We start from the raw sequence: 72,089 nt of genomic DNA on the forward strand, positions 1-72,089 counted from the left end.
AGATTCTAAAAGCCTGTATTGCAGAGGGGAGAATTCTAAGCATCAGACATCGGTGCTCTGCTCAGAGAAAGCCAGAGGAGTTTGGAGAAAGGCAAGATTACCTCCATCTACCTCCAAACAAAGCTTCTGGAGGGGCTAGCATTTGAGCTGGGTGCCAACGTAAGGAGTTTGGCATTTATTTTCCTGGCATTGGGGAGTTAGCGATGGCTGTGAGAAGCTAGGTCCATGATGAAAGCTGTACAAGGAAACACATCTGGCAGGATCACATAGGCTCACCTGAGTGGAAACAGGCCAGAGATTCAAAGGACATCACAAAGGGAGAACTGCAACTCCCAACTTCAGGTTTGAAGATGTTAGTGCCGCTTTTAGATAGCACAGTTGTAGGAGAAATAAATAACTCTGACCAGTTTTAGTGCCTACTTCTCTCCCTTGCATTCAGAGTCTGTGTTGACCTGACCTGGAGGGATCTGGCTGCCACTTAAGGGAAGATAAAATATGGCCAGCTCAGTAATGGAAACCAGGAGCACAAATGCGGCTTGCTTCCCCAGCTACAGGCCAAATACATCAAGCGTTCTCTTTGCTTCACCTGAGTTGGAGCCCAATTTATCTGCCAGCTCAGGACTTCACCATCCTTACAGAACAGGAAAAGAAGAAAGAGGAAGAGGAAAAAATAGGAAGAGGACGGAAGTCAGGGCAAGGCATAAGCACATTCCACTCCCAAGAGCTTGGGGACCAAGGCCAGGCCCCAGGGAATTAGCAACTAGCAGTTACTGAGCACTTTCTGTCGATCAGCACTTTATAGCAGCTATCTCACTGAATCTTTAACACAGCACTAGAGAGAGAATACTATCATCCTTAAATTATAGAAAAAGAAATTCAAACCCAGATTCAGTGGAACCAGAACCAGCCAAGAATCGCTTGAGGAGAAGAAAGAAGTCACTTGCCCAAGATGCTAAATCCAAGTGGCAAGTAGGTGAACCGGCTCTTACCTCAGGTCTGCCTGACTCTTCAGGCCATATTTTCCCACTGCACAACTCAGTCTGTCAACATCAAACATCTGTACTTGCTGGGGTGATGTTCAGAAGTGGGAGCAGAGGCAAGCCATTACTCCTCATTAACTTGCTTTCACTCATTCTCTTAGCTCTCTTCTTGGTATTGATTTGGATTTTTGGCCTTTTTGAACAATGTGTTTATTTTCAAGGAGTTTTCCAGCTCAGCATCAAAATGACTTGTCAAGCTTCACTCCTGTGTCAGGTGCTTGACACACTATAGTAGCCCTGCTCTTCCCGGAAGGTCTTTGCAAGCTGCTCATGCTTACCTTTCTTGTCTGGATTTCTGACATGACTGTGACAGCTGTGTGCACCACTCTATTTCTTTTCTGTGTTTTACTTTCCATTCCACCAAACTAAGTTTTACAAATCCATTTCTTGGTGTGCACAATAAAACTCTCTAAGGAAGGTCTGGCAGCACAGGCTTATCGTTATTTCTTGTTTGTTCCTCCATCCTGGATATGTTAAGGGACACACCACCATGGCTAAAATATTAATGCTGCATCCCAGGACACTGAAGTTGGCAGAGGACAATGAGCAGGAAATGGCAATGCAAGCGAGGGAAATAAATAAGCCACCAGATGGGACAAATGCAGACCCAGAAGCCCAGACAACAGGCATCAACCATCCCATACAGATGGGGATTGTCTTTTTGTTGTTATTGTGGTTAATTCAATCCTACCCTACTAGCTTCTAACCTTTGGGATCAAAGTGCTCCTTGACAGACAACTCTTACATTTTCTCGAGCTAAGGAAGATAATTCCCTGTAAGGTCTGCAATGGGAAAATTTTGATGAAAGGCTATAGGGTCAAAATAAAAAGGCATTTCATGCTTAACAGCAGAATGCCTTGTTAGTGGCATGGATCCTCAACCCCATAATGCAATAAGAGCCAGAGAGACTTGAGTCTTTTTTGTTTCTCTCCAAGGTGGATTATCTTCATTGACTTCTTTGCAGATTTATTAAAGTAACTCATGCCTATTGTAAAAATTTCCAAATTATATACATTATATATGCCCTCTTCACTCCATAAAAAAACTTTAATTACCAATGGGATAATACCCTTAGAAATATATTATAAACGTAAAGTATGTTTTCTAGCCCAAAGGGATACATATCGTATTTAATATACTGAAATCTGCTTTCTTACGTTTGACTCCATATCAAGGTCATATTTCCATGTCAACATACTCGTTTTCCACTTAAAGATAATAGAGTAAAGACATTTTAATTCCATGTTCCTCCTTCTAAATCTATCAAAAACAGGTTTAAAAAATGAAAATGGAAGTTAAGTACATTCCCATGGTAATGATAGAGGTAAACATACAAAATTCCAAACCACAGGCTATGAATCATAAGCCACAAATTCTTCCATGTGCTTTGAAACCTGGCCCAAAATGTGAAAAGTAAGTGAGGGCTACATATAAGTTCCTTAGAAATTAAGTCAGGATATAAAATTCCCTCGACATCCTAATGACCCAAGTCTGAAAGGTCAATGTAAGAATTTCTTAATAGAAACAATGAGATCTAAGGACATAGGCAGGTTAAAGAAGTGAGGACTGTCCCTACATAATCCCATTCTTTTCTACAGCAGGAAAGCTAAGAAGGTAAAGCTCACGAAGGTATATGCCATCTGTATTGTTCACAACCCAGGCTTACAAACAAAGTGGTTTGATGAGCTAGTGTGCCCACTTTGTGCCTACTATGCTAGTGCAATTATAAATGGCACCTCATTTCACTATGGAGTGAATGATAACTTGAATAATAAATTCTGTGGTCTCTCTACTTATTGCTAAGAGAGATGCCGGAAATGAGGTGGGGCAAAAAGAAAGGACAGTATTAGCCCCTGGATTACAAACAGAGGATTTTGTAACTTCCAAGGCTTTCTTCTGAGCCACAGTAATATTGAAAACACTGAAACCCAAGGAAGACATCATCACTGAACAAAGGAAAAAGACGTGAAACTTGAAACAATATGGCTGCAATTGACCCTCCTCATTCATCACCACACATTCTTATTTATAAACAAATCCTTTGTTTTAGTTGAATTACTAAGCTAATAAATTACTTAGTTGAATTACTTAATGATTGGTAATAATTGGAAAGGACCCAATGTGGAACAAATATTTAAGTAATTGGCAGGGAAGGTGTAGAGAAGATGAAGGAAGTATCATCAAAAACACAGAGTAAGACATATATAAAGAACAACTGTCCCCTCAAAGAAGTTTCCAACCACGTGATGTCTGTAATAAAAATAATTCAAGGGGAAAAGTTCAGACGTTTCAATTGTCTATAGCTGCATTAAAAAGTACCTGAAAATTTTAGTGGCTTAAAACTTATTTTCTCACAAATCTGCAATTTGGACAGGACTTGGGGAGGACCACTTATCTATATCTTTTTTTTTTTTTAAAGATTTTATTTATTTATTTGACAGAGAGAGAGACAGCCAGGGAGAGAGGGAACACAAGCAGGGGGAGTGGGAGAGGAAGAAGCAGGCTCCCAGCGGAGGAGCCGGATGCGGGGCTCGATCCAAGGACTCCCTGAGCCGAAGGCAGATGCTTAATGACTGAGCCACCCACACGCCCTCCACTTATCTATATCCTACATTAACATTTAGCAGAGGTAGCTCAGCTACAACTGGGAAATCCACTGACAAAACAAATCACTCAGATGACTGGCTGCTGGGTACCGAGGAGGTGAGCGCTTAGCTGGGATTGTTGACTGAGTCCCTTGGTTCTCTTCCGCTCGGTCTCTCTACCTGGCTAGTTTGAGCTTCCTCACAGCAGGGCCATCCTGAGGCTATGGGATTTCTTAAGTTACTTCTAACAGAAGTGGAAGCTGCCCAGAATGGACACAGTATTGCTTCTGGCATATTTCACAGTTAAAGTGGGTGACAGAGCCAGCCCAAACTCATGGAGCAGGAATGGCACTAGGGCATACACACTGGAAGGCATGGCTCCTTAGATGACACTAAAGTGAACCCCTGACCCTTAATGATCCATCACATTACACTAACTGAACCCCCCTCACCCCTAAGAATCACCAGAGTCTCATCCATTGTAGCAGCAGATTTAGACATAAGGCATAGGATACTGCCGTTCAAACCAGGTCCAGATGTGAATGTGGCCCCTCAAGTGCAGCTTTTCATCTAAAGACAAATTTCTAACTACCTCCCCCCCACAAATGTCCAATATATGATGGTGAGGCAGGGTCAGAAGCACTACAATAAACACACTAATTCAAAAAAAAAGAAGGCAATAAGAAACAAAAAACAGACCATGGCAACACCGAAATTCAACTGGGCACAGACCACAACTTTCTCCGTCAAGACCCAGTTCTGCCACCAAAAAATCATCCATGGTTACAGCTGAGTAGCTTTCTCAACCTGCTTTCTGCTTATTGTTAAGTTAGGGCCCACGAGGCCTCTTTGCATTGTTTCTATCACCTTTTAGTCTGATACAATTCCTATAAAAACTCAATGGAATTCCTACTCATCAAATTATAATTCACTCCATTAGATGAGAGAAACACCCACAAAATCTCTCTCTACTTTAGAACTGTGAATCAGAGTGTCATCTCTGAGTGGTGCACAAGCTGAGAGGGTCTACAAGTTATGCCCTTAAAATTACCAGAAGTCTTTTTTTTTTTCCTAGATGAGGAAGGAACTGTGAGGCACTACCTTGTGTCTTTCTAATGTCTTAGCAAAGGCTCTTATAGGTTCTTGACCACAAAGCCACATTTCACAGGCAGTGTTGTATATTTTATATTTGCCATGAGGCCATTTTTTATTTTGAGAATTTTTTCCTAAGAATATTAGAATGAGAAATAGTTTTAGTTTCTGATCCAGCAAGTTCTGGGTTGGAAATACTCCCTCTAAGTCTGTTTAAAAATAAACAATTCCTTGTTTAGTTTCTCTCTCTAACTGTACTTAATCACATGTAGATAAAAGAGTCAGTTAACACTCTCACTATTCTATCTGGAAATATTCTTAGCAAGATAAATAGGTTAATTAGGTACATTTTCTATCTTTCAATTTACTATAAGCAATAGTCTGGCCAACTGTCCTGCTAATGTATAATGTGGGCTCTCTTATATGTAGTTTCCAGTAGCAGTTTCCTTTCCTCCTTTCAAGCCTCCACTGACAGCCTCCCAAGACTCTCTGGCTTCTTCCCACTACCCAATTCCAAGAAATCTTTCAAAAGAAGCTCCAAGAGGACAACCCCCAATGGGGAAGAATTTTCTTGAAATTAAGATGTAAATCTGTCACAGAAGGACACACCATAACTCAGGAAAAAGTGATACAAAAGAAAATATAGCAAGAGATATTCTGATACATATTGTATGCCTGGAACTAATATAAAACTGTTTGTTAAATATACTGGAATTACATAAATTTTTTTAAAAAGAGAGATAGTCTAGTAAAGCTACCAAAATTCAAAGATATACAAAATGATTTCTATGGAAATATAGGCCAAAAACTAGTTCATGTAAAAGGGGGAAATATTAGACTTACTTCAGAGTTTTCCACAGTAACATTAGATGACAAAAGGCAATAGATGGATATGTGAAAAGTTCTGAGGAAAGTTTATATCCATCCATGTTTACTGGAAGTACAAGATTGACAACAGAAATTCATAAGCCTTAAGGAATCAGAGAACATTCCCCATGAGTCTTTTTATGGGGGGGGGGGAGTGATGTACCGGCCAAATAAATGATAACTTAAAATGAGGAACTCAAAAATAGATATGCTGTGGTAAAATATCAGTGAGAATTAAATCCAGTTCAGCATGGAATTAAGACACACCAACATGGTGAACTATGGCTACATAGCAGAAAGCAAATGTTACCCATCTTAAAAATGTATAAATATCAATATAAAATAATTAATGAAGAAGCAAGATGGAGCGAAATAAAGGTATTCCCAACTTCCTCATCTTTCAGACTACAGATTCTATATAAATGCTAAGTCTGATACATATAATTAAAAACTACTTCAAAATCTTATGCTTTCCCACATTTTTAAAACTTGGGAGTATCATTTTAAAATTGTAGCTCTTATTACCTAAAGTTACACAACATTTCTGGAGGACTTTTCCTCTGTTAAATTCTCCATCATATAAAATGATCAAGTGAGATTTATTCCAGGAATGCAAGGATTGTTCAACATCTTCAAATCAGTTAATGTGATACACCACATTAATAAAACAAAGGATAAAAATCATATGATTATCTTAATAGATGCAGAAAAAAATACTTGACAAAATACAACATCCACAATATAAATGCTCAACAAAGCAGATACAGAAGGAAGATATCTCAATGTAATAAAGGCCATATATGACATGCCCACAGCTAAAATCATACTCCATGGTGAAAAGTTAAAAGTTTTTTTCTCTAAGGTCAGGAATAAGACAAGGATGCCAACTCTTGCCATTTTTATTCAACATAGTATTGGAAATCTTAGCCACAGCAATTAAGCAAGAGAAGATTTCAAAAGCATCCAAATTGGAAAGGAAGAAGTAAAACTGTCTCTATGTACAGATGACTGACATTATATATAGAAAACCCTAAAGACTCCATCAGAAAACTGTTAGACCTGATGAACAATTCAGTAAAGCTGCAAAAATCAATATACAAAAATCTGTTGTTTCCTGTACACTAATAATAAAAGACAAATTAAGAAAATAATCCCACCTAAAATTTCATCAGAAAGAATAAAGTAACTAGGAAAATATTTAACCAAGGAGATGAAAGACCTGTATATTTAAAATTATAAGACATTAATGAAAGAAATTAAAGATGACACAAATAAATGGAAAGATAGTCCATGCTCATAGACAGGAAGAATTAATATTATTAAAATGTCCATACTATCTAAAGAAAACTACACCGTCAATGCAAACCCTATCAAATTTGCACTGGAATTTTTCATAGGAATGGAACAAAGAGATCTAAAATTTGTATGAAACCATAAAAGACCCCAAATAGCTAAAGCAATCTTGAGAAAAAGAACAAAGCTGGAGGCATCACATTCCCTAATTGCAAACTATATTATATAGCTTTAGTGATTAACACAATGTAGTATTAGCATAAAAACAAATACAAAGAGCAATGGAACAGAATAGAAAGCCCAGGAATAAACTCATGCATATATGGTTAATTAATGTAGATAAAGGAGCCAAGAATATACAATGGGGAAAGGACAGTGTCTGCAATAAACGGTGTTGGGAAAACTGGACAGCCACGTGCAAAAGAATGAAACTAAATCACACTCTTGCGCCATACACAAAAATTAACTCAAAATGGATTAAGACTTGAACATAAGACCTGAAACCATAAAACTTCTAAAAGAACACATAGGTGATAAGCTCTTCGACATAGGTCTTGGCAAACATTTTTTTTTTTTTTTTGAAATCTGACACCAAAAGCAAAGCAACAAAAGCAAAAATAAACTCGTGGGATTATATCAAACTAAAAAGTTTCTGCACAGTAAAGAAAACCATCAGCAGAATGAAAAGGTAACCTACTGAATGGGAAAAAATATTTACAAATTATATATCTGATTCCACCTTGGCTAATGTGCAAAATATATAAATCGCTCATAGAACTCATTAGCAAAACAACAACAAAGAAAAACAGAAATAAAACAATCTGAATAAAACACGAGCAGAAGGGACACCTGGGTGGCCCAGTAGGTTAAGCATCTGCCTTCGGCTCAGGTTATGATCCCAGGGTCCTGGGAATGAGTCCTGCGTCTAGCTCTCTGCTCACTGGGGCATCTGCTTCTCCCTCTGCCTCCTTTCCCCCTGCTCATGCTCTGTCTCTGTCTCTCTCTGTCCCTCTCTCTCTCTCAAATAATAAAATCTTTTAAAAAAATGAGAAGATCTGAATAGATATTTTTCCAAAGAATACATGTAGATAGTCAACACGTACATGAAAAGATGCTCTACATCATTAATTAAATGCAAATGCAAATTAAAACTACAAGGAGTAATCACCTCATACCTGTTAAAATGGCTATTATGAAAAAGACTAGAAACAACAAGTATTGGTAAAGATGTGGAGAAAAAGGAATCATGGTGCACTGTTGGTGGAAATGTAAGTTGGTGGAGCCTCTATGAGAAACAGTATGGAGGTTCCTCAAAAAATTAAAACTAGAACTACCACATCATTCAGCAATTCTACTTCTGGCTTTTTATCCAAAGATAACAAAAACACTAATTTGAAAAGACATATGTGCCCCTATGTTCACTGCAGCATTATTTACAATAACCAAGACTGGGAAACAACCTAAGTGCCCATCAATGGAGGAATGGATAAAGAAATTGTGATATGTATACACAGCAGAATATTATTTACCCATAAAAAAGAATGAAATTTTGTCATTTGTGACAACATGAATGGACCTCAAGGGCATATGAAGGGCAACTGAAGTAAGTCAGACAGAGAAAGACAAATACATTTGAGCTCACTTATATGTGGAATCTAAATTATAAACACACACACACAGACACACACACACACGGCAAGCTCATAGATACAGAGAACAGATAGGTGGTTGCCAGAAGCAAGGGGTGAGGGTGTGGGTGGGATAAATCAATGAATTGGTTTGGGTTCTTTTATAGTTTAAATAAATTTAATTTTTAAATTTAAGTAATTATATTTATCATTTTGTTTAAAATTAGATATACTGGAGAAATAAGGACCATATTTAACCTCCTATAAGAATCAGCTAGAAAACTGGACAATATACATGAAATAACTACTTTCAGACATTAGAAAATAGACAACACAGGTTGGGATCCCTGACAGAAGGAAAATAAATAAGGTGATCCCTACAATTGTTCTGCTTCTCCGACTGAAGCAATTTTAGACCATGAGCAGGGAAGGGAAAACCAAATATAGCCTGGTGGTCTTGCTGAAGTATACATCAGAGACTGAAGAGGAGGAAATGGCTGGAAAATGTAGGCAGAGTTCCAAAAAGGATGAAGCTACACAATGAAAGAGCTCCAGAAAGTTGCATAGGGGTTACCTGGAGTCTTTGCTAAGTACAAATTTGTGCATGAATAGAGTGAAACTCCAAAAGACAGGACAAAGAATGACTCAGTTAAGAAGGCAGAACAATTGCCAGAGCTCACATTTGATTGTTAGGTGTTCAGGTTTCAATGAACCAGAGTACGGTGTCCACAGTGATCACCTGGGATATTCAGTGGACGCCCAAGAGGGGTCATGATTCAGTAATAGAGCTGATCTATGCCTAAAGTTTACTATAAACTAGCTCTCACCTAGCCTAAAAAAAAAGGACTCAATAAGCTCAAGCTGATAGAAAAACACACATCTTTCAATATAAAGTCCAAAACTCTTTAAAGGAAGACAATGAAATCTAGACACTCAACTGTGTAATATACATAATATACAGCATCCAACCAAAAATTACAAATTGGGATAATAATCAGGAGAATGTGACCTATAGTCAGGAGAAAACCCAGTCAACAGAAACAAACATGGAAATGCTAGATGATGAAACTCACGGAGAAGATGATGGAGATGATGGAATTCATAGAGAAGGATCAGTTAAAAGTTAAAACAGTTATTATAATAATGGCTTTGTATTTCATAGAAAACATAACTCTAATGAGGAGAAAAATCAGACATATTAAAAGAGAGTCAAATGGAACTTTTAGAGATAAAAATTATAATATCTAAAATAAAAATTTTAGTAGATAGATTTAACAGCAGATTTGACCTTGCAAAAGAAAATATCAGTAACCTTGAAAACATAACAATAGAATGTAAAGTAAATGAAGCACAGGGAGAAGAGAACAGAAAATGGTCTGAAATATACATTGTAGGGGTCCTAGAAGAAGGAGTTACAGAGAACTATTTTAAATACTAAAGGCTAAAAGTACTCCAAATTTGATAAAAACTACAAATCTATAGAATCAGAAGACAATGAAAAAACATCTTGAAAATGTTGAAGAAGAGAAAACCTATAAGCCTAGAATTTTGTATCCAATGATAACATCCTTCAGAAAAGAAAGCAAAATAAAAACTTTCTCAGGCAAACAAAATGTAAGAAAATTCATCAGCAATAGAACTGCACTCGAGAAAAGGTTAAAAATTTCTTTAGGTAGAAGAAAAATGATATCACATGGGAACATTGCTTTCCTCTCCATGTTCTTTCATAATATAGATATACCTTAAATTATTTCACCACTGTTCTAATGATGGAAATGAAGCCCAGTTCCAATTTAAAGGTATTACAAACAACAACGCAATGAAGAGTCTTTCACAAACACACAGGTCTGAAAAGAGAGGGGAAAGGTGGTATTAAGGAGCATTCAGAACAAATTTATTTCCTTTTCCCCACTATCAATAAGCTTCCCTGAGAATCATGTCTGATGCTGTTTTTGTTCCTGAATTTTTGTTATCAAAATCTTTAAACAAATAGAAATATTAAGAGAAGAGTACAAGGAATACACATAGAGCAATCACTGAGCTCAACAATTATTAACTTTTTGCAATACTTGCTTTGTATTTACCTTTTTATAGGAACTGCTTCAAAGTAGGAAGCAGCCATCTTGACCCTTCACCTTTAATGTTTCCACCTAGATAACCTACAAACAAGGACTTTCTCCTATATGTGCTCATGTGGTACAATATAGCAATGCCTCCAAGAAAATTAAACAATAATTCCCTAACGGCATCCATTACCCAGACTAGTTTTTGAAACAGAGCAGTGTGTATACTTCCTGCCAAATCGGTGGGGGTGGGCAGGCAGCGATGAAGCCTTAAAAGAAGACCCAGATCTTTGTTCTCTCACCCTCCCTCCCCCTCATCACAATCTGAGGGCACAGGATGTCAACAGCTGTTAAGATCCAGGTTTTTATTCCTATCTTTTAAAGATTTTTTTTTCTGAATAGCAAATAATTATATACTCATTACTGAAAATCTAGATGGTGCAGTTCCCTGCAACAGAGGGAAAAGCTTATCCACAGGCCCATCCCTTTTCTTTTTAAATATCTCACGGAGGCCGATGCAAACAAGCAAATGTTCATGGAACAAATGCTGTTGTTAGACTAAATCCTACTCAGGTCTGGTTCCTCCCCTTGCCTGCTCTGGTAGGTGGAGATGTTGGGCATGTTTGGATCCCACATTTCAGCACTATAGTTTGTAACTTGGAACTCTGCCTACCTGCTGGAAGAGATTTGGGATGAAGGCTCTGTGTCCATGTGCCCAAGCCAGGCCTTATTATATACACTTCACAACTCTGCCTATTTTTTAAAAAAAAAATATTTTTCCTATATCAAATGGAAGTTCCAAATGGCTGGCTTGAAGCTTCTCCTCACGGGAATATCAGAGAGTTCTAAGACCTCTTCAGGAGGGACAGAAAGTTTCCTGGTAGGAAGACAGCGTTGGAGATTGTGCTTAGAGCCTGAAACACAAGTAACTTCCAAATCACTCAGTCAGGCAGCTGGCATGTGCCGGGACATGCTCAGCAGATGGTGTCTAAGGGCTCAGCAGCCCTTCTCTTTCTGGCACATGGGAGTATTTGCCAGCTAGTCAGACCACAGCCAAGGTTTCAAAGGGTAACTCTAGATTTTTCATAGGGAGGAAAAACACCACTCCTCCTCACCACCTCTCCATCACCAGGAGTCAGAGTTCTCACCTCTCCAGCTCCTACCCTTTCCCCTCTCCGCCCTGCTAGCTAACTGCCACCTGCTCTTCCCTCCCTACCAACTCTAGGAAACTGGTCTTAGACTGCCGAGCCAGAAGACAAACCACTTCCTTGCAAACTCTCCTCCAGGTCTAAAGGTCCTTCCAGTCCCAAGACTGCTTTCAACCATTTCTTTAAAGTGAAACTCAGAACACAGAAGGGTAAAAACACATGCCTCTGAAGGACAGTCCCCTTCCTTGCCCTGGGATCCCCAGGGTGGGCTGTGGTTCAATCTTCTCCATGTTGCTGCTTTCGTTAATTAGATTCCAGGTCACTTTTGTACACAGCCAATGTCTTCCAGGATACCAGTTTCAGCCTCGATTGTGACATCTGCAGTTTGGATTTTAGCATGGTGACCTAAGTCCTAACAATGACAACCACAATCACAGTGATGAGAGCAGCTCTAAGTTTGTATAAGTCTTTAAAGTTTTCAGTGGTGCTGTGGTTCTGCAGCCAGACAGATGAGTGCCACTGGGGATGATGATAGTGTAAAGGGGTTGTTACTTTTAGCTGACAATACAATTTGACTGTTCAGAAAAATACATATAATTGCAAACAATTTTGAGCAAAATTATTAATCCGACTCCTCCCCACCCCCACCCAGTAGGAATAGTGGCAGGGCAGGAGGAAAAAAGAGTGGAAACTAAACATACAATCTTGCTTTAAACTAAATCTAATCTGAAAAGTAAACCATCTCTTTAGCTCAGTCCCTCTTTATAGAAATGCTCAGACTCTCAGAGGCTCCTTTCCCATCTCTTCCCTTAGCAGGGATCTTACTGAGTGAGGTATGTAAGTCTTATATGATATCAGACAGTGAGGGACACCCAGGGTTTGGGGCTCTGACACCCTCAGTTTCCAGGAATAAGCTCCTGTCCCTTGGTCGCTGTGGCCAGGCTGGACCAGTCCCACTGCTGCTCCCCAGCTGTCTTGGCCTCTCCTCACTCCTGCTGCCTACAGACCCAGATCTCTGCAGTATCTTTCTTGCACAGCCATGTTACAGAAAGCCCCATGGCAGGTGCATGGCTTACACGAAGTGCCCACACTGCAGGGTTGAGCACAGCCAGGATAGCCAAAGCCCTGAAGTTCCACCTGCTCAGCTTTCCAGGATGAATTCCGGGGCTATCCAAGATGAGGTCCTTGTCCAAATTCCTCAGTGGCATGGGCAATAACTCCTTCCCTCAATTAAATCCTCCCTTATGTGACATACCTGCCCCCTTTCTTCTTGTTCTTCCTCTCCACTCACCTGTTTCTCCTCCTACCATTTGCCAGACCAGAAAACGGCTGGGCTGTTTGTCCTTTACCTCCCCTATATCCTGATACCTTAGAGCCAGCCTAGCTGCCTGAGCAGAAGAAATATCTGCTCCACAGCGTGCAGACAATATTATAAACTAGATCCTCCATACTTGGCCTCACCCCAATACACCAACAGAGGCAATAAAAAATGTAAATATTATTTCGGGGAAATTATCCAACTTGCAAGTTTTCTTTGCATCTCAGAAGCTAAGGATCACCTCCTTTTTGTCTCTGGCTTCCTTAACTAATCCTAATCCTCCTCCTCACTCCCACATAAAACCCCAGGTAGATGCCACCCTTGGACTAACAAGCAAAGGGCAAAGATCAAATTCTCAGACAAAATTTAAAAAGCACATTACTAGTTTCTAGTCAGTAACTCCTTTACACCAAGCAACCTTTCACTGGCTTATACTGAGATTTCGTGTAAGATACTATAAGATGTTGCATGTAAATGGCTTAGCAAAAATGTCTGCTCAATTAGCATGCACTAAAATGTAGCTATTAATTATTATTTATTACCTACTGTTGTCATCCAACCCACTGAAACTTAGAAGGCAGTCTGAGCAGGTGGTGCCATCTCCATTTTACAAATTACAATAATGAGGTTCAAACTGCTACTTCCTCCAGGTCTCTCTTTCTACTTTTTCTATGTAGTCAGGCCAAATTAGGATTCAGGGTCTGTGATGCCTTCTCCTGTACTCAAAATTCTAATCTTTTTTTTTTGTCATCAAGTTCCACCTCTTATACAAAGTCTTCTGGGACTTTTAGATAAATAGTCAGCAAACTTTTTCTGTTAAAGGCCAGATAACAAATATTTTAGGTGTTGCAAGCCCGAAGGTCTGTGTCACAACTATTCAGCTCTGCTGTTGTATCACAAAAGCAGCCACAGAATACATGAAAAAATAGCTATGGCTGTGTTCTAATAAAACTTTATTTACATGGGATGCCTGGGTGGCTCAGTTGGTTAAGCGTCTGCCTTTGGCTCAAGTCACGATCTCAGGGTCCTGGGATCGAGCCCCATGTTGGGCCCCCTGCTCTGCTGGGAGCCTGCTTCTCTCTCTGCTCCTTCCCCCTGCTCATGCTCTCTCTCTCCCTCTCTCAAATAAATAAAATATTTTTTTTAAAAAAACTTTTTTTACAAAAAACAGTTGGTGGGCTGGATTTCACCTTTGGACTATAGTTTGCTGACCTCTATTTCAGATCAATCCCAAGTGTCTGGCATGGAGTGAGGAATCTAAATTGAATTTAGATACATAAATGAATAAAACAATGATTTGTCCTACTGTGAATTCTTTTAGCCCTAAAAGTCACTCTGTCTAATCTAGCATTGAATTACATGTGTCCTTACATTATTCAATATCATTTCACATGTCTCTTTTTTTTTTCCCTGTATGGAATAATGTTGAATATGAGTCTTGGGACTTTGCAGACCAATAGGCCTAGAACTGAGAAACTTTCCCATTTGGGCAAATTAACCTTTAACTTCTATAACCTCATTTGCAAAATGGGGATAGGAATGCTAACTTGTAGTGGTATGGGGTTCAGAAATGATGTAGGCATGGGGATGAATGAATGGTAGTCATTACCATAAATGAGCTGCAGATAGGGGATAGACTACAGTCTCTGTAGATAGGGACTTCTTTTTTCAGTCTCTTAGCAAAACTTTCTTGCTTTCTTAGCGGATGGGAATTGGAAATGGTGGCAATTTGGGTCTGGCATGTGGGGGAAGGAGGCTGCAGACCGGGAGGCATGCCACATGCTGAATTGGCTTGGCTTGGCCACTGCTTCCTCTCTAGCTGTGCGCAACTTCTGAGGCTTTGCAAAGGGCCAGGGAAAGGTCCCAGTTTTTGGCCTGAGCTCATCGCTCACAGCAGCTGTTCTATAAGCTATCGATAGTAACGTGTTCAAGACCCACGTTTCAAATGCACTGTTGAAGCTTTTAACACTTTACTGTCTAAGTTAAACCCTTCAACGGATATCCCTAGAGAGGAAAGCACTACGCCTTCTTTGTGATCAACTCAAATCTAAGTGGAGCTATGGCCAGCTAAGGAAGGAAGAGGCCCTGCTATAGTCAAAAGACCTTCCGGGGATTAGAAGACATGAATAATTGTCCCAGCACTGCCTCTCATTTGCTATCTGACCTTGGGCAAGGCAGTCCCACTCCCTTCTCTGGGCCTCAATAGTTTCAAAACTCAGTAATTTATATCCCATCTTCATAGTTTTTATCAAGTCTGTGTATCTTCATACTTTTTTTCTCTATTTCAGCTAAATCAGTGAATCTATGTCCTTAGCCTTGTCCTATACAAGAATACCTATTATATAATGGTACACTAATTTTATTTTCCCTATTACATATCATGATAAATGCATGCTTACTTATCGAAATATAAATTATAACTATTATAATAAAAATGCTCCTTCACTTGTCAGCTAACATCACCCCAGGCACCGCCAGTGGTAGGTGTTCTCACTTGGGGAAACGCTGGATTTGAGGATGGATATCTCTGATATCTCTGATTCCTTCAGACTCTCCGCAGCACCTGGCACCATATCATACACACACACACAGTACATGAATCTCTTACATTTGCATAGTGCTTTATACTTCCAATGTGCCTCAAAACACTTAAAAAGGAGAAGGACATGAAGGAAAGAAGTTCCTTAAAGGTTTGTATAAACTTGGCAATGGAAAGGAATAATTGGAAGATCCCAAAAAGGAAACCAAACCACCCACTGGGAAGCCTCTCTTAACCATCCAGCCCTGTTTTCTCATGGTAAACAAGGCACCAAGTCCTGGGTGAGGGCAGCAGCCTTCCTCCAAAGACACCAACTCATTTAGAGGGTGTTGATTCTGGTCCTCTCTCCTTAACCTTGAGGTTTTTGTTGTCCCTGAAACTGGGCCTTGCTCTTGGGCACTCACACACATTCCCTGATAAGTTCTCTGCCTGAATTACTAGCGGAAGAAAAGTCATGGGATTCTAGGCAACTTCACAGCATTATTAAAGCAATATTTTTTGATATTATTACCAAGCCTAATGCTATGTTGAATCTGCAGTTATGGAGTTCATTCTAAAGCGCTTGATTGTGCCCAGAAGAGAAATAGTCTCACAAGTAATTTTCTCAAGCATGCTTGAAAAAAAGCATAGTGCATGGCTCAGTAAATACAACAGCCTGGACAGTTATGAGCTATCAAACTAAGTTGAATTGACTTACTGATATAACCTGCAATGAATGAGTTTTATCTATGAGAAGGTCTCTGGAAGTTTTCGGAGCCTATGATTTTATGGCTGTCTTGTGCTTATCGATAGATAGGAAGACTGATGCTATCTGATATTTGAAGGGGGACCGTATGAACCACATGACTTTCAATTTAATTTGTTCATGAATAACTATTTAGTACCATCAGAATGACTTAACTTTTATTATCACTATTTGTTTACATAGTGGTTAGCTATTCTCTTATTTAGGATATAACTAATAGCAGATTAGGGTGAGAAGAAGGTGTATTTTGCAGACATACCTTCATGCTATTTTACTAGTTTTATGGTCAGATGTCTTCCATTAGGTAACCTAAAAGTCTTGAACTATTCTACACTTCAGATTGTGTCTCAAACTCCAAAGGTGACTGAGCAGGATCTCTGAGTGTCTTCCTAAGGATGCCACCTCCTTGCAACCATGTACCTTATGGAGAAAACTGAGTTACTTAGTAAATGATTTTGTAATCACATGAGTTTGATTATTTTGCTACTAACTTATCTGAGTTCTGCATCATCTGTGCCAACGCATAAATCATCAACAGACTGTTAGAAATTTAAATGTGAAAATGTATGCATGCTGTCTCATTTTATCCTCACAATAGCACTTTGAGGAAGGTCCTGATGTCATCCTCTTTTAACAGATGAGGGGACTGAGGTTCAGAGAGGTTGAAAAATTTTTCCTGCAGGCCCACATCATCATGAGGCATGATTTGGTCTGGGTTACCAGGCTTCAGGAATGACAGGTCTTAACTAAGCTAAACCACATTGACTCAGATGCTCATTCAGGATACCCTTATCTGCAAATTGTTCCCATGAGGTTTCATAAGAGGCTGTCCTCAGACAGCCTCATATACCAACTACAGTGACTCCAAACTCAGACACGTTCCTGGGTGGGGTGCGTGAGAGCATTGCAAGGCATACCTCACACAGAGTTGAAGAGAATTGGTTTTAGATCCTCAACTCATTACCATGACTGACCTGTCTCAGTAGACTCTGGAGGCTGGGTTCTCCTTTCCCAACCTTTCCTTTTATGACCTGGACAGGGATCTCCAAATCTTCTCCAGGAAGTTTCTGTCCACCTCCCTAAGTCAAACTGGTTCTTGAACAAGGGAAAGTTCCTATCCCTTCTGCCCCCAAAATTTCTTGCTGAAGAACCTGTCCTCTGAAGAGAGGCCACAGAGTGACAACTAGTTTCATCTTAAGGGAACTGAACTGTCTGTTTATGGCACTGGGCCAAAATATTGTATGATGGAATTAACATCACTATTTTCAGATTTGGCAGGTCAGTGCTATCTCATTTGGGTGTAGGCCACATAAACAAATGCATCTGTTGTGCCAATTTTATTTTTCTTCCAGAGCAGTCATTTCTTGGGAGTTAGTGACCACATGCACATTATACTCCTATATAAAATTTTTCGTGAGTCCAAAACACCTGCATCGGTGCTATTCTCTCTAAAAATTAGGCTTGTTAGTTTTGGTTTTCCAGGATTAAAAAACCCACAGGCCACACAAAGCTAATTTAAGTAGTTTATTTTCATTCTCCAGGTAACTGATTGATTTTCTATCACTTCCTCCAATTAGGAACTTGAAACTCTTATCTTAGAATCATTACTCAAATAGAAACATTTATTAAAAGGGTTGTTGTGGGTTTGGGTTTTTTTGCCTTTTGTCTTTTGCCTATTCATCATAAGTAATGGTAGAAACGAACAATTTAAATAAAGGAAATTGTTCCACTCTTTTCAGTTTTTGGTATTTTTGCAAACTTTCAACTATTTCCTAACAGAAAACTAAGGAATATTAAGACCAGTCCCTATAATTCACTTAAGAAACACAGATGCATTTAGCTGAAGCCAAGTAATTATTGCCCAGGTTCATACTATTAACTTATTATAGAATGAGACAATCAGTCATGGCAAGTGAAAATTGTAGATTACTGATTGCAGGAATCCAGTTGGTTGACACCCATTACTAATTTGCAGTTGGGTCTGAAGTTTGGCAAAAGACAGTGGACAATGGCAGGCTAATGAAGCACTGCATCTGGACAAAGTGAGCCCTTGTATGAAGAGGGTGCTGGTGTGCAAGCAGTACCGCCTGCTAGGAAGCTCGAGAGACTGCCATCTCTCTTACAGGCATTGACCACCAGGCAGGGCGTTGGCCAAGAGCAGCAGCAATCACTTCTCATCCACAGGAAGGGCTAAGGTCTCCAAGGGCTGGATTTGGTGTGGTAAGGTGGCTCTTCTTTGAGTTGTTTTTGTTGTCAGTTTTAATGGAAAGGGTAAGGAAGGACTGAAGAGTCAGGATGTTGGGCTGGGGATGCAACAGCTTCTTATCCCTAAACAACATCCATTTCACTAGACTCAGTTCAGTCTGTTGGGAGGGTGTAGGAGATTTGAATCTGAATTCTGACTCTGCAACTTACTAGCTGAGTGACCCTGCAAAAGTTACTTAGCCTCTCCAAGCCTCAGTTTGCTCATGTAGAAAATTGTTGTAATAATAGCATCCAACCCTGAGCTTGCTATGGAGAACAAATGGAATTACACACACAAAGTGTGTAGCACAGTGTCTGGAATGATGTAAGGATTGAGAAAAGGATAACTATTATGTTCTTCACCACTTATGCCTCTATATCCCCATCCTGACCTGGGATGGTACCTTCCAGGTCCTTTCTCTTTATCTGGACCTCCTCAGAAACCACAGATACATGCATTTCCCATCTGGCACAGAATGCTCATATAGACCTACCAATAGGGAGATTGGTATTGGTAGCAATAGGGAGATCTCCCTATTACACACTTCCACCTTTTTCCCTACCAACCTTTGTTATCCCTGTTCATCAGGCTGACAGTGTGCTTATTTATACATTCCCCAAAACATTGTTAAGCACCAGGATGGGCCAAGCATTGGGATAAGCCCAGCAGTGAGCAAAGCAGACAGAACTCCTACTCTTTTGTAATTTAAAGTCTAGCAAGAGACGCAGAACAGTCAACAACAATAATCATAGTGTCTGGAAATAGCAGCTGGCATGGGAACATACAGTAAGACCACCTATCCTACTCTTGGGTGGGATGGATGAGGAGTTGAGGGAGTTTTGCTTTGCTTTCTTCCATAGCAAAGTCTGGCACCCCCCAATCCCAGTTAGTCCTCCCCAAAGCACAAGCCTCTGATTACCAAAGGGACTAGGTAACCAAGTGGGAGATGTGTAGTATCGGAGCATCCCATGTGTCGTCAGCAGCACCCACTCAGATACAAAGCATAGGATATTAATATGGTTGTGTCTGAAGAGTCAATAGTTATTTCTCAGGTACGGGCAAATACGTTTTCAACTTCACTGCTTGAACTCAAGTCCTCATAGGAATGCCCTGAGAGATCTTATGATTTCTAATATTTAATTTTTTAATATTAGGCTTTTATTCCAGTATTTCCAGAAATAATACGAGATAGGGACTTTTTTTTCCCCCAGATAGTCAATATCATCACTTGCTGAATAATCAGCCCATTTCCTTGCCATTCATTTTAAATACCAACTCTCTCTTGCAAAAACATTTCCATCTTTTATGGGTACATTTCCAGGTTCTCTGTCCTGGTCCATTTGTCAATGACACACTTTTCTAATTGCTATAGATCCATAATATATTTTGATATCTGATAGGGCAAGGCCTCTCTTTGCCCTTTAAATTTTTCTTGGATGTTCTTTGAAATCCATATTAAATATCTTTACAAAGAAGCTGAGTCTGAAAGTCTATTGCTGTACATATTTCTTAATGTCAAACTCTAACTAATTTATGGATTGTGCATTGCTTTTCATCATCTATTATTTCCACTACCATTTTGTGATTTTCATCTCAGGTTCTGTTTGTTTATATAATAAAAATGGAGTAGGGGAAATAACTATGGGTAAGTAATCAAAGAACCTAGACTTGAGACCAGGCTTTGCCATTTGCCAGCTGTATGACCTAGTGGACATCCTTTACTCTTTCTGAGCCTCAGTTTCTACATTTATAACATGGAAATAATAACCTGTCTCATAAGGTATCACGAGGATTCTACAAGGGAAGGCAATAAAGATTTTAGCAAAATTCCTGGCACACACAGAGATACTAGAAGCTAGGAGTGTGAAAAATGGGCTTTGATTTCTTAAATGCTATGTAGTATTCAGAATCATAATTGGAGAAACTCACTTGAATCTTTCATAACTGAATAAAAACTTGTCCTAGAATTGGGAATCTGTATATTCTTTGGTTTTCAGGCAATGAAAACTTTGATGGCTTCATTTTATGTCATTACTTCTACTCTTAGGATGTTTGAATAGTAGGCTATATGTACAAATCTTGGGCTTTTAGCTGCAAAGAAAACCCCCAGATTTCAAACAGTGCATCTGCTAAACTCAAATGGGCTGTGGTCCTACCTGGGTGTCATGTGAGATTAAGACAACACATAATGCAGCAGGTGAACAGGATAAACCAAGGGGGCAGGAGTCTGCATCCAGGAAAATTAGCCTATTAAAGATTATCAGGAAATCCATCATCTTGGTCTGTAAATAACTCCACGTACAGTAATGTGTTTGTCACTTTGTATTTTCTACTGCTCAACTAGAGGAAAAGGAAAAGGCAAAAGTGTGAAAATAAGTCCATAAATATCTCCGAAGAGACTACTGCAAATTTAATTAACTGAGCAATTGAATCTGACTTCCTTAAATTTAGATTTGAAATATTAGGGGTTCTTCCAGAGCTTTCCTCTTATTAGAATGGGGCAGGGTTGAGGGAGAGAAAACAAAAAGCTCCACTAAATTTTAGCTCTGTAAAGTTTCATCATTAATAAGGGATTAAAACAGGAATCGTTATACCCTTCCTAATCAGTAGAGTACACTGGAAAACTGTACCCCAATGGGTCTACTTTTTTTCTAAGAAATCAGGCAGTTCTCAGTAAATAATACCACCACATTAAACAAATTCATGATCCCTACTAAGTGTAAATAACTTGGAACTGTGGGAGATCATATGGTGTCCAAGATGTGGCCTGCACCCTCCAAACACCCAAAGTCTAGAGGAAGGTACAGATGTGTTGTCACAAAGGCCACAGGGCTGAGTCCCCTACTAGAGGCACAAGTCCAATGAAGAGAAGAGGACGGGAGGGACAGAATCATCAGTCGCTGGGCCACAGACACCAAGTCAAAGTGGTCCTCACACAAGATACACCCTCAGGCCACCTCTTGCTCCACACAGAAGCACGTCAGGCCACCCATGCCCATTGGTAGACATTGGTGGAGGAGGCCTGTCTTCTCTTCTCCTCCAGGGAGCAGGTTGGCTTGGGAAGTTAGAGTGGGCTCTGCAGGTCCTAGTCTCCTCCCCCCTTCCCAGCCACTTCTTTTCTTCCTTTCTGCCTCTCTTCCTCTCCTGCCTCCCTTCCTTTCTTCTTCTCTTTCTTGTTCCTTTGCTTTCTTCTTTCTTCCTTCCCTTCTTCCTTCCCCTTCCACCTTCATTCCTTCCTCCTCCCTCTTTTTTCCTTCTTGTTCTCTCTTGCCTTGATGTCCACCCACTCACTGTCTCTCTCTCTCTCTTTCCAACACACCCAACAAAAAACATCCTCAGTATGTATATTTGGGGGGATAGGAGGTTCACACTGGACCTCCGCCTACACTGTCCTATCAATACAGCTCTCACCACAGTCTTACATTAGGGTAAGAGGGATTTCAAGGAACTAGCACAGAATACCACAGCAGATGTGATAACTTTTTTTCCCAGTGTCAAGCAAACTCTTTGTCTGCTCCATTGGTGGTAGAGGGGAGCACCAAACCCTTGACTGGAGAATTTCACACAGGCTGACCTAATGTGAAAGCATGTCTTAGAGGAGCTGAGTTTTGAGCCAGGCTTTGATACAGCACAACTTTCTATTTAGGGAAGCACAGACCTGAAGTTAGTCCTGGAAAGCCCCATCTCTTCACTCCCATCTCTGCACTCCTGAAGCAGCCAGACCTTTAAATCTAAGACATCTGTAATTAAATCTAAGACATGCTGCTTGAAATCATTCTGTACGTTCCTCATCGCTGAGCTTATGTCAGGTTAGAGAACTCAGAGACAGTGCCAGGAGCATATTTATTCCCAGAATATGTGGGCTGATATTGCCATAATGATACTTGAAATTGTGACAAAATCTGGATATTTCATAAAGAAGTACTTATCACCTGGGTCCATGAGTTCTCGGACACTTCTAAATCAAATATTTTGAGCACCTGCTTTAAGCATCTTGGGGATGTCCGTGCCAGTCTCCTGCCTCTAGGAAATGGTATTATTTCTTTGGGGGTTTACAATCATGTTTGGGGGACAGTTGGCAAGAGATAGGACTGCCAGCTTGTCGCTAGCTTTTCAACTTGAAGTGTGTGATCAGGAAGGGGGCAAGCCCTTGTAGAGCTCTATCTGCAGGCTGCGCACTGGGTGTTTTATGCATTGCCTTTACAAAATCCCTGTGAGTTAGGCACTATTAGCATTTCTTCTTTACAGGCCAGGAGAAAGGGACAGAGAGGGCAAGTAATTTGTGCCTTTAATCACCCAGTCAATGAATGTAGGGCAGGATGTCAGGTCCATGAGGACAGGACTTTGATTTTCTCTCCTGCTATTTCCCAAGCATTTGCACAGTGCCTGGCACATAGTAAGTACTCAGTAAATACTCTGTGGATGAATGAAGTGACAAGATGGCAAGAGAAACTCGGCAATCTGGCTCCAGAGACCCCCTCAGTGTTGAAGGGGACCAGAGTATGCTACTCCAAACCTTAGCCCTTTGATATGAAGATTATTTTGAACAGAAAGTAACTGAGCAATGGTAGATGCAGAAAAAGCTCTTTACTCTGCCCCTTTCTGTCTGAAAGCAGGGAATAAATTTCCATTTGTGACAGTGTCCCCCTGTCCCCCACCGGGAAGAAAAGACAACTCTTACTCCTGGAAACAGCATCTTTGTCAAGCTGCACAAAAAAATCTTACTAAATTCTTATCCTCCATTAGGTTTTCCCCCATATATTCACCCTCCCACAATTTCCTGCCCCTAGAGGCCCAAACTCTCTTCCCTTGTCTTGTCACTTCTCCACAAATTTATGGCTCTTTGTTAAAATGGTATATTAGCTCTTAGGCCTAACTCCTTCTTTAGCTTCTCACTTCCTTTTCTGTGAGACCCCTGCGTACACATACAAATTAGAATATTAACATCAAGTAAAATTTGTATGCATTTTAAACTGTAAATCTACTTTTGTCAGTTTAATTTACACAGCCTTGACACTGAACCTCAGAAAGTAGAGGAACAAAGTTGTTTTTTCTCTCTCCAAGGCGCATAATGTCATTTCTCTCTTCTCTGTTCTCCCCTGCATTTCCCCGTCTTCCCCCTAGACAGGTGGTTCTGAAACTTTAGCCTGCATTCTGGTCCCCATCCCAGAGTTTGTGATCAGCAGGTCTGGGGTGAGGCCTGAAAATCTACCTTTCTAACGAGCTTCCTGATGCTGCTACCGCCGCTGGTCTGAGGAGCACACTTTGAGAACCTCTGCCCGGTATCATAAAATTCCTTTTAAACTCCGCATCTTTATACAAACGTGCCGTTGTTTTTTCTACCACAAGAAGGAAGGCTTATCCCATTCGCAATGTTGAGGGAATGAGAGACTAACTAAAAATTGTTGTGTCTCCATTGCGCAGAAGCAAACTCCAGCAGCATAAGGAGACGTTGCTGAAGTAATAGAGAAGGCCCATAATTTACAATTAGAACACCTGGACTCAAGCCCTAGCTCCCTCTTGCTCTAGCAGCCTGGCCCCGGGCCAGCCAGTGACCTCTTGCGTTCCTCATTCTCTAACAGGAGCGTGTGGAGAGCCCCTGCCTCTCCTGCCCCTCACAGCTGTTGGGGGAATTCCGGGAGGAGCCCGGGACAGCACTTTGAAGGCTTTCCAGGACTGTGGAACCAGGGCCTGCTATTATGCAGTCAGCTCATGAAGTCATAATGTTGGTCTTGAAACTAGAATTAACTCTGGTGGGTGATGGGTGAGTGCAGAAGGAAGCGTGGGCTCTCTTTATATACTGTACAGCTGAAACAAAATGAAACAGCGAGATGTTTCCAAGTAGAACATGAAAATTAAAGCTATATACTTCCAGATGAAATATACTTCATTATCACAGGCCAAACATAAAATAAATAGGGCAGAAATACAGCTATCTGTTCCTATAAAGAACAGGGAGGAAATTTGGGGAACAATTCCTGAGTAACTTTAAATGCCTCTTCTATCTTTTTACTGCAGAGCCAAGAAGGGCAGAAAATTATGACAAACTAATTATTATGATGGATGGGGAGCCAGTCCCTACGTTAGCTACACTGCTGGAGCAAAGAGCAGCTCCACAGCTCACATACTTCAATAGGCAAGACACTCTAGATGATAATGGGCAATACAGATTAACAACATTATGTTAAAACAGGATAATTATTCTTTTTCATTTCCTAGTTCTTTTCTATGAACCTGTCCTGCCTCACATTTTTCTGTTTCTTATTTTCAAGGCGCTATCTGTGTATATCAGGCAGGCTCCTCTCCTGCTAATTAAAGGTGATGTTGTGCTTGCTTTTCCTGTGGTTTCCAACAGCAGGGGTCCAGGGACAGAGATTGATGAAACCACTGGAAGGAACCGCCCTTTCCTAAAGCAGGACGAGGTCATGGGAGGACCAGGGATACAAAGCAAACAAGCTCTGCAAAAATGAATTCAGCTTTTCTTTTCTTTCCTTTTTTTTTCTTTTTTAAGTGCTTTTTTGAGAATTTTAACAATGCATCCAGCAATCGGGTGTGAGGGTGATAAGCTCAGAATTAAGAAGTGGGCATTTTGTACTTCGGTAGGAGATAAATTCCAGACAGCATCACATTAATTAAGCAGCCATTCAGCCATGCAAGGGAATAAATCCGTCCATTCATTCAGGTAGTCAGTTCATCATAACCAGCATCTATTAAGTACCTACCGTGTGCCAGTCATGAAGGTTCACCTGGGGACACAGCAGTGAACAATACAGACATGAGCCCAACGATTCTAAGAGGAAAGATAAAAATAGAAAGGCGAAGATGCAGAATGACTGCAACTTGTAATGAAGGGCCATGAAGGAAAGAAACAGGGGCTGGGATGGAACCTGACAAAGGAAACGACTTTCTGTAGAGCACTCGCAGGAAGGCACCTTGGAGGGGGTGGGGGATTAACTGAGACCCAAAGGTCTAAAATGAGCTAAGAATTCCAAGGAGGGGAGGAGAACCATCTAGACAAAACAGCAGCATTTGCAAGGCAGGAAGGTCTGGAGCACAGCGCACCTAAGCCCCGAATGAGGTGAGAGAGGCTGGGGCCGAGTGACAACGGGGAAGAAGGGCAAGATGTAGCTGCAGAGATGCCCAGAGAGCAGGTTAAGCAAGACGCTGTGGGTCTTTCCAGGTGCAGATGGACAGTCTGGCACTTACTCTAGGGTAATAGAAACACACAGGAGGGTTTCGCCAGAGGAGTGATGTGAGTTTGGGGAATGGTCAGGGGATGCTCAGTGGAAGCCGGGAGCCACTACAAGGCAGTAGTTCCAGGAAAAGATCACGGGTGGCCATGAAAATGGAGGGAGCCAGGGAGACTGAAGATAATTTGGAGACAGGCTTGGAGACTTGCTGCTGATTTGGGTAGAGGTGGGGCTCAAGAAAGAGGAGAACCGTGGATGACCTGGAGGTGGTCGGCCTGAATGACTTGGAGGATGGCAGCACCTCTCTGGCCTGGAATGGTTAAAGAGAGTTTTAGGGGTAAGAAAATCAAGGATTGTCTTTAGAGTCTACAGAAATCCTCAGTGTTACGACAGTTTGTGCTGTGTTCGCATGGACTTTAGGCTGCTCTCATTCCAAACGAAACTGTATTCTGGAAGCTACCTGAAAATGCAGTCTGTTGGCTGATCCTCTGACAGCATTCGATGCTGATGCGTGAGGTCCCTCCACCAGCAACCCAGGCGGCCACATTCCACAAAGATGGTCCCCACAGTGGTTGCAGAGTGGTTTCAGTCCAAAGGCCTGGTAAAAAAAAAACAAAAAAACAAGGGAAACCTATATGCAAAATGCCAGGCCACATTTTCACCACAGACACTGCATTAATATTTTCTAAACCCTTAGTATGCATACAAATTACCTGGGCATTTTGTTAAAACAAAGATTCTGATTCGGTGTGTCCAGTGTGGGGCCTGCAGGTTTGCATTTCTAACAAGCCCCTGAGTGACCCTGAGGCTACAAGCCTGCAGATGACACTTTGACTAGCAGGGCTGTAACACACCTTTCTCTTTCGGTCCTACAACAACCTCCAGATTAGTTTAATCATGTCTATCATGCAGATGATAAAAACTAAGACTTAAGAGAGTTTTAAATCACATCTTGTCTAACCAGGAATGGTCTGTAAGATCTAGGATGTAAACCACAGTTTACCAGTACAAGTTACAATTAGGAAATTTGTGAGGCTATGCAGGTTTTAATGTTTATTTAATCAAGTTGTCATTTTGGCAAATAGGTAAAAGAAAGAAATATTTAAATCAGATGTGATCGATATATTTGCATGAGGATCAATTCAAGAAAAAGAAATTTGAGACTAACTCTATTTAACAGATAATCTTTGTGTGTATAATTTTATTCATATTTAATTGAGGTATAATTTACATACATTAAAGTGCACATATAAAGATATGAAGTATTCAGTTCAGTTTTATTCATTTTAATTGAAATATCATTTACATACATTAAAATGCACAGATCTAAAGTGTAACCACCACCCAAACCAAGCTTTAGAGCATTTCCTTCATTCCAGAAGGTTCCATCATGTTCCTTTTCCAGTCAGTTCCTTGATTTCTATAAACAATGATAACTTAGGCCTATTCTTGAAATTCATCTAATGGAAATCATATAGCACATAGTCCTTTGTGCCAGCTTCTTTCATTCAACACAACATTTTGAAGTTCATAACCAGCATTTTTTATCAAGAAATATCTTACCTTTCACGGTACACTATCTGCAGTTTCCCTTCACTATGATTTTATGATTCTCCCACAACGAAAGGTTTCCCATTTGAGACTAAAATTACAGAAATTACATATCTAGCAACCACTGAGTATTTGATTGCAATAATAAAGTTTTGCCAAACTTTACTGTCAAGTAAAAACACTTCAGACGCTAGTTTATTTTGTCTTTTGTTGACTGACCTTGTGAGTTACTTAATTGTACACTGTGGATTTTCTCATACTGCTCTAAACACTGAACACTCTAAAACAAGAAATTTTCTCAAACACAAATGAACAGCAGTAGCAGCAACACCTTTAAGACAAAGATGTATTATTCAGTCTACTTGTATTCAAATAGGAACTTGTTCCTCAGCCTACATTTTCTTATTCTTGGCAGTAGCCCTAGCAAAGGTAGCAATTTTACTGAGGAAAAGCACACATGCACGCACACACACGCACACACACATACACACACGCACTCACACACATGCACACACACATGCGCACAGCTTAAGTCAAAGATCGAGCCTCCTGACAACTAACCCAGCGAACAGACACTCCTGTGTCAGCCATACCTGGCCAACGGATGATGAGTCAGTTCGGACCATAGGAGCCCCAGCGGTGTGGGCCACGTAGTGTGGTTCTCTTAGCATCCTAGTTTCTGCATCTTTGCGATGTGAAAGTTCCAGAAACCAGACTGCATACCATGCCCTAAGGCTGTAACTGAAATAAACTCTCAGGCCCACTCAGCTGTCTGTTCCATCACACACACACATACTCACACACACACACAAGTGCTTAGGGTATATGGGGCATCAGCAGAGTTCCCCCCATGTGGCCCCTCCCACTCACTGAAACAACCCTTGACTTCCATCCTGCTGACCACCAGCACCCATGTTGGGGCTCATCACTTTGCGGACAGGGTTTGGGAGGAATTTTTGTTTTGTTTGGGCAGGAGTTTGTTTTCACTTCAGTTTTTGTATTTTTGTCTCTAAGAATAGGTGGCAAAATTATATTTCCCTAATTTACCATGTAAGCTTGGGGATAAACTGCTGTCATAACTAGTTCCATAATATTGAAGAATTTTAGAGAGTAGCAAATTTTAAATTGTCTCTTTGTAATTGGAAGGCTTGCCCTAAGAGGCACATAATAGCATGTCCAAGAGGATAAATATTCTCTCCTACTTGTCTTTGTATTCCCGACACCTAGCCGAGGGCTGGGCATAGAGCAATACCCAATAAATATTTGTGGAATCAATGGCATTTTGTAAATCTAAAATAAAGTAAAATAGCACAGATGTTTGAAAGGAGCAGTAAAGCAGATATTCCTTTCACTGACAAAGGACAGAATAATAATGGAAGAAGTGGGAAGACAACAAAAATATATTTTGGGAAAAAATGTATAACATGAAAACTTCTTAAAAGTGATCCTAATGCTTTGTAGGACAAAAAAAAAATCAAGCTATAATTTTTATACCAATTTTTACCCAGTTTCAAATTTAAGCGTTGATAGCACATGATTTTACTCTAGATAATTACTGAGTGACAATCACATACAGATATATTCAGTAGCATTTAATCGAAAATGGCTCCCATAGGCATTCACTAATATATTGGAATCACACTTAGGTATTAGATTTTTAATCAAGAAATGATCACCCTTCTCATGAATACTGATTCTGATGGCACAAATTGTCAAAAATGTGAAGAAATTCTATTTTGAATGGTAAGTTGCATTTCTCATTAAAAAATTGATACTTTTGTCTGCCATATTTTTATTAACTTCGCTTGATTTGGTCCTCTGTTTTCTTCCAGAATCATTGCACCAACTGAGGCAGGGAAGTAGCAGAGAAGGGAGAAGAGGAGAAGCACAGAGCCTCCTTTCTGTTCCTCCAACACAGCAAGCAAGTCTTCACATTGTAGGCATTTGCTTTCCTCTCTCCTGAAACGCCTTGTCCCCAGCTCTTCATGACACCAGCTCATTCTCATCCTTCAGCTTTTTGCTCTAATATTCTCTTTAGAGAGACCCTCCCTGACAACTCAGTCCACAGTGGCTGCCTTACCTCACCACCTTCAACTCTATAGTTGTGCAATTATCTGTTGACTTGTTGTCTATTTCCCTCATTAGATTGGAGGTTCCATGAGGACAGGCAGTATATCTGTCTTGTACACCACTGCATCCCCAGCACCTAGCCCAGTGCTAGGCACATGGTGGGCACTCAATAAGTATTTGAAGAAGGAATGAATAAATACATGAACCCACCACTTCTATTTACAGAACACTTTAACTGCATACAACTTGAGGACCAGCATGAGGATATTTCTAAACTCAGTCTCCTAATGCTTAATGGATGCAGGAGACAATTAATCACATTCTTTCTGGTTCATCGGCTATTTCTTTGCATTCCTTTGGTGACAGGACAATTATGCAGTAGAGAACTGCTCAGATGACATGGGTTTGGTCCACATGAGAAACTGGGATGGGAATCAAAGGGCTGCTTCTCTGCTATTTCTGGAACAGTTCATGTAAGTTATTGTGCCATAATTCATAGCAACTGCTACGAGTCAACCCTGTGGACACCTCAGAAGTCGACAAACCAGGAGACATGCTCACAACAGTTTAAAGTGAGGTGGTTGGGACATCAGTCTTTTATTCAGTTGCCTACAACAGCTAGCTGCATTCATGATAGTTTTTTAACTTACTTTAGTTCTCACATTCATGCTCATTGTATAAAACTGAAAAAAAAATCTATCAGAGCATTAAGATACCAAAGAAGATCATTATAACATGTTTCATAGTGTAGAATGGCTTTGCAGTATGACTACTAAATTCCAAAAACAGCTTGGCCACTTACTGATTTTGTGACTAGGATAGATTGCAAATGGCCACAAATTTTTCCCATCCCTATACACATGCCGGCTTGCAAAGGGACCATGCTACTCTTTCAATCAAGAGGTGGAATCTATTTCTCCACCACTTGAGTCAAGATTTGGCCCAATACGGCTGCTTTTGACCAACAGATTAACAAACATGACACCAGCAGAGGCTTGAAAAATGCTTGGGTATTCGGGTTCGGCCTCTCTTGAAACGCCTCATCACCCTCTGAACAAGCCTTGGTTAGCCACCTGGAGAATGAGTGACCACATGAAGAGAGGCCCAGCTGTCCGGTTAAGGCCTAGAGATGGGAGTGAGGTCATCCTTGACCGTGCAGCCCAAGCCATTTCATCCTAGTACAGAAGAAGTGCAGCCAAGCCACAGAATTATGGCAAATACTAAATGATTCTTTGTTTTAAATATTATACGTTGTTAGCACAAAGTAACTAATATGATGATTCTGGGCAAATTGCTTAATCTCTTTAAGCCTGTTTCCTAATCTGTAGAATAAAGGTAATAATAGTATATTTTCCATAGGCCTTGCTTCAAGTAGAAAATGAAATAATTTAGCAACATACTTGGTACATTGTAGGTGCTGATTACATTTAATTGATTTCTTCCAGGCTTATTAGAAGATTCTTTTCTGTTCACATAATACTATTCCAGCTAATATTTATCTGTAACATAAACAACATCATTGTTTATTATTTAGGTTGTTTCTAGCTTTTTAACTTTAACTCCATCAGGATCTCATAGAAACATCCCCTGTGCCACACTGAAATGGAAGATAGCTTTTCCAGAGCATTTGGGAACTTCCATAAACGACTACAAGGAGAAATAAGAGGGAATCTTCCTGTGGAACAAACAGAAAAATTCTGGTTTATATAATATAACAGTTTGTTTTAAGCAATCAAGCTGTGGAAGGCAGGGGGCTTGCCAGGGCCTGAAAGCATTGCTCTGGGAAGTTCTGTGCTCAGTACAGCACAGCAAAAAGTCCCTTGTTGCTCCACATCACATGTATTTGTTCTGAGATGAAAAAGCTCCTGCTAGTGATTGGCTCATGGCAAATCTAGATTGAAGGGGCTGTTTCCCAAATTACTAGAGACAGCTCTGCAGACTATTGGAAAGCTCCTCCCTGGGATGAGGACCGTCTCATCCCCCAGGCAGACTTTACACATGTAGCGGCTGTCAGAATGTTTGCAGAGCCCTGTTGGTCAGCAGTGCAGAGGCTGAAAGGCTGGGGCTAAAGGTCATGGACACAGCATACCAGGCACACTAACTTCCTGTGGTGATTCTAGTGACCCACATTTTCAGGGGTCCTGATGGAAGACTAGCTCCTCTGGTGTAGGCTGCAGTCTTAGAGAATCCCAGAAAGTGCACTTCGGCTCCACAGCCTCATAAAAGTGCTTCCTGAGGTTTGAAGCAGCAGGGAGCAATCAGCTGTTGTCCAGAAAAGAAGAAAAGGTAAGGACCCCCATAAGGAAGGGAAACCTATGAGCTTCGTGGCAAAGACCAAAAGAACTGGAGATGATTTCCGGTGTGTGTCTCTATCCTTCAGAGAGGTAATAGGGATGATGATACAGAAACAGACATTCTATGCATTCATGAATTGGTAAGCCGGTTCTCACCAGTCTTTGCTAAATCATTTTAGCTTCTACTTCTTAGCAACTTGTTATGCATTCTAGCCATGTTATCTGCTCTGACCTACTTTCCTTACTTTGTAAGGGGGGAAAATCTCTGCAGGAACTAGACTCAATCAATATCCAAGTTTCAACCAATTATCAAGTCAGCTGAACCACAGTTTCTGCCTCCAATTTTTACGCACATTCAAGAAAAATACAGCCTCTTATTCTTTGAATTTATATCTTGTTGTCGTTCTATATAATTTGTGGAGTTTTGTTGGTAAATCCATTACAATGGAAACAGATGACACTGGATTTACTCAGCAAACTGCTTTTCTTAGTCAGTTCTCTGTAGAGAGGAGTTTCTCCAAAAATACTGGCAATGTTTGCCTTTGGTCTCATTCAGTGGCACACGTTTACTGTCAGTCATAATGCATTTATGTGGCTACTCACTCGGGCAACAGACACACATGCTGAATATGTGCCTTGATATATTTATTTGATTTGAAAATCATTCCCTGCCTTTTTCGAAAAAATATCTGTGGCAGCTTACACTGAAGTATGTATAAGATAATGCAATCAAAAAGCAATGAAAGGGGATCTAAAAACCTATACTGAGAGAGCAGGAATATAAATATTACAACTACATTGGTTAATAGAGGGGGATAAGCATTAACTTTATCTCTGACAACACAGAAAACACTGTGATCTGTTGAAACAGTCAAAAGACCTGGACTGAGACAGAGTATGGATTCCAAAAACTTGACCGAATGGGAGAATTCAGGCAAGTTACCAACTCTTCCTAAAATCCAGTTCTTTCTACCCCAAGGCTTATAATAGACATGCCATAGAATTGTTGTGAGGAGTAAATAATAACACATATGTAATAAAAAATAAATAAACATATGGGTGTTAACTATGTGCCAGGTACTACTCTAGCACTTTTCATGTATTACTTTAATTCTGACAGGGATTCTATGATCGTTGACTAGTAGTCCAGTTTTACTAATTTGAAAATTTGAGGCCTGGAAAAGGTAATAAGGTGCATAAGGTCACAAACCAGTGGTGGGAAGCCAGTATTCAAAGCTGAGGGTCTGGATCTAGAATCCATACTCTTAACCATTCTGCAATGCTGTTTCTCATTGACCAAAATGAGTGCATCAAAATAAAAAGGGAGTGGTATTCCCATTACTCTCATCAGCTTCCTGGCAGCCAAACCAAAGAGGGAAATAGTTTATATATAATAAATATATAACACATACATTACAATAAATATATATAAAATAAAATAAACTACCTTTAGGAAAGACCTCACTTCCCCTACTGAGGTGCTTGGTCCCAAGTCAGCCCCCAGCGCTGACCTAGTAAAGACAGATCTTCAAGCAGGGGGTGGATGATGATGTCACTGGTGATCTGAACCGGTAAGTTCCATAGGAGATTCTTGGGAATGCTAAAGACCGTCAAGCACTGAGATCAGCCCTTTGCCGTTCTTGGTTGTGCTGGTGAGTTGGAATGCAATTGGGCTAATCCACACGAAAAGCTTCACTTTCTGAAAAATATCCTTCTCAACTTCTTCACTCCACAACACTCCCCACGAGATGCCCATTATCTATTCTGGTTTCTTATCAAGCAGTGCTTCAACAAAACTCTACCGCGGTTCACGTGACATTGGGGCATCAGATGAGGGGACTGGAGGGAAGGGCATTTGACAATTTCCACCATGCATTTACACAAGAAATGCCCTCACCGGGGAGGGGATAATTCAGCTTGGCACTGCCTTAAGTCATCAGGAGTCAAGGACGAGGGGGTGGTCTGGAGACAGCTATCACATCCAGGTGATAGATTCAAGCATCATTTATTCTGGATCAGAGGTCTGTATTATGCACTTGAGGGTTTTCTAAAGTACTGAAAGTAAGAGCAATTAATTTGTCCACTCTTTCTAAAATTTACAAAATCTTGGCTTTCAGCATATCTGTGTCTAATTATAGCTGAAAGAAACTGAGTCAGCTCTATCTCTTAGGAAACGATTCAAGCGGAGGGTAACAGCTGCACTTTATGCTATGCTGGACAACGTAGTCACCAGTCACACTACTGACGAGCATACTTTTTTTCAAGATCTATTTATTTACAAGAGTGGGAGGGGCAGAGGGAGAGAGTCTTAAGCAGAGCCTGCACTGAGCACAGGGCCCAACGTGGGGCTCGATTTCACAACCCTGAGATCACAACCTGAGCTGAAACCAAGAGTCAGAGGCTTAACCGAATGCACCACCCAGGCACCCCTAAACAGCGTACTTTATAAATACTTTTGTTCGAAGAGGGAACCGACATTTCTGCTCATCTCCCCCAACACACACACGCACACACTCACACTCATACACATACACACTGATTAGTGTGGTCAATTTAAGCTTTAAAATATTAAGAGAGCACAGGGAATTTAAAAGTTGCTGCACATTTTTAATTTATGGCAAAAAAAATGTTATTTTGTACAAGTCACCCACTAAGATCTGCTTTGTACTCTAAATGTGAGTTTAGTTAAACCTAACACAGTGGTTGGCCCATTGGACACTTAGTAAATCTTTATTGAAAAAGTGAATAAGTGGATGTCACTTATTAGGCAAAACCCTAACATTATAAGTAAAAGACAAAATTAGGAAATCTATATAATCACTAAGAAGAGGATGCTGATTATCCGTGTGGTAAAAAAGTAATTTGGTTTAGCTGATTTCCCCTATTTATGCTGGGCATAGAGTTATATTTGAGAGATAACTATGTAAATGTTAAAACTTAAAAAAAATGCAGAAAATAAAAGAAAATGCCTTCACCATAAAACATCACTGACAGACTTGAAATTCAAAACACATTGGAAAATTGGCAAAAAAAAAAAAAAAGAGAAAAAATCCTCTAACACTAAATTCTCAAAATCATATCATTTAAATGTTAAGATGGAACTATTTTGTGTTTTTCAATGGTTTAATTTGCTTCTGTGACTCTTCTTTCCTTCTGCTATCTCTGTCTTTTCTCTCCATTCTGCACCATTATGTGACATTTAAAGGGAATGAAAATAAAAGTTTACATCAAAACTCTGTGAGACACAACCACAGGGGAAATTTTGATTGCACCACATAACAAAATTCTCTCATACTATCTTTATACTTAGTCACAGCCATTCGTTCAACAAATATACTTAGTGGATATCTCAACAAGTATTTACTGAGCATCCACCAAGAGGCAGGCACTGTGCTAGACACCAGAGTGAAACAGAAAACTCTTCTCCCACTAGACTATGGAGGTCATAGTGTAATTAGGTGGATAGACATTAAATGATCACATAATTAATTAATTCATTGAGACTGTGATTAGGACTATGAAGTCGAGTACAGATTGGCTCCTTTAAATAATAGTGCCATTTGAACAGAGGGGTATGGATTTGATTCAAGAGTTATGGGCACTCACTGGAAGGGTTTTCATCTGGAAGTGACATGATCAGATCTGCTTTTATAAAAGGTCACTTGGGCCACACTGAGGCGAAAGGCTTTAAGTGAGGTATGGGCAGACGCTGAGTGACAAATGAAGAGTCTATTGCAGTGTTATCGCCCAACAGATAGCATATTCCAGGAGACGGGTGATTGTGGCATGGTCTAGAGTGACCACTAGAGATGGTGAGGGTAAAGTAACAATGACAGTAATAACCAAGGCTGCCATTTGCTGTGCCATTCTCTGTGCCTGAACATTTACAATGACTGACTCATTTAATCCTCATACTTCTGTAAGTGAGCTACCATTATCATCCCGGTTTTATTATCAAGAAAACTGGGGCAGAAAGAGGTTCAGTAAGCTGTCCATGGTCACAGAGCTAGCTTCTAAGAGCAATAAGAGCTCAAGGAGTCAGTCCCAGAATTCAAGCTCTTAACAGTTCTACGAGTTTGCTAAATTGAATTAGATCTTTTTCTGAATGCTCAGACAGCTACCTGGTTTTCGATGGCACTGGCAATGTACTCATTTCCTGCCCAGTCCTTCCACTGCTATTCAACGGGTTAAACATCTTCTCCTGAGTCAGTTCAAGAGAGCACCTTTAGTGGGAATTCTCTCTGCCTTGTTCTTTATTTCCTATGCTCTTCTCACTCTCTCAAACAAATGTGTCTTGAAATTGCACGCATTGACCTATTCTGAAAATTGGCCTTAGAATTTCTTCATATGAAATTCTTTTCTGCACAAACCATGGGTCATAGGACGGAGCTCAGTTGTGAATTCTGATGCCTCCATTTGAAAAGATCTGTTAATGTTGAGAATAAATATGACTCACCAATCTTGGGAGAGGTTGTGGGCTGAAGAAAATTGTTAATTTATAGGGTCACTTCACTATGGGAGCCTGAACAGAAATGTCAGTTTAAAAGTCGTGACTCTAGGGGCACCTGGGTGGCTCAGTTGGTTGAGCGACTGCCTTGGGCTCAGGTCATGGTTCCGGGGTCCTGGGATCAAACCCTGAATCAGGCTCCCTGCTCAGTCAGGAGTCTGCTTCTCCCTCTCCCTCTGCCCCTCACCCCCTCCCCCCCACCTTGCTCATGCTCTATCTCTCTCAAATAAATAAATAAAATATTGTTTTTTGAAGTGTGTGACTCTATTACTGAATTTACCACTTTTGACTGTCCCATGTGAATGCACTTGATGGACCTGGGGCTGGGCTGACTGTGAGTCAAGTCAGAAATTCACAGACCCAGAGGGACAAGGAGACTCATAGGGCCTGCCAGGTACCTGTAACAAGGCTCCTAATGGGGTTAGAAGGCAACGTGTGAGGTAGGCCTGCTGGTCAGTGGGGAAGGGGTGGGAAGGGAGAGAAAACTCGTGGGGTCAGACATTCAGGGATATCCAGAAACCTGTCACCGAGGTTCACTTCCTGAAAGGAGGGTTAGAGGAAGGAAAATGGTTCACACCTGGGCAGGAACTCAGTCTTGAAGAAGAGAGTGTTCCAGACAATATTTCATGGTAGAAATAAGACACAAGAATGAAATAGGCCCCTGAGCAGCTGAAGCAGACTGACGCTTGGTTACAATGACCATGCTGGTTCATGCATGCAGTCGGCCTGTTCATACACCAGGAACCAAGCAAAGGTTTTAAGATTCAGAAATGAACCAAGGCACCATCTCTGCCTGGGAGGAACTCACCAGGCTAAGTGGAAGAATGGCTCCTTTTTGAGAATCCAGGCACACCATCAAGGCTGGCTGAACTAATGTTAAAACAGGTTTGAATCAGCATCACCTTTCAGCCCTCCTAGTGTAAGATTACTCTTACACTCTCCAGTTAAGTCATCCTTGCTTGGAGATTAGAAGGAAGTAGGTTCTAAGTTTCAAACATTTCCCAGCTTTTCTGAACAATGCCTGTTACTGTGAAATGAAGTCAGACCAGAAGCACAAAGCCATTCTTTCTTTGCAGAGAACCCTCTCTCCTCAGAGGGACCATGATTCTGGCTGGCTCCTTGTTCTTGTTCACTGAAGTGACCCTATCTCAAATTCAACTCCTCTGAGCCTGTCTGTACCTCTGGTTCCTGCTTTGCTGAGAGTCCCAGATTTGACAAAGGGGCCAGATTGTACTTCTTCTCTGAGATGGTTTTCCTTCTTGAAAAGCTGGCTCCCAAAGTCCATTGGTCTCATCTTATCTTCCCTTCCACCTGGCTGTGGAACTAACTAATGGGTGTTTTCCCCGGCTTCGCCTGACCCCAGTTCTCTGCAGCATCACAACTGATCTACTAAAATCACTAGCAGAGCTAAGAAACCTCAATGTTCCAGAACAAGGAAGTAAGACCACTGCACCACTGGGGAAATTTCTTGGGGTCCAGAGAGTAGCCTTCTTAAGATACTAGAGCTGGAAGGGACTCTCTGGCCCAATATCCTGAAGCCCAAGGTGGAAAGAGAACAAAAGGCAGAATCAGTCTAGACTTCAGCTCCCAGGCCTCACCCCAATGCCATGTTGTCTCTGTATGAAACTACTTGGTAGAAATTCTGACAATTCCAAGAGTGAACCTCTTGTTTAGGAGTCTTCTTACACTTCCTACTTTCATTCTTGCACCTCCCCTGCCAAGTTCACTTTCCACCTGAAAACTGGAGCGATCTTAAAAGATAAATGAGGTCATAAGTCAGTCACCTGCTCAAAACTCCCAGTGAGTTTCCATAACACTCAGAATAAAACACAGACCCTTTGCCATAGGTCTACCTGGGCTGGCACCCACTAATCTTTCTAACAATATCTCCTGCCACTGCCCTCTTCTCACTGTGCTGAGGCTGGGCTAGCTTTTTCTCTAGTCCTCAAATACACCAAGCTGATGCCCACCTCAGTGCTGGGAACACTCGTGTGCAGGGCGCTGGTTTTTCACACTGTGGAGCCTAACTATCATCTCCTCTGTAGCCTCCTCCCCACACCACCACTCCATTCCACATTACCAGCTTTATTTTACCACAGAACTCTGCCTGGCTGAGATGATTTTATACAGTAGGTCTTTGTATGTCTTCCTCTCCCACCAAGTGTGCCCCTGGATGGCAGGAATGAGTTCTCATTCAGCTCTTGTATCCCAGCACCTAGAACAATGCCTAGCATAGTAGGTGCTTAAATATTTGCTGAATAAAATAAAAGGAGCACAAAATAACCACAGCTTTCTTCTCTGCAATGACTGTGTTATGATAAGGTTTCAGTTTACAAGTTCTGGAAATAGACTACATAAAGAACAAAAAGGAGGAGGAAAAAAAGCAATTTGTAGTTGTTTTAACAAGAACTAAAATATGTAGTTACTAAGCTACATCTTATACGTGATATTTTCACTTCATATTCTGTAAAAAGAAAATTGTTGCTGCCAAAATTACAGAATTATGGTTTTGATTTATAACAATGTAGAAACAGTTCTAATAAGTTGTTAAATCTTGTTTATTTCTGGGACTTTGCTGAATTTTCCTTTTCATGAAATTATTATTTAAAATTCTAGTTAGTAAATTAGTGTCAATAATTTAAATGAATTTCTTTATATGCAATTATCTTGGATTGGAAGGCAATAAATAACAAATTGCACATTTTTCCCCTTCATGTACTCTACCGTTAACATTAGGAAAAGTTATGGCTGTAATTTTGTATTTAAAGTAGAAGTATTTGGTTTAGAGGGAAGCATAGAGCTAAAAAAAAAAAAAATCCACATGTTCCTCTCAACCACCTTAAAGAAATAAAAACACCAAGAGTTCACGATTTCCTAGTAAATGGTATTCAATCACACTCTATGTATTTGAATTTTGTTTTAAAGAAACCAGACTGGGGAGAGAGCATCCCAGAGAGAGAAAGTGAACTTTAAGAAGATAAATAAATTAATGCATAATGCATTTTTAAACTCATGAATAGCAATCGGTTTCTTAACCTATGATAGTATTGGGCATTTTTCCATAGGAGACGCGGGGTTTACCTAGTGTCTTGGACCATAAAGGCAGTTACAGGAAAGGGTCAGTGATTAAGGAAGAAAAAGGTAGGTTTCTGCCTTCCCAAAACTATTCACACCTGAAATTTCTACTTGTAACCACTGGATGATTTAGTCAAATTGGAATATAATATTAAAATGTTATAGACAACAGTTGAGAAGTTGATGTATCATTAGGCTGCAAACCATGTTCTGAAAACAGCAAAAATTAATGATGGCAAAGTCAATGAACAAATGCGAAGAAAAAGACTTGAAAAACTGATTTATCTTCTATGAAAAAGTAGAGCAGATTAGATATATTTTATTTACTTTGAGGATAATGACATTGATCCTTTGGAATTCAGAATCAAAATATATTAAAGCAAACCATGAATATAAAACAGGAGAGCAAAATAGATTTTAAAAAATGGGGTTCTTGTTGGGACACCTAGCACAGGACAGCTCTTGATGGACACAGATTTCTTCTCTTAATAATCATTCGTACCACTAAATTACCAGCGGTACATCCAACCCTGCCCACCCTCAAAATGAAAACCATGTGGAGAGCAGGCTAATGTAACAGAATAATGAAAGCTTCACAGGTAACAAGGTAATGTAACAGGATAATGAATGCCAGTCAGATGCATTCAGTCTGGAGCCAAAATTAGCCTATTCCTGAATCAGCCTGTTCACATCATTTTGCATATATTATATTAAATCAAGGCCAAAAAGTGTACATGTATCTCTAATACAAAACCTTGCTGAAGCATGTAGACATCAGGCAAATATAAATAAATCTAATCCTAACTCTATTTGGATTAATAATGAGACCTAAAATTGTCTAACCTCTACACAATCTTATGAGGTAGGAACGAATATTACCCCCATTTTGCAGATGAGGCAAACAACATACAAACAGTTCAGGAACTTTCCCCAAGAAAGAACAGACAGCCAATACCTGGCAAAGCCATATTTTAATCCAGGCACTCCGGCCCCACACTTCATACCCAGTCCCACACTTCATACCCCTTATTATGATATGATTATATCACCACTATGGAGATTCTTGAATTTAACTGTCGTCATTTTTATGTGAATAAATTTATATTTTTTCTTATGAAAAAGCTCTGCAACCCTGATGTATGGCCACAGGCATGGAGGTTGGAGCATCTTTGCTCAGATACAGTTGCATATGCCTATCTACTACTTCTCAACAAAGCACTTATCAGACCTTCTCCATGCAGAGAGCATTGCCCGCAAATAATTCATCAGTAATTAAAAGTCCTTTAATCTCATTTTTAATTTTCAAAATATAGATCCTTTTGGTCATCAAACTGTTAATTTTTAGTCACATCCACTGAATTTACCTCTGAGACTTAGAGACTCGGGTGTATATCTGATTTGATATGGCTTTTATGCAAGTCTTAAGAATTCAGTTATCATTTCAACAAATATAGCCAACATCTCTATGTTAAAAAATGACCTGAGAGTCACAGAATGTGGCCCACATAGTGGCACCGCAAATGAAATGATCAATTCCCAGTATGTCCAATGAACCTAGATACCCTTCTGGGTCTATTACAGTGATATTTAAGCTATATTTAGTAAAACTGTTTGAAATGCCCTTCAGTTGCATTTGACCCATACAACTTAGCATCTTTCAACAATAAAAATGAAGCAGGTCTCTGAAACTAATGTAGACATTGATTAAAATGGAGTTGCCTAATGTGTAGCATTCAGTAAACATTTGAAAATATTAATTCAATTATTCTTGGGGGGGGGGGAGGTGAGAGCCCTTTAAAGCCCATACATAAAAGAGGAGAGTTTCTGCTTGAGGTCTTTCTTAAAAAGCCTTCAGTTTTATAGCTCCGGCAGCATAGGTCTCTTCTCAGCCTCTGTGCTTAGGCATTTATGTAATTCTGGGAGGACAGAGCATATATTAGCCATAGCTACTGACTTTGATAAATCACCTGGGCTCTATGGAATGCAAAAGGATATTGTAAGGAGAAATGCAATACTGTCTGTGATAATACTTTGAGGTCTCCAGAGAAAGGCACATATTTAAATATGGCAAAAGTCTAGGAGTGAAAATATCAGAATGGCCAGGGTCTAGTTTCAGCTCCATCAAGTGGCAGATAGCAGTAGATGGTGGCCTATCTGCCTTCACCCTTCTGTAAACTTTCCACATGCAGACCAATGTATGCCATTCATCACCCAGTCTGTAGGTCATCCCAGCTACTCTGCTCTAAGGGGATCCACTATACCAGGCTTGTTTGTTTCACTATTTATTTTAACCCCAAAACCATACCATGAACATGGAATGTTCCATCTGGCCATGCTACAGAGATGAACTTATATATACTACTTTGTACTTACATTAGCATGTAGCCAACCCCATCTTCCCACCATGTTGGTGGACCCTTCTATACTTTAATGATGCCAGAGAGAGAATGTTATACTAAGGGTCAAAATATCAATTCAAGTCCTAATTTATATACTAATTAACTGTGTAACCTTGAACCTGGCTTCTCTGAGGCCAATAACCTTTGCTTCATCTGCCTTCCAGGGGGATAGAATGATCTAATGAACTAATAATTTACTGAAAATGCTTTAAAAAGATAAAGTGGAATTTTTTAGTATTAGCATTGCTACTGAAAAAAAAATACTGATTAAATACAAAAGATAACCTAAAATTTACTCTGTATGTAGTTTTACACATTAATATGCATGCACACCTATAACTGACATATACGTTTATAATGTAACCTCAGTATTCATATGTCCTGAATATGTTCTGAGCTTTTGGTCTTATACGTTCTGGGCCTGTATAGCCATACCCAGTCCAGGTTATTGTGGAAAATTTTATTTCCAGAGTGATTAACTTTCATTTTTCTCCTTACCACAGCGATTTAGCTGAGCTAGAGATAATCTTCTCAGGGAAAAAAAAAAAAAAAAGAAATTTCCTTAAAACACTATTCTTTATGTTCAAAAATAGCCATAGTCCACTTTAGAACTCAGTTAATGATAGATTTTCCTGAGCAAAATTCCCCTTTTAGTAATTTAATAGCAAAATGTTTACTCCTGGAAAATGCCTGTTTCCCAGGGATTATTAATCATATTTTATTGGGAAGTAATCAGTTACATAGTTTGTTTTCCCATCCCTTTTAGAAAATTGAAATGCTGAGATACTCATTTTTGCTATGAAAATCTACCCAGTAATTACCATATTTACTTTTCATTTATGGGGGAATAATCTGTTTTAATTAAGCCTAACTGAAGAACTTTTATCAGATGTAATTATCCCTTTCGATAAATATGTCTCCACTAATTACATTTAACCATGGGATTTATAGCTCTTAAGTCATTTAGTAGGAAACATAATAAATCTTTAGTAATACATGCTAAATTACTATAAATTAATTCAGATCATTAACATAATAAACAAATTAGGGTAATTTTGCTTAATTAGTTTGGGTGGTTAACTCAAAATCCCATGTAAGCTTCATGGTAATCTTGATTGTCACCATTACTATTGGAATGACACATTTTGAAACAAATCTATTTTAAAATTTAAATATAAAGCTTATATTTAAAAAATATAAAGATCCTTAATCCTTCGTCAATTGATCATTTTCCAAAGAGGAAACATAATTGACTGTCCTTTAGTTTCTGAACTTTATAAAATTTTTCATAAAACTTTACAACCTAAATATATTTCAAATAAAAATATTTTATATTTCCTCCTTAGGTAAGTGAATTTTCATTTTCTGATTCAATAAATGTATCCCAATAAAAAACAACATAGGTATCTATACTCTTGTGTGTATGTATATGTTTGTGTATAAATGTATAATACATTTTAGGCACTTCTCTAGGAATTCTGAGCTTTAATTTAGGTTAAAGAAGGAAAAGGTTGGGGGTGTCTGGGTGGCTCGGTCAGTTAAGCATCCAACTCTTGATTTTGGCTCAGGTCATCATCTCAGTGTCCTGAGATCAGGCCCTCCGTCAGGCTCTGCACTAGGCGGGGAATCTGCTTGAGATTCTCTCTCTCCCTCTCCCTCTGCCCCTCCCCGTGCCTCTCTCTCTCTCTCTAAAATAAATAAATAAATCTTAAAAAAAAAAAAGAAGGAAAAGTATGTAGCAATAGAAAGAAAATATTAAACTAGGAAGCGCTTAGAGAAATTTAAAACAAATAAACTTCGTTTTCACGATGAGTGGAAACTTCATGGATATTCATTATTCCAAGAGGTGGTGCAGACCAAAAATGTAACTACCTTCCAAAATAGCCCAGCTAAATTCAGAGATGTTAGCATTTGTAGATGCCAGAATCAGGACAAGTTATTAGAGAGGCAATATGCTGCGTTCTCTCCCACTTCTGCCAAGCGTTCCCTCTGTTCTTTCCACTTGTTTTCACCCAGGCAACTTCTAGGATAGGGCAAGACCCAGCTCAGGTGCCACCTTCTCCAGAAATGTTAGAGAATAATCTATTAGGTGGCTTTTAACAGCACTCGCCTATTTGTTTCTGCCTTTTCTCCCACACTGGATGATGAACTTCAGACACAGATGGCTTTTCCAGACACAGCAAGCCACACCTCAATGAAGACAAGGTGAGCAGGCATTGCCATTGGTCCAGGATGAACCTGCAGTAGCTCAACCTGCCTGCTCTCAGCTCCTTTGCTTGCATTCTTCTCTTCCATACAGAGAACTATCTGGGTATCCTTCTCTGGCTTACAGCCCTCCTCATCCTCCTCTACCAGGAGGCTTCCTGGGTTTCAGCAGTTCTCAGAGCTTTGGGTAAAGAGCCCTTCCCTCTGCCTGCACCTACCCATGCTCACTACAGCTGCTTCATGAATCTCTGCCCAGGGCAGTCTTCCTGACTCCTCTAAGATGAGAGGGGACTCAGGCAGCATCTTAGTAATTGAGGCACATAATATTTTGTTTCTCAAAAGTGAATAATCGGAAACTCAAGATCAACATCTGAGAGACCCATCATAGCTTGATGCTGCCTAGTGTTTTAGGCACCCAATAAATATATTTATTTCATTCCTTCATTCAGTCTCTCATTAAGGAAACTTTTTTTTTTTTTTGACAAGCACTGTTTTATATGTCTTTCCCCTTAAATGACATAGATTCTCAACAAGCATTTAATCTTCTCTAGGTCATCATTCAGCTTGATTTTGGAGGGAACAAATAAGCAAATTTAGTTCCTGCCCTTAACGAGCTTGCCTTCAGTTAGACTGCTCTGTGCTCTTCATTTTTGGTCCACTTCTCATCCTCAGAAAGGCTTTCCTTGAATGGGGTCTTGGAATTTTAGACTGTCCTAACACTCTATATACTGCCTCTATACTTTTCATGATATTTGATGAATGTCTTTCTCCCTCAGTAGACTGAAAAATCATGACAGGAGGGACCAACCACATCTGTCCTATTCACTGTACCATATCCAGTAACTAACACAGGTTCCTCCCATTAGTAAGCAGTCAATAAATGGTCAGTCTGAAATAAGAAAGATCAAGGGAGGAAACTGAGTTAGGCTATATTATATATTATAGCTAGCATTATAAAGTGGTTAGTGTTAGGTAATCATTTAAGTACTTTACATATACAATTTTTTTCATCTTTATATTAACCCCATAACATAGGAACTATTGTTACTTTACAGACAGTATATTTACATGAACCCTAGGGCCAGATATTATTGCTATTTTATAGATGAAGGAATAGAGACAATTTACAAACATCACATTGTTAGCAACTGGCAGAACTGTGATTCTAATTTTGAAAGCTTACCAGATTTTCTATGTATTACTGTAGTCCACATTTGGGGAAAAAATTTAAAAATAAATAATTTTTTTTAAAAAAGGTAGCCAGACACCTACCTCACACCACAGCCAGAAAAATCAATTCAAGGATGGATTATATAGACATAGACATAAAAGTAAAAACAACTGAACTATTAGAGGAAATAGGAGAATATCTCTGTGACCTTCAAGTAACACTTTTTAGAGAAGAAACAGAAAGAATAAACCATAAAAAAAGGAAAACTTAATTTGGATTTCATTCAAATTAAAAGCTTTTACTTATCAAAAATAATATAAAGGCAATGAACAGGTAAACCACAAACTAAAAGAGAATATTCACAATGTATATATTTGACAAATGACTTGTACCCAGAATACATAAAGAACTCCCACAATTTAAAAAATAAAAGGACAAACAGCCCCATAAAAAAACTGGGCAAAACTATTTGAACAGACACTTTAAAAAAGACATGCAAATAGCCAATAAGCAGATGAAAACATACTTAACATTACTGGTCATCCCACAACAGAAATTAAAACCATAAGATAACAAAACCCAACTATCATAAATTAAAAAGACTAATTATATCAAATATTAGAGAGGATATGGAGCAACTGGAACTCTCACACATTGCTGGTGAGAGCATAAAATGATACAACTTCAAAAAACTATCTGACAATTTCTTTAAAATGTAAACATACAGTACCATATAACACAGCAATTCCATTTCTACTTTTTTATGTAAGAAAAATCGAAATATTTGTCCACAAAAAGCCTTGTGCACAAATGTTCATAGTAACTTTATTCATAGTTGCACAAAGATGGGCAAAAGTCAAATGTCCATCATCAGGACACTGGGTATATAAGTTGTGTTATAATCATACAGCTGAATACTAATAGGCAATAAAAAGGAATAATCTACAGACCCACGTAACACCATAAGTCAATCTCAAAAAATATTATGCTGAGTGAAAGAAACCAAACAAACAAAGGAACATTCTGAATGATTCAACTTATATGAAATTCAAAAATAGGTAAAACTAACATTTAGTGATAAAAATCAGATTAGTGGTTACTTCTGCCGGAGGAGAGGAGGGAGGAATGATGGGGAAGGGGCATAAAGGAACTTTTCTGAAGTGGTATAAATGTGTTGTGCCTTGATATACATTCATTAAAACCGACTGAATAGTATGCTTAAGATTTGAGGATTTGCCTGTATATAAATTATACCTCAATTTTTAACAAATTTTAACACCAGTTTTTTTAACACAGATAACACCAGGATTAAAAATAAGTGTGAGGAGGTAAAAGGACACAAATAAATAAACATTAGTCCATGAGGAAAGAGTGCCAGTGTTGTTCTAAACATAGTGGAAATTTTTATTTTTATTTTGGCTCAGATTATTATATTAACATTCTTTTGACATTTTATGATAAAATATTGTTAATTGCTTGATCTCCAGCTAAGAGCAAATAATACACTCTGTGTCAGAGCATTATATCCTCCTTTAAAAAACACATAGAGTCTAGGATCAGATATTTTTCCTGCCTTTCTCAAGGTGATAGATACTCCCAAAGACTGTGGACAGGAGCCACTGATTAATTACCAAAGTTCACAGAGAATGAAGTTATGGAGGCAGCTCAAATCTTACACATAGCATAGGTTTACAAGATCTAACTTAAAGGATCTACATTCCTCACCAGCCTGCCTTCAAGCCTAGTTAGTGTTCCCCCTCCACCTGCTGTGATGTGCATCTGCGCAGAAAGGCTCACTTGTTATCTATGGGGTGGAATGCATTTGTCATCCATAACTCATGGTCATCAATACAGTCATCACCCAGCAAAGTGGAGACATCAATCTATTGCCTCCTTTATTCTAGCATCCAGAACTCCAGTCTTGCTAAGGTAAATATGCTTTTTCCCAGCTTTCCTTACAGTTTAGGGATTTATGCAGAAGCTTTTACTTTGCTAATGAAAAGGTAATAGTTGCCGCTGGCACCACCCTTTCCCCTACTTTCTGTTTTGAATGTGGATGGGATGCTTGGGACTACAGCAGCTATATTACAACCATGAAGGAAGAGCCAATAAGCTAAGGATGGTGAAGCAAAGTCTAGAAAGGCGTCTAGGTTCTTGATAGCATGATTAAGCCTCTGCACCAACTCTAAACTGCATACTTCTAGAGTTCTTGTTCTGATGGTGGAGATACTAGTTGGGAAAGTTCAAGGGCATAGCATGCTCCCAGGAAAGACTTTAGACACATAAGAAAAACTGCCCTGAAAGCATGTAGGAAAGAACAAAAAGGAAGTGGATAGCTCCAAAAATTAACTTTGTCCTCAGCAGGCCCTACATATACTATCAGGTTCAAATGATTAGATAAAAACAAAGAGGAAGCCTAAAATGTCTTGTTGCCTAGAATTTAAGAAAAAAAATTATATTTGCTTTCCAACTTGGCAAATGACTGTTTTTTCACCTTTTTAGAGCATGTGTGCATGTCTGTGTTTAAAGAAAGAGAGAGACAGAGAAAGACACCAAGCTATTCAGTACTCTGTGCTTTTTCCCCAAGCTTCTGAGCTTCCTTTTCTACATTGTACTTTGTTGTATTCCATCCAAGAGGCATCCATTAATCACCATCCCATTTTTGGCAGTGACAATGTAGACAATGCATCATGTCAAAGATGTTGCTGTTAATAATTAATGATAATTTCTGTAATGGGGAGTGACACATTGTATTATACCCAAGCTCAAGATAACTGGGCCTGCCATCCACCCTTGTTCTGACTTATGTGATGAACATGGCAGACTGAGCCTGATATGGGACAGAATTAGAGAGGTGGGGGTGCAGAAACAATCATTTCACCCAGCAGTTGGAGAAAGCTATGTTTCTAAAACCCATCCTGACTCCAGGAATGTGTGGGGTCCCCAGATAAGGGAAATTATGACATTTTAGAAGATAAAAGTTTATAGTTACTTCCAAAATAATAAGCTAATTTATTCACACAGAGGTACAAAAGGGCAACCTCAGAAAACAGAGTGATCCACATCCATCGTCCTCTTAATCTCTGAAGAGGTAAATGATGGTATAAAAGGTATTTTTAAGAATTGAGGAGGAAAAGGAAGCTCTGCTCAGTCCATTCTTGAGCTCTGTACTTGTTGTCTATACCAACTCTCATGCAATCCTAGTTTGCATTAGAATGAGTGGCACTAACAGCCTCCCCAACTTCTCTTGTCCCATAACTTCTAAATTGGAAGACCCTGGATTGGCAGACCCTTGTTAATTATCTACCCAATATCAAGTGCCCCTTCTCTCTTGTTATTATAACCCCAATTTTGTATAGGGCATCAACATGTCCAGCTAAATGTTCTCTTTTCCAGGCTCCCCTGCAGTTAAGGGTTGCAATGTGACACAGCTCTAGTCAATGAGAATAAGTGTAAGTCTCTGATGAGTGCTTCAAAAACTTTTGCTTGTTTGATATTAAAAAAAAAAAAAGATGAATTCTTCTAGCACCACGTTCCCCACTTCTTTCTGACTTAAATGACTTAAACGTGGACACTAAAGTCTGGAGCTGCAGCCACCATCTTACAGCCATAGCAATGACCCAAATGCCAAGGACGGTGTCATAGAGACTACAAAGGGCCTGGGTCTTTGATGACATGGTTGAGCACAGGTCTGTGCCACATGTCTCTGTATGTGGCTCTATATGAAGGAAACCAGTCCCTATTTGTTTAAGACACTTCCACGTGGTTGTTTCCTTACCTGAAACCAAATATATTCCTAAGTGATATGGATGAGTCTGAGAAACATAACTTTAAAAAAGTATACAGATGATTGATTAAATGCCTAGCACACATTTGGAACTTACTCAAACAGAACACTTGATTCCTACCTGCTACCCTCTCTCCAATCCCTTCCCAACCATAAAAAGAAAGCCCCTGTTCTTCTCCCAGCTTACCCCCATCTCAAAGTGTAGTAATAGGCATTACAACATTTACCCTGTTGCTAGTGTCAGAATCCTAAAGGTCATCCTTGACTTTTCCCACCTGACATCTACTTCATCTGTAAGAGTTATTAGCTCTAAAATATGTTTCTAATCCACCTGCTTCTCTCTCTCTCTCCATTCTTACCCACTTCTTCAGTCCAGACTGTCACCACAACCTCCTAACTAGTTCTTGCCCAGAACCAGTCTTTAATCATGCATGTCAGAACATGCCATTTTCTGATTAAGACCCACTAAGAGCTTCCCAATGCACTCAGACTAAATCCTTACCATGGCTGGGAAGCCTTGCATCACCTCACCCTCCTACTTCTGAAATCTCAGTTTACTAGTGACAATTCCATCACTCACTGGGCTTCAACCTCTCAGGACTTCTTCTTGAACACAAGAAGGTCATCTCTGTCTGGGGACTTTGCCCGAGGTCCTCTCTATCCAGGGTGTAACCTGCTCATTCATATTATTTAGATCTTGGCTTAAATACCACCTTCTCAGACTTGCTTTCTCTGGCATCTCTATTGAAAGCAGTCCCCCACTCACTCTCTATGATATCATTCTGCTTTTTGCTTCATAGCATTTATCACAATCTGGTATTTTATTGTTTATTATGTTAATTGGATTATTTTCTGATTCCTTCCATTAGCATGTATGCTCCTTGAGTACAGGAATTTTGTTTGTCTTATTCCTTGGCTAATCTCCAGCACTTAGAATGGTACCTAACACATAACTAGTTCTTATCTAATGTGTGGATAAATTTATTGAATGTATGGTTTACATCCATATGGTGGAACTACTTAAATATAACATCCAGATTATTTATTTAATTCTTCTTTTACACTGGATGTGGATGAGGAATGTTGATCAGTCATGGCAAACATTCATGATTTCACTGACCTCCAGTAATACGGTCCTGATACTGTTGGTAACTTACTGATCAGTCTTTTGAAAAACAAGAAAGGACATTTTATGTTGGATTCTACTGTATGCTGAAAAAAAATTTTCCCATTGAATGGATTCTGAATTTTCCCTCTTCTTACATCTTAGGAAAGCACCTAGATCTTGTTTGTTTCATAAAATACTCAGAGGTCAAAATTCCTGAACTTGCTGAGTGACGACTTCCAAGGACTCATTCTAAAGTCTATCATTCCATTTGCCAATAGCTATAAAAACAAAAATCTAACATAGACAGGCCAGGGGATAAGTAGAGTCATTTACTTTGAAAGATAAATTATACCAATAATGTCATTATCACATGCTGAAGAGTCACCAACCTGCTTTAGTTCAACTTTGTTAGCAAATTACTCATCTTAATTACTGCCTTCTTCTTTTTCTTATCTCATTTTTCCCTAGTCATATTAATGGTCGCATAATAATATTAGACAATGTTCACTAAGCTTAACTCTAAAAATAATGGCTGTTTTAAATCAGAGTTAATTAGTATGTCAAGAAGTTCAGGTAATTATAGGGCCATGTGATTTTTTTTAAAAAAGATATTGGGTAAAAAGTCACTTTACCAAATGCTACATTCATGATTTCATAAAGTATTTTTAATATTTTTCTTAAAATTGTCACTGAAAACTGAATAACATGATTCTTCAGTGATCATTTGTCATTGCTAACTACAGGTGAGTGAGCTCTCCCTAATCCTGCAATCACTGCGGAAAATAGATTTAACATTAATTTATGAATCTCAGTGTCATTTCTCTTCCAGGTTTAATAGGGAATCATGGTTTATACTATTTATATTTCATCACACATAAGAAAGGTTGTCAGGAGCAAAAGATCAAAGTAACATAATTCTCTCCTGTACCTTCATGAGCTGCTGCTTGAGAATGCTCATGCTCACTGGTTTGAGGGGAGTTGGAAGGCACACTGTCCTTGGATGCATGTGGGAAATGTTCTGGGACTTCAAGGGGAAGAAGCGAGTGTACTGAGGGATATCTCTGAAAACTGCATACATATAGAATAAATATCATAAATAAAAGGCCTGTTATCTTGGGTATCACGTCCTGTAATCTTGTCCATCTATAAGTTCTCTGAGGGTACCCTTGGGCCCTCTCTCAATCCTTCACAAAATAATCAGAAATTCAGAGAAAACAAGAAGGAAGAGCAAAAATAGTTTGTCTTTGTTTCACTGGTTCCTGAAATACATTCCTGTCCGTGAAATAGGCCTATTTCTTTAAAATCAACACTAGAAGAGAAAAAAATAAAAACAAGAATTGGGCAACAAAAATAAAGAGGGTCCCTTGGTACATGGATAGATTCTCAAGTACATAGAAAGCTCTGAGTCACTGGGTTAAAATATTAATGGGGCAACAAAGAGATTACAGGCAGTCAGACTTGAGCTATGCCTGGCGAGGGCAGTGCTACGGGTGCTGACTGGGAAACACGGAGATGGTCCATTAGTCTTCATGACCTACTGGGAAATTGCTGATGGAGGCTGATCTCAAGTTGAGAGAGCAACCTATAATATTGCTGAATCGAATTCCCAACAGGGTAGAATTATAAACATTTTTATTCTATTAATATTTATTGAGTACCTACCAAATGCAAGGCACTATGGACTGCATAAAGATAATGGCCACCTAAAACCCTCTTTCTGTCTCTTGTAACAACATGTCACAATGATCACAGTCAATTGTTTAACTGTCCATCTTCCACATCAGACTACCAACTCAAGGGCTAGTCTATCTGTGTGTACCCTGACCCTAGTACCTCTCCAGTACCTAGAACATAGTAGGTACCCAAAAATGTGTTTGAATGGGTGGCTAGAAGCTCATAAAATAGTTTGAGAGATAAGATATAAAACATTTGTAATTTAAAATAAGAGAAGAGGTATCACATGATAAGTACATGATGAATTAGCCAAATAAAAAGTAAGACAAATCCTAGAGAAGAGGAATTTCACTGCAGGCTGGACTAGGGACTCCCTCAGGTTGTCAGAGGAACCCAGACACCAAGTCTGTTCCAGTTTTTCCAGGACAGACACAGAGGCACCCATCCAATAACGGAGGAATAGTAGGAAAAAGGAGGGACCAGTTGGGAGGGAGAAGAGGTGATAACCTATCACTAGGGTCTCAATTGCCACCATGTTTATTTTTGCTTATATTTTAGGTATTTCATGTATAAATTACATGTATAATTAGTGTGGCCAATAAGACCCTGGGCTACAATCATTTTAAGGAGAAGTTGAGTACTGATACTCAAAAATCATTAATCAATTTAATTAATGAGTAAGGACCGAACACTTATCTTCATACTCTCATTTAATCTGAATGGCGATCTATGAGGTGTCATATCCCCATTTTGTGGATAAGAATACTAAGCCTCAGAAAGGTTATATGAAGTAGACAAACCACAATCCAGAACAGTTGACTTCCAAAACATAGCCTCTGTATTTAACCCAAAGTAATAACATAGTCAGACATCCCTCAATCCTGCTAACCAAATAAGTGAACTAAATGGGCCTTAGATGGTGAGCTGACATCAAACTACATTTATTCAAGACATGAGGAATACATCACAGTGCAGAGGGGCTATGGACTACTGAGAAGCCTGGAAAACAATGAACTTGCCTAAAAATACAAAAAGCTGGTACAGTAATTACTCTAAAATCAGAAGGTTTCAAGGTGGCACAGGATCTAAGAGGGGAAGAAATGGCAAGCATGAGAAAAGATGGAGTCTACTCCATCTTGTGATTCCTGTCTCACCAACAAGATCCTTGTTGAAATTATCTCCCCTACCACCTCTGTCTGACAATTTCCATTTAAAGATTTACTCATTGGCCTAAGAAATGCTATTTTTCTATCACCAATTACCATCACTTTCCTTCAACTCAACTGCAAAAATATGTATCAATTACCCATCAGGAGAGAAGAAAGAGTGCTAGCCCTCATGTGCAAAACTGCATAAAGCCAGGTCCCTGGTCTCAAGGTTCAAGTGAAAAACAATTCAACACACATGGGTATACTCTTAGTGGGGTCACCAAAGTATTATAGGAACACATGGAAGGGAGTGATCAGCTTTGCCTACCTAGCTGGTTTCCTGTTCCGTCACTCTGAACATGCCTAGCTCCTCACCAATGACATTAAGAGCCCTTCGGTTTCTACTGTTTTCCATCATTGTGGTAGACATAATGGCCACCAAAATACCTACATGCTGTCATCCCTGGAACCTGTTACTATGTTATGTTACATAGCAAAAGGGACTTTGCAAATGTAATGAATGTTACAGATCTTAAAATAAGGACATTATCCTAAATTATCTGGGTAGACTCAGTCTAATCTAATCACATGAGCCCTTTAAAACAGAACTTTTTTTGGTCAGAGTTAGAGACATGCAGTAGAAGGGAAAGGCAGAGAGATTTGAGATAGAAAGGGCAATGGGATGAGGAATACAGACAGCTATAAGAGGTAAGAGAGGCTCCCACCTGGCAGCCAGCAGGAAATCAGGACCTCAGTGCTATAACCACAAGGAACTGAATTCTGCCAACAATCTCAATGAGCTTAGAAGCTCATTGGGAAGAGTGGACTCTTCCCCAGAGTCTCCAGAAAGAAATGGAATCCTGCAAGATACTTAGATTTTGTCCTTGCAAGAACCTAAGTGAAGAACCAACTAAGTCATACTGTACTACACTTCTGACCCACTGAAACTATGAGATAATAAATTGATGTTGTTTTAAACCACTAAGTTTTTGGTCTTTTGTTACAGCAGCAATAGAAAACCAATACATTCTCAAAAATGTTCTTCTGCCCTCTTTAGACCTAATTCATTCTTTAGGTCTTGCTCTAATGCCATGCCATCTGTAAAGCCCTCCCAACCTCCATGGGAAAACAAGCTCTCCTCATTCCTGTCACAGCTTATCTGGACTTTCATGAGGGCACTTATTTCCCTTCTTTGTATTATTATTAGCTATTTTCATGACTGCTCAAGTAGGTTATATATTGTGTCTGGTTCAGTTTTATGTCTCCCACATACCCAGTTACATTGGCATAGATGGAATAAATAGTCAAACAGCCATTCAGTACATCCAATTTAGTATCCCTTGGTGTATGACACTAGCAGGCATTTCACATGTCTTCTTGACTGGCACCCAGAGTAGTGAATGTCAGTCCAAGAAAATTCATGGTAAGAAGGGCAGTGTCATACAAGTGAAACAGCTCATTAGTGATCAGTTGACACCACTTTATTATCCTATACTGACTGTTTTTTAAATGCAAATTGAATGCTTTCATGAAAACTAAATTGAAATATTACATTGGAATCAGTCTTGATAAAGGAATATCACAGATTGATGCTGAGACCATCACCTGCACAGTTATAAATTAGTAGTGCATCAAAAGCCAACTCATTGTCCCTCAGTTAAAAAAAGACAATTTAGGGGCACCTAGGTGGCGCAGTCTTTAAGCATCTGCCTTCAGCTCAGGGTGTGATCCCAGCGTTATGGGATCGAGCCCCACATCAGGCTCCTCCGCTATGAGCCTGCTTCTTCCTCTCCCACTCCCCCTGCTTGTGTTCCCTCTCTTGCTGGCTGTCTCTGTCTCTGTCAAATAAATAAATAAAATCTTAAAAAAAAAAAAGACAATTTGGTGTTTCAACAAACCCAGTAATTCATTAAGAGACATAGCAAGTAACTGCATAAATAAAGAGCTAAGGAGTAAAATGTGATACTCATTCTTTAGAATAAACCAACACTTTAATATATGAATTGTGCTTTCTTAGAATTGTCACCCAATTTATCTGAATAGCTAATTAGCAGAGAGGCCAGAACCATCTGGAATGGAAAAATGATAAATTCTCTTTTAGAATGTATGATAATACCATATAATTCTAGTGATCTTATGGTGAAGGCGTGGAAACAGATGTTAGACATCATACATTTTGACTAAACCCTTTTTGCACTAACATTCATCATATGTTACAATTATTAAACAACAGAACCCATCTAACCTCCAAGCAAATTGAGAGATCTCATGATCCCCCAGTCCTTGACTCCAAGGAGAAATCAAAGCTCCCAGTGGATATATAACCATGAAATATGTATATGTGTATGCATTATTATTATTGTTGTAATTGCTTCAAGTGATGTACTCTCTCTAGGTTAAAAAAAACCTATAGGTAAGTCCTGATTTATCTCATCACTACAAGGTGTCCTCCATACTTGAGTAGACTGAAATATTTATCAATTTGTTAAAAAGGAAGTGTTAATTGGCCAATCTGGTTAAACTCCCTGGAGGGAGAACTGGATGAATGGAAGGTTGTTAAGAGGTGCAAACAGATCAGAAAAGGTAAATCAAACTGTAAATCAAAACACAAATAATTGTTAGAAGAGAAAGTAATTGATGGAGCATTAAATGCCATCAACTACATTTTTGCTAACAATGACAGTGATAAGGATGTTGGGAAAATCATCTTCTCCCTGACTGGCCAGGGATCTAATTGCAAACAAGTTTCAGTAATTGTACTGTAGAGTCTATGGAATGGAGCTGCATTAGACAAGTCTCTAGGGTTTTCCTCATTCATTCAACCAACCAGAAATCTCTAAGTGTCTACTATGGCAACCCCTTGGACCAGGTACTATAGAGATGAAAAAGTAAATCAGAAGTAAATTCTGTTCTCAAGGGGTCTGAGCAGAAAATATAATAGGAGTAAAGAGAGCAGTTATTTTCAAACTTTTAGCAAAAGTAATCTCATGTAGAACTCCACCAGTTAAAACAGACAATATACATCTATATATCTTCTAGTTGAAGTGGAAGGTCAAAGTCCTGGGTTCCAGATGATTTAGCATCTCCTGCTGTGCTATTGGGGGATCCTGAATCACCTTGAACTCTGCATAGCATCATTTGAAAACAGTCCCTGATAAAACCAATCAAGGTAGAAAGTGACATGCTCTAAAAAGGAACAGGAAGGTTCTACAGGAAGACAGAGAAAGTTGAGACTACTGCATGTTCACCTGTAGTGCTTGGAATAGTGCTATCCAACAGAACTCTCTACAATGTGTTATCAGTGCTGTCCAGTAGAATAGCCACTAGCCATATACAGCTATCAAGCCCTTGAAATGTGGCCAGTGTGAACAAGATGAATTTCTAATTTTATTTAATTTTAATTAGTCACATATGCTTAGTGGCTACGATATCGTACAACAGAAAGTCGTCATAGAGAAATTAGCAGGGATTAGGAACTGAGCAGAGTTCAGAGATTCAGAGGTAGACCAGGAAAGGACACTCCAGGTAGAGGGAAATGAATAAGGAAGACAGGAACATTTTCTCCCAAAAGAAATATTACTTTTCAAAAGACTTCATATAAAATGAGTTAGAGTTTTTATCTTTGGGGCCTTTAGTCCCTTCCATCCAACAATATGGAATTGCCAATAATTTGACTGGTTGACGCACAAAGGATATTACTTTTAAGGTACTACTCAGTCATAGTTTTGCTGATTTGCCTCACAGAGAGCAAAACCAGAGAGCAGGAACCAATAGCCATCAGCCCAGGAATGACAGGCTTTGATCCTGAGGTAATATTGGGAACATTTGCCCTTTGATTCACCACTACTCCATGAGTCTGTGGACTCACACCTTTTTAATACCATGCACATACAAGATGACCTGGAACAAATCATATAAACTTGCTGTACTTTGAACCACTTTTATAAATGAGTATGGAGTCAACCATACTTTTCAGTCAAATCATTTTTTCCCCACAATTATCAGTATCTTATATGATTGAAGGGCATCTGATCTGATTCAGCTGAGAAGACTCATTTGTGAGAATTGACTACTTTTGCGCAATATGTCAATATAGCACCGATTACATAAAATTAAGATTATTCGTATTTGAGTCCCTTGACATCCAGATAAATAAACCATAAATGATGTGGATCAACTAAAAGGTTACAGAAAAAAATCACAGGAAATTTGTCTGATTGTTCCTTTGTTTTGCAATTATCTCTACCCTGCAAACTCTTAAACCAACACAAGCTTAACGCTCAAGTTGAGCAAGCTCAACTCTGAAAGGAGATAGAAAAAAAGGAAGTATTTGTGAATCAACAAAATTCACCTTTACCAAATTGTCAAGGTCTCAGTGATGATAGAAATAACCATTTATTTAGAATTGACAGAAGCCTTGGTACTAAGCATTTTGTAAGTCATTTCATTTCATTCTTACAACTCTATGTAGCATGGATATCATTATTCCCATTTAACAAACAAAGGAACTGAGGCTTAGGAGGAAAAGCTGAAACCCTGGCCAGTCTGATTCCAAATCCTGTTTTCTTTTCATTATGCAATACTGTGTCCCAGCCACCTCCTTATTTTCTGCTTTATTTTGAAACCACTTCCAGCCTCTGCTTTCAGTAAAGGAAGAAAATATAGCATTTATTATTTGCTGCATATGCTGTACTGTTTTCATTCAATCATTCATTCTTTCATTCCTTCATTCCTTCCTTCATTCATTAATTCATTAATTAATTCAACAGATATCTATTGAGTGCCTTCTCTGCCCCAGAACTATTCACTGATTATCAAGGTAAGCCCCTAACCCCTTACAGTATGTTTTAGACGACAGGGACAAATAACAATAAACCATCAAACAAGCACACAAACAAATAATGAAGGGTGATGTTAAGTGCTATAAATAATGGGGGGGGGAAGGTGGAGGGTAATAATGTAATAGAGTGCTTCCAACAGATCTACTTTAGACAGGAAGCCTAAAGGCCTCTCTGAGATCATATATTGAGCTTTGCTTTTAGATTCCAAAATCTAAAAGATGAGAGAAAATATTCCAAACAGAAGGAGCAGCATGTTCAAAAGCCCTGGGATGACCAGTGTGGCAGGGGTGTGGGAAACAAGAGTTAAGGTACATTCAGACTGGCAAGCAGGAGCCGTGCAGGCAGTTTGTTTAGATTCTTTCTAGTCTACGTGCAGGAGGAAGCCATTGGAAGATTTTAAGCACTAGGGTCGTATGAAACAATTTACATTTCTAAAAGGTCACTTCAGCTGTAATGTGGGAGAAAGACTGTAAGGGGCATATGCAGAAGCAGTCGCCCAGTTAGGGACCATGTGTATGAAAGCATAAATGGAGATGTGTGGACAGACTTGTGGAGTATTTTGGAGGCAGAGCTGAGAGGCTTGTGGATTGGACCGAAGGGTGGTGAGGACAATAGGGAAAAGAGAGGAATCGAGGATGACATCTAAGTTATTGGCCTGAATAGTTAATGGGTGGATGGGGTACCCTTTGCTGAAATGAGAAAGGCTAGAAGAAGAGAGGTTTGGGAGTTGCATGAGAAAGAGGAAAGAAGAGTGGGAGAAAAGAAAGATTCTTAGGCTTGTGATTGAACAACTAGACTATTATCTTATTGAATCTTCAGAGTAACGCAGTAGTTTTTCCTATTTCTCACATAAGAAAATTGAAAGTCAAGCAAGTTCAATAAAGTGCCTGTGGAGACTCAGCAAGGAAGTGCCAAGACTAGGGTTTGAGCCAAGGTGTCAGATTCTCAAGTCCACATGTGCACATTCCACACACCACTACCTGCTGCTACAGAAAGACTAAGGTTTTGGTACTGGTTTGTCTCAATGAGCTTCTCTTTCCTTACTTATAAAACCAGATAAATAATATTCACAGGGTAAGAGTTGTACGAAACAAGGTGATTAAATGTGGAGTTCTCCTGCATTGTAGAGTTGTTTTTAAGAATAAAATATTATATTGCTAGCCATTGAATCCTGGCATGTATTCTTGATTTTGGTAACTCTGAATTGTCTGGTCTTGACCATGGCCATACCCTGGTGTGGTAGATTTCTGCTCCCTTATTTCACTTCCAGTCAAAGGACTTTCCAGGAGCCCTAAAAGGGAGCCCTGAAAGGAACTCACAGATTCTGTCTACCCCAAGTCTGAGACAGTGCCCTACTCTCAAATATTCCTAGAGAATTTTGGGATTCTCCATGCCTTCAGGCAGCCTTTTGTGATTTGCCTTTAGGAAATGATGTGTCATGCTGAGCCTGGGGCTGAAATTTCTACACAAATAGAGATGTTGTCATATATACAGTTACAGTGACTTCTGTCATCTGCAGGAGGCTTTCTTATGCTACTTGACACACGATGGGAGACACTCAGGCTGCAGCTGAGAGAGTCCTTGACAACCTCCCAGCTGCTGTCCCTTTTGAGCTAGAAGTGAGAGGAAAAGAGACAAAAGAGAGAGGGACAGGGAAAGCCACCATCTGTCCTACTGGGTTCTAGGCAATGGGGTGAGTATTTTTACTCATATTATTTCCTTCAACCCTCATAAAAATCTTGGGAGGCAACAATTAAATATTCTCATTTAACAGAGATCCTAAAGTTCAGAATGTTCACTTAACTTACCAAATTCACACAGCAGACAAGAAGCAGAGTCAAAATCCTGCCCTACATATACTTGACTCTAAAATACAGTGGGGTTTGTTTTTGTTTTTGTTTTTGTTTTCCATGAGGCCGTAATGCCAAAGTATAAAATCATGGGAGAAAGAAGACAGAAAGGAAAACAAAAGTGTCCGTTTAGAGTGTGCACTCAGAATCCTATTGAAAATAGGAAGTCACAAGTCCAGGGTGACTAAAAATTAATTTGATTTTCAGCTCAGGATGTCAGGAAAAAAAATCTAAGTTTGCTTATTGTATGTGGAATGTAGGTTATCAAACTATAATGAAAAACATCAGCCAAATTTAACCAGCCTGATTTTTATTTCCCAAGGCCATGATAAGGAAGGTGACTGAAATTTAGTTTGCATAATTGTAAAGAAACCATGTTAGCAAAAGAAGGAAGGCAGCTTATTCCACTCCTAAAAGAATCAATTCTTCTATCCAAATGAGAATGCCAGGTGAGAAATGGGGATTTACATGGCTACCTTTCATCAGCATGATTTGATTTATGTAAGTAAATTCTATACCTTTCCAGCTCCCAAATCCAGAGTGGTGCAGTTCAGCTGATGCATATCAGAGCTTACTCACTTTCTCATTCCAAGCTGATAATTTAAATGCTTACATTAAAGTTTCTATGTTAACTTTCAGGGTTTTAAAAATGAAGCAAGTTTCTGTTCTCCATCAGACTCAGTAGCAATGGGAATTAATGTGATATTGTCTTTAACAAAATGTAGTGGGGACCTGTGATTCATGTTGGTTCCCAATCTTTTCCTTCTCTTTAAAATGCCATAAAATGAAAAATACAACAGCTGTTTCATATTAAAGAGAAATGCAAATGTGCATTAATGCAGCTTCAGAAATATTTTATATGTTCAGAGAATTTATTATTTATATGAATGGAATTAATCTACACTTTTCCCATTTAATAAAATGGCACTTATTTCGATGGCTTTGTCAGCCATTTAAGCCAAATACATGAAAAGGAATGGTCTAGGATCTAAGTTAAGGATATATTTCTTTTCCCTAAAAGTACAGAATAAACAACAAAAAATGTCTGATGCTGTTTGCCCAACAAAGATATGAAAGCACCACATTCTTTTTATACCTAGGTTAGTAGATTAACTAGTTTAACATATTAACTAGATTAACTAGTTTAACATCTTAATATATTAAATAATTTCATCAGAAGGGTCAATTGTTTAGGGTGAGCTTTGTCACAGGGTGAACTGTGTTCAAACCCAGGTACAGTTACGCTGGTAAATTGTGTTTGGAGAAGTCCTCCTGGAAAGCAGTAATGCTTCCTCATTGTTATACTCTTTCTATTACCTACTTTTGGATGCAGATATAAATTATTTAAAACAGGAGAGGTTTCCCTTGCTAATTAATGGCAGGCTGACTTACCAGTTCCCATCAATGCCTAAGGCTTCATTCTATGCACAACTTTCCAACCAGTATTAACAGCCCACTTCCATGGTTTTGCTGGGTAATTTTAATCAGTCACTGTGCGTACCATGGAAACCCAACAGCTGTGCACTTGGATGACCTTATTATCATTAGTGGCAAACTGGTTGTTGAGCAGGGAATTTTTCATCAGGAAAGACTATGTCTATGTGATTTCATAAACTTGGGAATAGCCAAGTTGTATTTATTTATTTTTTTCTGACTATAATTTACAACTTAGGAAATGAGCACATTTAGAGTGAAATTCACATTTTAATGAAAAGGGATATATCTGAAGTTTCTTTCTAACATGTCTTCCATATTCTTTTATTTTCTTCCAGGGAATAAGAGAATTGTCATCATTTAGAAATTTTCCCAGTGAATGAAGAGGGAGGAGTGTTCCATGACTTTTGCTTCTGACATTGGAAGTATCGAAAGTGGCCTCCTGGTGGTCAGGGGATCAAAAATTCTCTGGGATCGTGGGGAAATAATTCAAATAATTGCCCCTAAAAGGAGATCTTTCCATCCCTATGGTGGAAGATGCACATTTTTGGTGCTAAGAAAAGCCAAATAACGTGCCGGAGACACAATCACTCACAAGAGCATATTTCAAACAGGTCAGTGGATATTAATTTTACAGCTCTGGTGCAGCCCAGATGGTACTTTTTTATCAGGCATCCCAAAACTCCATATATTAAAACAGAACTGCCATTATTTTAGCCTCTCAGAGTTTAAAACTTTCTATATTACCTTTAATTTAATATGTAGCCAAGCTCTTATCTTATAAAAAATGTTCCTAGTGGGAAGATTCACTCCTCTTTCTTCTGTAAGGGTAACTTCTCCAGAGAAGGCAGTAGTTTTGTCATAATTAGTCCCTGAACTTTTCAATAATCACTGAAAGCTCATTCTCCTTGTTGTTAGCAGCTATGTGATATGTAGACCAATTTCTTTGTAATTCCACAGTAATGTTGCCAAATGCAACGATGACCTCATAGATATTAACGATGGTCTGTAGTGTGCAGCTAAGAATAGAGAGAGTGGTATAAATATACAAACCTTCTTTCTTGCATGGCCCATGGGGGTAACTTCCACATTTGTTACACTAGCCTTGGTTCTCTGTGATGTATTTGGCCTTGCCTCTTGTGGGTGTCCCCAGGAAAAATTGTGAAGGATGTAAAATAAGATTTCAGCCTTCTCCTACCTTCCCTGTTTGACTACCTTTCTCTTTCCTCGTCTCCCATCTCACCCCAACACTTTAAAGAAACTCAGGCCAGCTGGAAGGTATAAAAGAAGATGGTGGAAAGAGGGTATAGTAGATACTGTGGTGCTCCACCCCGGGCTGCTTTCCAGGGCCAACACATCCATTCCTCATCAGCAGAACATGTCAGCTAATAAAGACTCCAAGATGCTTCCCTCACTGGGATAGTCCCTCAGCCTCAGGGAACTACCTCACCCAAGTTTATGGCCACTCCTGGGGACCAGTCCACAATCAATGACTGGCCAGTGCTGGGATATAAAGATCAGGTTCCTTGGCCTCAAGTGGGACAACTCTGAAAGGCTATCTCTCAGCTCTAGGGCCCCTGTAGGATTGGTTGAGGCCTCAGCTGCAACCGCACTGCATATCAGCTTCTCTTCCTGCCTATCCTGCCTTTCTTGCCTCCTTACAGGCATATCTCCTGAGAGCACTTTCCAATAAACTTTCTGTACCTAACTTTTCATCGGTAAGTCTGTTTCCAATGAACCCAGTCTAAGATAGGGGGTTACCCAAAGTAGTCTGAGACTGCTGTGTCTTAAGGAAGGGTAGTCAAATTATTCCCCAAAGCGGCAAGAATTACAACCAGGAAGACAAAGTGGGTTACATCCAAAAGATAAGCTATAGACAGAACTCAATAATCCAAAGCAAAATGAAATGAGATTTAAGATATAGGTAGAATTAAGTTTTTCAGGGCAATTTCCAAGACCAAAGGGAATACAATATTTTACATTTGAATCTGTCCTATCTGCTTAAATGAGCTGGTCCCCCATGGCATCTTCTGATTTCTCAGAACACTCAACTAAAATGCACTCTAATAAACCTCCAGTTTGAGATTCTTATAGGCCAACCACAGTGGTCATAACCACATCTACTGTCTACACCAGAGAATGGGAACTTGCAAACATACTACTACCCACCATTTCTCTCCAGAATTGCATTTGTAATTCCAAAGTTAAGTAGCCCTCTGACTCTTATGTCTATATCCCAACCCTCTATCTCTCTCACCAATGTCTTACATAGTCCTGGCCACGAGTCAGATCCTCGGGACAGCTGTCTTTCCCCTGTACACTCTGGAAGCTTAGTCCATTGCCAAGAAGCTACCGTAGATTCTCAATAATGTTTACTGTACATGAAGATGGGTTTCTTTCTTGTGAGTTTATATATTTTTCTCCCAGGCACTTCTTTTCCTGCCCTCATCAAGAGGGAGATCCAATATTCTCCTGCCCCCTTCCAAGGCTAAAAACAACTTTTACTACTCTACCTCTAAGTTATAATGGCTAATATTGCCTGGGCACCCACTGTGAACTTGGCACTCTCCTGAGTGCTTTAATGCTTTATCTTGTGTAATATTAATAATGACCTCATGAAACAGTTATTATTGTTATCATCCCTATTTTGCAAATGAAGAAACAAAGGTACAGACCTAACTTTTCCAGGTCCACATGATCAGAAAGTGGTGGGGCCAGGATTCAAACCCAGCCAGTGCTCTTAAACAATAAGCTGTTCTGCCTTGCCCCATTCCCAGCATCCACCAACATCCACTTCATCCTTGTCCAAATGTTGAAAATTTCCTTTTCACTCTGAATACTGCCATCCTTTCATGCAATATCAATAGCCCTCGTAACACCAAAGCCCTTAGCCTCCCAGTGTCTTGCCCCTCATCTATTTCAATGGTATTCACTGTGGGCCTTAAATAATTGACTCCCAGGATCATACTCTTCTCAAACCTTCAACTCTAAAATTTCCCTCTGACCACCACCTTACATCTTCTGCTTGACCTGCTTCTTCATTCTTTCTAAACTACTCTCTGGCATCACTACTTTCTCTCCCAGTATGGCCCATCCCCTCTACCAGCAGTTTTACTTTCTTCCCTGATGAGCCTATGTTCCTTGTTTTCCTGTCAATCCCTCTTTTATATGCACCTGAAACTCCCTTGCCTTCTTTTCATGCACATACTATGCCAATCTCCAATCCTGCATTTTCCTGTTGTGGTGGTGGTGGTTGTGGTTGTTTACCAGTGACTTCCCTCTGAGTAAAGGATAAAATCCAAATTCCTAAGCAAGACCTTCAAGGTATTACATGGTCTTCCTCAACCTGTTCATCTCCCACCACTGCTCTCCCCCAGGACTCATTCTGTATCCTGTCCACATGGCGCATTGCCTTGCCTCTCCATAGCTCCCTGTCAGACATGTTCCTTCCTGTTCCCCTTCTGGTAAAAAGCAACAGGATCAGACGACTTCAGGATCAGATGGAGGACTGGGGGAAGGGGGAGGAAGAGGGGTGGGAACAGCAGAAGAACAAATGGAAGATGACTTAGAAATGTTTGGTCTAAACATCTGCAAAAATCAGGGTGTCATTATACTGAAAGAGCACCCTCAAGGAGAGAAAACGGGTAATATAAAAGGTCCAACTGAGCCTTCTCAGACCAGAGCTGTTGATGGAACACCCATGTAAGAATACCATGAAAATAATAACTATCACAATTAAACAGTGATGTCCCCAACTATCACCTAAGTTTCACTATGATTATGACCTAATGATTACGCATGAGATGTAGTTTATATGGATTAGAAAAGCAAATATGTTGGGAACATTATAGAATATAACTGCCATTCTGAGAGCTGATAAAGTGAAGAAATGAACAGAACTTACCTACATAGCTGCAAGCTACTTAGAAATATGATAAAAATCCTTTTCTAAAAGAAATGTAAAAATGAATAAGTTAGTTATCTACCATTTCAGTAATAATTTATGAGATGTACTTCCAAGTACTTGTCATATTACTAGGAAATTTATATACTGATTATTATAATGAACTTAGCCATTAGAGCTGATACTGTTATATATTAAAACCGAATTTACCTGAGTCATTAATTTTGGATACTTCTAAAAGTACACTTATGTATACTGTCTCATTTAATTATCCATTATTTATCTTTAAAATGACTCCAATATCTTAGCCTTAGGTCTTGTATATTTTGAAATTTTGATTTTCTAGAGAAAACTATGGAAGTATAAAGAAAAAAGGTAAGAACAAAGAGCAGCTAACAAAGTGGAAACATACTCTTTATGGCCTAGAAGCCAGGAACAACACAGTTTTTACATATTGCAAGAATTCAGGCTTTACCATATATCTATTTTTATCATGAAAAAAATGTTCCCACAGGAACTGAGTGTTTTTTAAGTGCTATGTGGATTCTTTTATAACAGAAGCTTAGGAAATAGGATGCTAGTCATTCTTGCAGAAACAAGGACCACTTAACACTAAAGGCTCACAACATTATGACACAGTAATTGGGCTACGTTCAGGGAAACCCAGACAGCAAACATGTTGCTCACAAAATGACATATACTGCGTAAGAGTCGACACTTCATAAAGTTAATGACAGTCTCCATCTATTGACAAATGAAGATCAAGCAAAGCTAGACCTGTTAACAATAGAAGAAAAGGCTTACAAGCATGGTGACAGAAGAGGGATACCAGAAGAGAACAGTAGGAATGTCAAATGATCAAGAGAGACCTTTGAGGACATTGATAAAGTCTACAATTTTGTGCTGCAAAATTCAAGTATAAAGTAAAGGTTGTCACATCATGCTATCATATCATTTTGCTACATAAAAATATCAACGCCAGATTTAATCTCAGTAAATACCAGTTAGCATTATTATTATTATTATTATTATTATTATTATTATTATTAGAGTAATGGGGGAATGAGGTCCATTTGACTCCTTAGCAGGGAGGACACCACAGGAATAAATACTGAGACTTTACTGTCCCACTGTCAGATCTCCTTATGGTGCCTCCCCTTGGCTGAACTCAATCTGAACCCACAGATATAGAGATCAGTTTCCTTAGGCCCAGAGACAAGTAGGGATCTAGAGGAGCAAAGAGAAGATGTCCAGCAAACACAAGCACACGCGCGCGCGCGCGCACACACACACACACACACACACACGTGTACATACACACAACCTAGGTTCTATTAGGCCAGATTCCAAAGTTCCAAGCTACTTAATTTATCCGAACAACAAATTCATTTTGAGGGCTTGCTCTCTGCCCAGTACAGTTCTAGGTGCTGGAGGCACTGCCATAAACAACATTGACAGAGTCCCCCCACCATGGGCACCTTTGACTTTCATGGACTCCTTAAGCCACCATAAAAAATATTTAAAAATTTATTTTATAACTATATTTAAAAATCAATTTAATCCAGCCTGGATTCCTTATTTGATATTCATTATTATTATATCCATTTTTCCTCTAATTTTTAAAGAAACTAAAACATTTTCATGGGCCCACAAAAGTATCATGGGTCCAAGGCACTGTGCCTACTGTATCCAATGGATAAGTTGACCAGCCCTGGTCTCTGTTACCGTGGAAATTATATCTAGTGGGGGAGACAAAAACACAAAAGTTACAAATGAAGCAAGGTGAAAATATCAGAAAAGTGCAGCGAAGACAGCTGAACAGGGTATCTTAGAAAGTGATCAGGAAATGGGGCTATACAGTCAGAGTGTCCATGGCAGGCTCCTGAGGGGAGCACACTTGACATGAGAACCTCAATGACTAGAAGGAATCAATCTTCTAAAAGTCTGGAGGACGTGAAGGAGGAGCAGATGATGTAAAGGCCCTCAGGCCAGAAAGAGCTTGGGGGTTCTGAGAAGAGTAAGAAGCCCAGTGAGGCTAAAGCATATGAAAAGATGGGAAGAGGGACAAGATGAAGGAGGTTGGCAGGGGCCAGGTCATACAAAGCCTGAATTCTTACAAAAGTAAGAATTTGGGTTTTACTTTCAGCTGGGGGTTGCATGGCTTGATGTGGAGAATGGATTATAGGGAAAAGCAGAGAGACTGCAGCTCACCCAGGTGAGAGAAGAGGCTTCTTTGCATCGGGATTAAGAGTGGAAATGAAAAAAAAAAGGATAATGGATGTGAGATGCCCTTAGACTTTAGAGTCAAGAGGACTCTTAATGAATTGATGCAGGAGATGAAGAGCAAAGAGGAATCAAGAATGACCTAGGACGGGGGTGGTGGGATTGGCCTGAAAACCTGTGGGATGGGGATGTCATTCACTAGTCCTGACTTCTATAAACCCTGCCGCTCCACTTACATTAGTAACCAATAAAATATATTACAATGGCACAATATATTACAAAACACAGATTTACAATGCTGTGATTCTTATACATCTTTTCAGGAGCATGTTTGTTGTGAGAGCACAACAGATTTGTGAATTCTCATGTTGTTATTTCCACTGACATGGAAATACTGCTCTGGCCACCGTACTGCTTGCTGCAAACAGTGTTATTACTAAAACCTTGCCTCTTGATTTTCCTTATCTTTAATAACTGTGGGTATTTGACTAGACAACACTTGCTTTTTAGACAAACCTGTCCCTCTAGAAGGACCTAACTCTTCAAGACTACCTGCCCCATTTTGTCTTCAAACAATCTTTTGGTCTATCACACTAATTTCTTTTCTGTGTTCCTGATAAGAATTTACCATTTGGATTTTCAACCTTTCTTTGTTCATTCATGTACATATCAAAGCATCTGAATTCTCATTCAACCAGATTACTAACCCATTAAGGAATGATAAATTCAAGTTTCTTTCTTATTCCACTTGTCTTCTCATTCTCTACACTTTCTCTGGGTGATCTCATGGATACATTCATTCTACAAATACTTGGCACTGTTTAGATGCAATGACAATGATAATAAGGGCTAGCATTTCCATAGTGCTCACAATGTGTTGCCAAAATTCTTTTCATCTTCAAGATGATCCTGTAAGATAGATACTAATGTTATCTCCATGTTAAAAAGCAAAGAAAAAAAAAAACCCTGAAGGTTAAGAAGGTATACTAAGAAACTTGACCAAGGTCGCACAGCTAGTGTCTTGTGGAGCCATAGTTCAAACCCAATTAATGGGACTCCAGTGCCCATGTGTTGCACCAACCCCCTAAACTGTCTCCTCATTAGCTTTGGTCATGCATCTGAATTACAGACCCAAATATCCAGTTTTTTAATTTCTATTTGGATGGCCCACGGGAAACTAAAATTCAAAGTACTTAAAGCTTATCTTTCTCCCTACAGGTGTTCCTCCCCGCCTCATGAGCCTCAATAAATAGTGTTTCATCCACCCAACTGAGCAAGCTAGAAACTTTGATGTCACTCTTGACTTTGCCTCAGCAAATTTCTTTTTTTTTTTTTTAAGATTTTATTTATTTATTTGACAGAGATAGAGACAGCCAGCAAGAGAGGGAACACAAGCAGGGGGAGTGGGAGAGGAAGAAGCAGGCTCATAGCGGAGGAGCCTGATGTGGGGCTCGATCCCATAACGCCAGGATCACGCCCTGAACCGAAGGCAGACGCTTAACCGCTGTGCCACCCAGGCGCCCCAGCCCCAGGAAATTTCATCCCCAGCCAGCATCCAATCATTGATAATGTCCTGTCTCTTTTACCTTTTTGGTGTCTTTCAAATTTATTCATTTCCCTATCCTCACCGTTCTAACTTCATTCTAGTCTTCCCTCTTTGCTACCAGATTTTATTGCAGTAACCTCCTGGTCTCTGCCAATAGCAAGGGTCCATATCTATGCTGAAAAGACTCTGAGGCCATAGTCAGGAGCAACGGAACTAGTGTTGTGGCTATTGGTGATGTTAGTGTCGTGGCTGTTTGGTGATGTCTGTCATGGGAACAATGTGCAGGTGGTGGCACTGGTCCAGGACTTGCCAGACTTGCCTTAGCATTCTAACACAATACTTAACACATGGATTGTACATAATAAATGCAGAATGAATGAAAAATGAATATGAATGTCTTACTGTGTCTGAGACACTAAGCACAAGTTAGTCAACAGTTGTGTATTGGGATGGATACCTTTTGTTGCTAATAATAATAGATCATTTCATTTCTACTAATCCAATCTAATTTAACAGTTCTCAAAAACTACTTCTTGTTTTGTGCCATATCTGTTAATGTCTCTCGAGTTTCCCTCTCGTCTGCACCTACCATCCCTGCCCCATACACCATGCTCTCTGTAGCTGACTCTGGGTAGCCTGGTTATTTTAAATTTTGACAGTCTACCCATGGAAAATTCTATGTATCCATTTTATTATTTGTCCTCAATAATAAAGCTGTTCCACTCATAATATGAACATATACAGGAAGAACCAGTGACACATAGAAATGCTAGCCTCTCAGTCCTTTAGAAGTTTAGATATGACTGCTATATCACAGACTTTCACCTTGTTTTGGAAACTAATAGTTTCTTGGCCACCATAGTCTAAACATTAACCTCTTGAATTATGTTCTGACCTTCTTAATAGGGTTTCTTTTTCTTTGTCTATCAGTCTACTCTCTCAACATGTCAGATATTGCCCCTGCATATGATGAATACTTTATATTTAGCTGACTGTTAGCTGACAGGCAAAGCAAGCTTTTTATATATTAAATTGTTTGGTAGCTATAAAAAAAAGGTGTTATTTTTATTCTATATCCTTGTTCTGATACAGTCAACAAGCACAGTCACTAATTCTCATTTAACTTATAAAGGTTACACTGGTTTGCTGGGCTGCCTCCCTCAAGATTCAAGGAGCTTACTAATAATGCAGAGCTGCTGAACCATAGCATCTACTGGTCTGTAAAACTAAAGACATTTTAACATTTGCAGGACTCCAGTCTGCTGCAATTAATTCTGATCAGATGTCCATAGTCCAGAGTTATTATTAGCTGGAGAGTGTCAGAAAGCGCTGGCCATTTTGAAGGTGAATCTTTGCAAGTGCACTTTGTTGTCGCCAAATAATTAGGAGTTAACATTCAAGTTTATATGAAAGATTGCAAATGGAAAGGAAAAAGTGTTTCCGCAATTAGTCAATTTTTTGCTGTTCTGGCTTTTCTTTTGCGGCGGAAACTCAACCTGCTTATATAATTCATATATGTCAAATAGCATAAGTGTTCTCAAGTTATAACTAACTCAGCTGGCTGAAAGGGAGCTTCAGATATTCAGGGAAAGGGAAAGCATAAGCAAAGAATTAAATATGTCTAAATCTTTTTCTAACCAGGACATTGGAATTATGAGTAGCATCAGAAATGAGCTGTCAAGACCCAAGATTTCAGACAGGGTCTTCTCCCTGAAGTTTCTGGGGCACAACAAGACCAGAGACACCAGAGAGACTGAGTCCAATGACCAAGAACTGAAATCAGACAGAAGTTGGGAATGGGACCACTCAGTGTCAGGCAAGTAAGGGACAAGCACAGAAGCCACTGGATATTATTAGGCCAATGGATATGATTCTTTTTAGGAATTCCCATTAAGTTTTATTAGTCACTTACAAGGTAGGTGAGGAGAGGGTCAGGGACACACGAGTCACAAAATGCCACAAAGAATTATTAAACCTATTCCATGCAAGGAAATTTAATAGTTGAAGTAGCATATAAAAGCATATACAAAGTAGCAAAGACAATAGTTGAAGTAGCATATAAAAGCATATACAAAGTAGCATATACAAAGCATTTTCAATGCCAACTTGTTCTCAAGAAACATACAGACTGGTAGGGAGATGGTGGTGAATATAAAACATTACAGAAGAGCCACTTGGGTCAAAAGGAAGCACATAGCATAATGAGGAGAACAGCATTACATGTGTGTGTGTGTGTGTGTGTGTGTGTGTGTGTGTGTGTGTGTGTATTTTATGTATCTATAATGGTTTGGGTAGCAGGGAATAAGTACACATTCATTGATAGGTAGCAATAGTAGTAGCTCAACCATGGTGTAAGGGGTATGATTTGTAATGAAGTAGAAATATCAACAAAGCATCACTGGCAGCACACAGGCAGGAGAAACCTATTTAAACTAGAAAATCTATAATGATATTTCACAATATCCAGTCTTCCCTGTCTCAGTAAATGCTAAATCCATTTGCACAGGCCAAAAATCTCAGTGTTATCTTTGGCTTCTCTTTCTGTCATACCTCAAGCTTAACCATCAGCAAATCCTGTTTGCTCTATCTTCAAATATATTTAGAATTCATTCACTGCTCCCTACCTCTCCCACTACCCACCTCCTTCAAACACCATCTCTCATCTGGATTCTTCAGTGGCCCCCAAGCTGGTCTCCCTGCTTTCACCCTTTCCTCCTATCATCTGTTCTCAATGCAACAGTGACAGGGTCCTTTTAAAATGCGAGATCACATTCTCCCCTTCTCAGAATCTTCCAAAGGTGTCCCTATCTTACAGAGAGTAAAACTCTAGGTCTTTATGATCCCTGCTGGGCTCTCGGGATTCAGCCCCCTGCTTTGTGTCTGTCCACATTCCCCATCCCTCAACCCCTCTCTAATTCTGTTCCTGACGTGCTGTTCTTGATGTTCTGTGACCATATCTGCATGCTCCTGCTTCAGTCCTTTGCATTTTGTTTGCGTTAGTTTGGACCCTCCAAGAAGCAGATGCCAAGACGGGATTAGGGGAGCAATAAATGTATTGAGGGGAAATGTGTGTGAAGGATAAAAGGGATGGAGGGGAAGAAGATGGGAAGGGCCTTTGACCACAGTGCCAATCCGACACCTGTAAGAGTAAGGAAAGAGGATTGTGCAGGAACGTTTCAGACTGCAATGCAGTCCTAAGGGAGTTTCTGGCAAGCCAATGGGGTGTCTCTGAGCCACAGTTGCCTGTCAGAGGTATCCCGATCTCATGGAATAGTCCTGAATTACTACTCCACTCTGCTCAGTCACTGGCTAGGAGAGGCTCAGGGGAAGTGTTGCCTCCAGAAGGTGGCAGCTAGACTGTAATCAACTATGTTCCCCAGTAAGAGACCTATGTCCACCACACTCTTCCCCTTACCTAGAAGATTTTTTACTAGATATCAACATGGTTAGCCTCCTCACTTCCTCTAGGTCTCTGTTCAAATGTCACCTTATCAGTGAGGCTCCCCTGATTACTCAAATAAAGCAGTACCCCCCACCTTCACACTCCCT

Source organism: Ursus maritimus, unplaced genomic scaffold (assembly GCF_017311325.1).
Source record: "Ursus maritimus isolate PB19 unplaced genomic scaffold, ASM1731132v1 scaffold_14, whole genome shotgun sequence".
Lineage (NCBI taxonomy): Eukaryota > Metazoa > Chordata > Mammalia > Carnivora > Ursidae > Ursus > Ursus maritimus.